The sequence below is a fragment of the Phodopus roborovskii genome, unplaced genomic scaffold (genome assembly GCF_943737965.1).
Source record: "Phodopus roborovskii unplaced genomic scaffold, PHOROB, whole genome shotgun sequence".
NCBI lineage: Eukaryota > Metazoa > Chordata > Mammalia > Rodentia > Cricetidae > Phodopus > Phodopus roborovskii.
Genome location: NW_026125397.1, coordinates 5,731,763 through 5,803,851, shown reverse-complemented (window position 1 = coordinate 5,803,851; position 72,089 = coordinate 5,731,763). Strand labels below are relative to the sequence as shown.

The following is a 72,089-nucleotide window of genomic DNA, read 5'->3' as shown; positions in this document are numbered from 1 at the left end:
GGTGTAGTGTATGGGAGAAGAATAAATTAAAAAAAAAATGTCTTCTGACTCTTAGGAACAAGAGCCACTCACTGATCCAGTAAATATTTATGGACTTGTACCCATTCCAAAACATCTTATGCCAGTGAAAGACCCTCCTTCCCTTCTAACAAACAATTGTTTTCAACATCAACAACTGAGGGAAAGCCATACTTGGTGATAGACTCACTGTTTAGTTACAAAGGGAGATGCCTTTCTGAAGTCAGTCTTATGACTGTGTAAGATTTCATCATCCTAACCCAGATGGCAGTGGCTGGCCTTTAGTCACTGGTAGTATAGTTGAGTAGGGTTTATTTGCCTATTGAAACAGAACAAGGGCTATTGTTCTTAAATGCTGGGAAAAAAAAATCTTCGATGACCAGGAAAATCGAGGATTAGAAACTATTAAGTATAGCTCATGGGTTTTTGTGCTTCCTAATTGCATTTCTATAAACAGTAGCCCTGGCCCCATCACGACAATTGAAAATATCTGGTTTTGCCCCAATCCATTACATAGTGCTATGGATATTTAGAGAGACAAAGCAATTGGGATGCTGTTGAGCCCCCTACAGTGCCCTGGTGACAGTATGGGGACAGGGAACTCTGCTTTGAGTTCTTGCTGGCTTCTGAGGGCATTGGGACACTTGTCTGACCCACAGAGTCCTATATGTGGCAACATGGCATACATCTAATTTTTACAAAAACAAAGTTATCACAACACAGAACCTAGCTTGTAGCAGGCCCACACCTCCCTCATACACTTGCACTCATCAGTAACATTTTTTTTCTAGGTTCCCAGCACTGTGCCAGTCAACATACATCCAGGCTGGCTTCCACAACACAAATTTGTCTCTCAGTTCTTGAGGCTGAAAGTCCAAGCCTGGGCTGTCCTCAGCGCTGCTTCACTCAGCACGCACTGGTTTGCTTGCAAGCATTTGCTTTGCTTTTCCACCCCAGTGTCTGCCTTCACATACACACAATGCTCTCTGCGTGCTTGCCGTCTCCAAGTTCCCCTTTTGAAAAAAGACCCATCATGTTGGGCTAAAACCCACTTTCGTGATTCCAACATAATACTCGACTTCTGTGGAAGCTCTGTCTCTAAGTGGTGCCAGGTTCTGAGATGCAGGGATTTAGAACTCTAACATATCTTATCCGAACAGACATAATACAGCCTGTATAGCATCCTAGGCCAATATTATTTTAGAAGAGGGGTGGGTACTAGGATTGAACCCATGGCCTTGCGCTGCCAGGCAAGTACTTTGCCATTTTAGAAATGACCAGCTCAGCAATTCTGGTTTTCTGTACTTCCCTGACGGTCTCCTTTTCTTTTGAGCATCTAGAAAGACACTTTGTAGTGGGATGTACATAATGTGTATATATGTATAAAGTGATATATACACACATATGTATATTTGATTCACCAATAGGCTCTAATACAGGCTTTGCACATGCTAGGCAAGGAGTCTGCCACTGAGTTACAACTTTACCTGTACAACTGTAATGGAGAGCATCTAAGTAAATGGTAGATGAACTTCCATTGTAAAGATAATCCGAAAAGCCATCCATGACACTTTTCTCCACTACAAAAAGATACCTTGAAATTTCCTGTGAACATTTGGGAAAATGTAAGTTTCAAGCAAAAGGAAGATAAGTGTGTGCAGAAAACCTGCATGTGTTCTGAAATAGAATATTAGCAACTTAATTTGTGCTAGAAGAGGAACTTACCTGGGCATAATGGTCCATTTGCTTTTCTAAATGGCTTCTAAACAGCTTACAGTCCCTCTTGGTGGTCGGCGAGACGATTAAACAAAAGAGCCCAATGTGCTCGATGCAATCCTGCCACCCCAAAGTGACCAGCCAATATTACCCGTGACCTTTCCCAGGAGTGTGAGCAGAAAACCTTTCTTGAAAGAGGGAGTGATAAAGAAATCTGGACTTCATTCTTTCATGGGTTTGCTCATAGGAATGTTTATTGGCCAGACACTAAGAATAAACCCAGTTATTGAAGAGGGAGCTGGGAAGTTGACAAGCATGGCTAAACCCAGCAAAGAAATTTGATGAGGAAATTAGATGCTGTGTAGATGGTGTGTAGTGATTAGTCTTCTGAATGCTAGGATTATTATATAAGTGGGTGGGGGAAGGGTGGGTTATTGTGACAGATAGACTCCATTTATACAGGTATCTCCCTGCAATTAGACCCATAATGCAGTGTGTGTTTATACATTTCCTGCAAACCCTTCTCTACAGCGTAATGTAATGCGATGGAGCACCAGGGTAGCATCGTTTTCTCTTCAAATCTTAGATTGCAGCACGACAAATTAAGCTTAATAAAGATGCACAGTCTAAACTTGTTCTTGCATCAGGATTTTTAAAATCAAAATGATGTATTTACAATTCTGTGTATTCATTAATATTTGGGGATGGGTGGGCCTGTACACAGTGAGAATGCTAGCTGCTTCAAGCAAGGTACTATGATCATATAACTCACAGAAGAGATAGGCCTAAGCAAACAAAGGATCATTTTATCTACTTAAAGAAATCATTTAGTCTTTTAAAAATTCATACATGTTCACAATGCATCTTGAGTGAATGCAGCTCTCACTTGCTCTTTCCAACTGCCCCCCCCTGACATGTCTCTCCCCCAACTTACATATCCTCTTTTCTTTCTTTTTATAGCCTACTAGGTCCAATCAGTGCAGCCCACACGGTGTGAGGGCTGTCCATTAGGGCGTGGGAAACATACCAAGAGGCCTCCTCCACCAACAAAAGTGACCCTCCCTCAGCGGCCGACAGCTGCCAGTGCCACTGTCCCTCAGCTCTATTTCTTATACTTCTAGGAGCTGAATGCAGCCTTCACCTCTCTCATACGGAAGGCCAGTGTTCTACCAAAAGGTCTTTCTAATTTCGTTTTCATTCCATCCATCAAGTAACACAGGCTTACTTAGCATGGTATCTGGTATGGAATGCATGCTTGGGGAAATAGATTATCCCCTTCCTTGTTTGAAGTTTCTTTATATATAACTGCTGGCTACCATGCACGTGCGTAGGCACTGAAAGCTAAGATGCCATGTTTTGGCTAAAGTTGGAGAGAAAGCATGAATGTCTACCATGAATCCCATGGAACTCTGCTGGTACTTTCCTCAGCATCTTCTCAGGCAACCAGACCAGCTCCAGATTAAATGGCTTGTTTAAACTGTGGTAAACAGATTTTATATGTGGATTTCTTTGACAACCATTATGACCCCTTTGTGGGAAAAACTCAGCCGTAGCAAAATAAAAATGGAAGTGACATCAAATATGGTCCATGTTTCAGGTTGCACAGAGCAATCTTTGTGTCTGAAGTCTCACAGTGCAAGAGGAGAGTATTTACCTGCCCAGTGTCAACTAGAAAACTGGTGCATGTTATCTCAAAATGTTTCTCTTTTAATTTTTTTTTATTTTACACTGTGCATGACATCTGGTCTTGTAGTCATTTCTTTTCAAGAACTATTTGCTTCTGAGGGCTGTTTCCTTAAATAATGTGATCAATAGGTCACTCAAAAGAGAAAAACACATAGTTTGATGAATTGATTTTCTGGTGCCCAGTTACATAGCAAGAAGAAGTTATAAGTAATCAGAGCAAACATGCTGTCTTGAGGTCCTACACAGAGTTATAGAAGTTAATATCTCACAAATGGATTTTCTTTTCTCCTACACAGAACCCAGTGTTTAATTTATACAGAGAAGGAGGCAAAAATATAAAAAAATACTTACAAATGTTGGTATGTTATAGAAATGAATTTAGCTTATTTATGGGGGAGTGTGTTTGATAACTATGTACATTTTGTGACCATTGCAAATTCCATGTATTGCAAAGAATCTCCAGCTTCTTCACAGATATGTTCTCATTAATTCTTTAAGACCTTCTAACAAGCAAAAATCTTTTAGACCCCTTTAACCAGAGCAGGAAACTGAGTTCCAAACTGTGATCTTGTGTAATTTTCTCTAATTTATGAAGTTTGTAGATGGGAGAGTTGGGATTCAAACCCAGGCAATTTGCCTCCAGATTGCCACTCTTCCAAACCACTGTAGCTCTTAAAAATGCAGGGCAAGGAAGCTTCCTGAAGAAGAAAGAACTTGAAGGAAAGACATGAGATTAGCCACTAAGTTCTCCTTAAGGAGCTGGGATGTGTTTAGGTGTAATGAACAGAAGACAGAAAAATAACAAAGGACAGAAATAAATAGAGCTGAAAACAAAGTTAATAGATCAGCTTAGGGAACTAGAAGGCAGAAACAAGCCAGGCATTTACTTACATACTGTACACAAAACATGGCTTTTAGTTTTGATTTATAATGTAGAAAATTCATTTCAGGATTTTAATATGTTAGCCCTTATATCACCACTAATCACTGTCCTCTCAAGCAAATTCAGAGTTTATTGTGAGTTTGAAAGTGTTTCTTTGGTGGCCCAATAATTTTTACATTCAAATGAAAAACATGTGTTTTCAGTGTGTATTAATACTTTGAACACACCCATGTTTCATTTCACAGTGGTTTCGCATTTTACTGAATTAATTGTTTTAGGCACCAAAAGCATAAGCAGTTTTGGAAGTGAACACCCTGCCTCACTGAAGATGGTCAAGGGGTACAGAGGTTCAGTGCCTTCAATTAGTCACGAATGCTTGCCTTGATGTGTATTTCTTTTTACTTTTTGTAAACTCTGCCAAACCAAAACTGTTGCAGGGATTTATTTTACCTTTCCATGGAAGGAACAATTCCTAGGAGGAAAATTATGTTTTGCACATTACAGTTAAAAACTATGTTTGTTTTATTTTTGCAAGAGAAAAAAAAATGACCTGACAGTTTTCTCTTTATAACTACCATTTGCCAGGACAACCTTTAAACATGTAGTTCATTTTCCTTTCAGAGAGCTCTGTTATTTCAAGTATGTTTCTGTATAATATTTTTTTTTTGGCCAGCTGTGCAATTTTTTTCAAAACAGCTTCAATATGAATTTTTTATGGCTATTCTTTAGTCATCTGAGTTATACCAAACAGGCAAGGTTGAAGAGATATCCACTTTGGTGGCTAGAGCAGAGAGAACCTTCTGCCACACAAAGGAAACTCGATCCCCTAACAGCTAATTAAAAAAGCATTACTTTCCACCACGGCTGACCTCCAGCCATAAAAAGGATAAAGATGGCTGTCTGTCAATCATGTTTACCTAACAAATTCTGGCAAGGGATCATGATGAATGGACAGATCTAAAAAGGGATGATCTTGCTCAGAACTCTGAGGTACTCTTAATACCACCTTTAAAGAGGCGGAAGACCTCATCAGTAACTCGAAACCCCTGCCTCAGTGCTAGGGCTGCACTGGTGCTAAATTTGCCAAGGATGGCAGACAGCAATTGCAAGAAGATCAGTAGAAACAGATTTTGCACATCCTCGGGGATTTTGGTGTAAGTGTATTGATGCTATCATAATCAGTTTGTGTGACCTACTGTTTTTATTCAGCTTTTTAAAAGCCCGTCAGGCACCTGAGAGTAAGCAAGAGGCCTAACAGTAGGCTGGCTCCCCCACACCCCTTCATCCCCCGGAAGTCACATCCAAGTCAGCTACCACGGAGGAAAATCTTGAGGTCTTTTGAGCCATTCTCCTGATCTCAGGCAGGTAAGCAATATATGTTATTTTCCTTCAGTCATAGAAATACTGAAAATGTGAGTCCACAATTTGCTTAGTTATATGCTCTTTTCAGAGACTGGAAGTTTTTTTTTTTTTTTTTTTTTTTTTTTTTTTTTTTTTTTTTTCATATAGAGTATTTTTTATTTAATTTTATATAACAAAGTCCAATTAAATGAAAACAAACATTTATACACAATATTTGGGAATTTGGGCGTCGTTCTTTCCAAACTACTTCCTGCTGGTAAGGGGCGCTGTCTTGGGGGATTCGAAGAAGATTCAGATATCCTAGCTGTAGTCTGTAGGGCTGTTTTGTCCAGCTATTTGGAATGTAGGATCAGCTTGTACTCTGTTTCAGGCGGTCTGGTGTGATCAAACCACATTAGTCTGGAAGGAATCCACATCTTTTCATTTTCTGTGTAAACAAAAATAGAAATACTTTTCCCCAGTAACTTGTTCTTCAACTTAAATTTTGGAGTCAAAGCGTTTTTTTTTTTTTTTTTTTTTTTTTTTTTATTATTATTTTACATGTCGATCCCAGTTCCCTCTCCCTCCCTCCCTCCCTCCCTCCCCCCAAGCCCTCCCTCCCTCCTTCCCTCCCTTTTGCCCTCTCTACCCTCTCCCATGCACTCTAAACACCCTCCCCAACCAACCCCCCACCACAATACAATATGTAGGGGAATGCCATCCAGTTGGGGTCATGTAGATCTGACAGGTCCTGTGAAGTAGGGACTAGGGCTTCTCTCCTATTTCTAGAATAAGGCAGTTATCCCTCCATGGGGGATATGTTTGCAAAGTCCTTTTGTGCACCAGGGATACATCCTGGCTCCACTGTCTGAGGTCTCTTAGACTGCTCAGACCTTCTGGCTGAGACCCATATTCAGGGGAGTCCGAGTCAGACCCCTGTTGGCTTCCCAGCTATCAGTCTAGTGGCCCTTAGCTCCTCCTTGTTCAGGTAAGCTGTCTCTATGTACTTCTACCCCATGGTCTTGTCCTCTCCATCTGCTTCTGGGTTCTAGTTTGACTCAGTGTTTATGTATGGGTGTTTGATCCTGTTTTCAACAGGCATTAGTTGAGGACTCCATGGAGAAGTTAGTTGTTGATCTCACTCTCCGGGAAGGGCATTTATGATAGCCTTTCCACGGAAGCTGAGATTGTTAGTTGGGAGCGAGACTGGAAGTTTTTACATCCAAAAAACTTCTGAATGTCATATAAACGCCACCCCTTAAAGGAACATTTCACTCGGCCATTTCCTGCTATTCTCTGAAGTCTTTACCACCCATGAGGGAGAATCCCTTCACAACTACCCAGTATGCAGATGGCTTTGAAGAGAGCTCCGGAAAGGGAAGGGTTGGCACTAGTGAACAAGAGGGAGAAGGGCTGCTAGCCCGTTTCTCTCTGATCTGATAACCGGGGTCAACTCCACAAACTTTCTAACCTGCGTTTTCCAGCGCAGCCCTGTTCATGGCAGACCTTCCTTTCTGATCCTTCAGAGTTTGGTCTACTTGATACATTCTTCAAATGACTGAATCATGACACAACCTTCTCATGGTGCACTAGCAAGATCGCAAGAACCGCTGGGTGTTGGTGGCACACCTTTAATTCCAGGCAGATCTCTGTGAGTTGGAGACCAGCCTGGTCTACAAGACCTAGTTCCAACATAGGCTCCAAAGCCACAGAGAAACCCTGTCTCAAAAAAACAAAACAAAACAAAACACCCAAAAACAACAACTACAAGAAACCCCAAACCTAAAACAAACAAAAAAACCCAAAACCCAAACCAAACCAAACCAAACCAAAATTACTTCTTGTGCATTCTAGTACCATCTCTTTAACATTATAACTTTGCCATCCAAAAGTTGAAACAGTCAATAAAAGTGCAGTACTCTTTTAAGATAGTTTCTGGGTTTTAGTGTTAGGAATATGTGCTTTTTTTTTCTACTTCTGGGTGATATTCTAACACCACCAGCCATTCTTTAAATTATGTCAGTCATAGTTAATGCTGGAGAGGATGTAGAGAAAGGGGAACACTCCTCCACTGCTGGTGGGAGTGCAAACTTGTACAGCCATTTTTGATATCAGTATGGTGGTTCCTTAGGAAAACTGGAATCAGTCTACCACAGGATCCAGCAATTCCACTCTTAGGCATATACCCAAATGATCCATGTCCATGCAACAAAGACATCTGTTCAAATATGTTCATAGCAGCACTATTTATAATAGCTAGAACCTGGAAGCAACATAGATGCCCCTAGAACTGAAGAATGGATAAAGAAGATGTGGTACATTTACACAATGGAGTACTGCTCAGTGAGGAAAAAACAAAACAAAACAGAGGAATCTTGAAATTCAAAGGCAAATGGATATAAATAGAAGAAACCATCCTGAGTGAGGCAACCCAGTCATAAAAAAGATAAACATGGTATGTACTCACTCATATATGGATTTTAGATATAGAGCAGCAAAGGATCACCAGCCTACAATTCACACTGCCAGAGAAGCTAGGAAACGAGGAGGACCCTAAGAGAGACATACGTGGTCCCCTGGAGAAGGGGAAAGGGACAAGACCTCCTGAGCATATTGGGAGCAGAGGTGGGAGGGGAGAGGGAGTTAGGAGAAAGAGAAGAGGAAAAGGGGAGGGGAGAGGAGAACACGAGGGAGCAGGAAGATTGAGTCAGAGGAGGAATAGAGGAGAGCAAGAAAAGAGATACCATAATGGAGGGAGCCATTACAGGTTTGAAGAGAAATCTGGCACTAGGGAAATGTCCAGTGACCTACAAGGATGACCCTGACTATCTGAGCAACAGTGGAGAGGCTACCTTAAATGCCCTTCCCTGATAATGAGATTGATGACTAACTTATATGCCATCCTCGAGCCTTCATCCTCGAGCTGATGGAAGCAGAAGCAGCCACCCACAACTAAACACTGAGCTGAACTCCTGGAATCCAGTTGCAGAGAGGGAGGAGTGATGAGCAAAGGAGTCAAGACCAGGCTGCAGCACAGAGACAGCTGACCTGAACAAGGGGGAGTTCATGGACCCCGGACTGATAGCTGGGAAACCAGCATTATACCGACTCTGACCCCCCTGAATGTGGGTCTCAGTTAGGAGGCCTGGACAGTCTATGGGACCTCTGGCAGTGGAACCAGGATGTATTCCAGGTGCAAAAAAGGACTTCAGGAGCACATTCCCCATGGAGTGATACTCCATTAGCCTAGAGACACCACGAGGGAGGGCTTAGGCCCTACCTCAAATAACTTGACAGATTTTGATGATCCCTCCTGGATGGCCTCACTCTCCCTGGAGGAGTGGGTGGGGAAAGGGAATGGGGGGATGGGGAGGCATGGGATGATGGGAGGGAGAGGGAACTGGGATCGATATATAAAATAAAAAAAACTATAAAATATAATTTAAAAAATTATGCCAGTCATTTTAATGCCCTTGAGGCTACAGATAAGACCCTTCGACAGTTAAATTATTGGCTGCATTTTCTCCCTGTGAGGCATAGACTAACCTCTAGGCTTTAAGTACTACCAGGATGGTTTAATTTGCTCTTTTTATTCACCACGTTGAAGTTTTACCCAATCCATTGAGTTTGCTCTTCAGTTATGGACAATGGAGAGCTTTAATTTATTTCTAAGGTTTTGTCTAAAATTTTGACATCCAAGATCTGTTCTGTCTCTGCTCTTTCCAAATGGAGAATATATGAAGTTTAAACTCATAAAAGAGGTACTTTTGATTGTCTCCGTATTACATGCAAATCAATGGAGTAACTCCTTCCTTTATTTTTGTATGTCTACAAACACATTATTTTGTCATGCAGAAAATGAAAATGAAAATAGGATATTATGGAATTATACTCAGTGCTATAATTTCAGTGTCATTGTTTGATTCTGTATGTGTTTGTATGTTGTGTATGTATGAATGTGTGTTTTATGTGTGTGTGCTGTTTATGTATGTATGTTTTGTATGTGCATGTGTTTGTGATTTCCTTGCCATTTTCTAAGAAAGTCAGAAAAATTTAGAAGATTTATGACATATTAATGATGCATAACTGGAATATATATATAGTATGTAATACTTAATAGTAGAACATTTAATTTGCTTTCACTTTTCCATATGTTATAAAAAAGAAGAATTAGGGGTCTAAAGAAAATCAAACAGTAAGGAATGTTATGTGGAATATTATCGTTCTTTTTTTATTTCTTTTCCATGAACGTCATCCTAAAATTCCTCTAAATGTCTATCTTTCTAATGACTTTTGACACTATTATTTTTGGGTGACCTAAAAAGAACATGACACAATAAAGAAGCATAAGGACTGTGGACTCTGTGGACCAAATATCTGCAACTAATCATAAATTTACAGCATATACTAAAAAGTTTTTTTCTCCCAGAGAAAGTATCTAAACTGGCATAATGATATTGTAGGGAAAGCTCTAAGTGGCATTTGATTTCAGGGTACAGCAAAAGTGCAACTGATATTCCATAAATCACTGATGTTAAAACATTATGTTAAAGGGTTATAAAGATGTAGGTACTGATACATGTCATTTAAAGTGCTTGTCTTTAAAAGGGAATTACCACCCCCCACCCCCCACCCCCCAAGACTGGTAAGAGGCATGGCTGCTTCCCACACAAAACTTCACAGTAGAACTTGTTCTTTTTAAGTATTGCCAGAGTAGAAGAAAATGACATTAGAATAATGTCTCTCTCTATACCATCCTGCTCCCACATGGTCAGTCTGACTAGCTACAGTTGTAAGGTGGCCTGGGAAACAGTAGTTCAGGCACCAAGCTGAGTTTCTGAGGAAAACATGTACCGCATGGTAGAAGCAGACAAACAATGGAGTGTTCATGTTGGAACTTTTAGCTCATTTAATGGAAAAAGTAGCAAAGGGAAGTTGCATAAAACATCAAGACAACACTACACTTGAAAAGAAGCTGTAAGATAATGAGGCAGTAATTTATTTTTTACTTTCACTGAAAAACTAAGTATGTAGACAAAAATGTAGAATACCTTCATCAGTACCACATACCTTTCATAGGGCTTCAACACATGACTCCCTTTGTTGGCTTCTTTATACCCTCTACCTCGGCTGGAATATTATTTTAAAACAATTTTTAAGCATCATATTGCATCACCTGTGAATACCTTAATATGTATCACTGAACAATCATACAACTTCAATATAACTGCATTATCTAACTGGAAAATTAACTGTTTTCCTAAATTATCATTAAATTCCCAAGAATAATAACCCTTTCTCCCTCTTCTGCTCCACCTCTTTCTCCTCATAGGTTTGAACTGGGATCCAGGCAAGTCCACAGTAATATTTGTGCTCCCTTTCAGTTTCCTTTACTTTATGGATTAACCATTCTAATTTTTGATGTTGAAATTTAGTTGATGAGGAAAATGAATGTTTTGATTTGCCATTCCTCACTTTTGGATTCTGGATTCTTCTGAGAATCCTTGTCCAATAGATTCCCATGCCTTTTTCCTAAACTGACACAAAAATTTAGAAACGTGAATACAGATGTCACAACTTCAAAGAAGATGGCTAAAAACTAGATCTTTAGATGATTGTGTAAATCTGGTGAAGGGAGAGGATATTGGAAAGAGGTGTTGGTGCACTCAGAGTTCCTTTTCCCTGAGTCAAACAAAAAAGGATTTCCAGGAGACTGAATGATTTGTATTTGGTCAGTGGTTTGACTCACATCAGTGGTCATAAAGGTCTGTGATGGGTGGGCAGTTTCTTTGGCTTTGAGTGACTGAGGTGATCATGTTGAGATTGACAATCCTCAAGTTTGTCAGTATAGAGTATGTATGGGGTCATCCATAGATCATGCATGAAATAGTGGGAAGAGTTTACAGGGAAGCAAGTACTCATTGTTTATGGGCAGTAAGTAGAGGCAAAAGAGCCCAGCCAGAGAACAGTTGGATTTGCCTTTGATGCTAGAACTTCAAGAAGAAGTCAATAGCCATTGGTGCTGGTGCTAGTTTGGGGGGTAGTGCTCTCCAGACTTGAGAAGAATACTGGGATGAATCATAAATGACTGAATTCTTGCTAATATATTTTCTTTCTTTTTTCTAATATATTTTATACAAACTCTGGAGTCATGAGCATTGTCAAGAGTTTAATATCAACTTCCTCTGGTCTTTTGAGCTGTTTGTAACACAAGGTTTGTTCTGTTAGCCTTTAAAAATGATGCTGATATCTCCTGGATCAGACTCCTGGTTCTTGGCTCTTGATCTTGCTTTCAAGTTCTTTTCCTTACAAATTCTTCATTGCCATTGAGCCATTTCGGGGCTATAAGTTCTGCCTATAAGTCACTGTATTTGAAGCAACAACAGGCTTCACATCTGTCCTGGACAGAGTAATCATATTCTCATATGTTGTCTTCTTTGTAGCTCTTAATATCAAATGAACATAATGATTATGCCTCAGTTCATAGACCTTATTCTAGAATATAAACTCTGTTACAGACAGAAACTCTTGTCTGCAGCAGAGCAGCTATTACAATGGTACATGGCATGAATAATGAATAAGAATTATTTTCTAATTGATTTACTACTACCTTAAAGTATTTTTGTATTTGATTAAAATATAAATAATGACATTGCAAAGTAGCTTATATACTACTTTGCAAAATTTACTTAATGACTATTTAGGTGATCTCTTTTGCATTCTCTGAGAGAATGCCTAATTTTTTTTATTTTTTTCTTTATTTTCTATTATAAAACAGATCTTAGTCTTTCAGAATAGAAAGAGAACAAAATGAAATATTTTATTATATAAACAAAAGAGTTCAGTGAATCAGCATAGCTCTCAAAAGGTATATACATTTTTTCTAGAATATGACTGTGATGTTAAATGAGCTATTGTTATTGCTTCCAATTGTGTTAGACTTCCTTTATTAATTAGATTGAAATCTTTTGAAAGACATAGTGACTCTTGTACCAATTTGAACTTCCACATTAGCTGTTCTAATAATGAGGATAAAGGTGGTATTCAAAGACTAAGAGATCTTTAACTGACTAATGGAATGTCAGAATACCACTGGAATAAGAAAAATATGAAGACTGCTAAATCTGTCATGATCTAAATCTTACCTTCTAACATTTAAAATTTAGTATCATGATAATTATTTTATCATGATAATTATTTTAAGTGAAATAATATTTTATGTTCAATTTTTTTATGTGTGTAGACAAGATGCTATGTTCAAGAGAAGCATTTATCTTGACTTCTCTTTGCTATTTGGTTTTCCTTTTTCAGGAAATAAAGACAATGAAAGAAATAAAAAGTAATTAAAAATACTTTTATCAATGTGTTATAAGAAAACAAGAGTTTTCATCTTTTACCTTCATTGCAGATGAGTTTAGTTAACAATTAGATCATCCAGCTCAAAGTTGACTTGGGGGGGTCTAATTTATCATGAGCTAGCTGTGTAGTACTGGACTCAATAACATGTGCTTGAGGAATATTCCTCTACACTGTGAGAATATATGTCGCTGTGGTTGGGTTAAAAAAGAAGCTGACTGGCCTACAGCTAGGCAGGATAAGGTTAAGTGGGAGGTCGAGCATCCCCAAGAGGATGCATGGAAGAAGGAAGGCAGAGCTGAGAGGTGTGAGGAGATGTGGAGAGAAGCAAGATGAACTTGTCATACTGGAAAGGGTATTGCCAAGTTACAAAGCATAAATAAGACATATGAGTTAATTTGAAATGTAAGAGCTAGCTAGTAATGAACCTTAGCTCTTAGCTCCTCTGTGGCCATTTCCAGTCTATTTCAAAGCAGGAAGGAACACCTTCAAGGCAGCTCTTGACTACCGACTTTCAGAAACCCTGGAAGGAATTGCGCTGTGGCCATCCTGCTCTGCACTGATGTGTTGTCGTCCCTGACAGGGTCTGTAAAGGTGAAATATGTGTCTTTGAAGATTCATAAGATGCCTTCAGTCATTTGAGTGACTTTTTTGCCTTCTTTCAAGATGCCCAATCCCTAAGTTATCCAGGCTACTTACAGATGGTGTCAGTCTGTGGTTCTCAACGCTTTGCTGGTATCAACCTCTTGCTGGGTCCTATGACTCTTCCACAGGGGTCACCTAAGACCATCAGAAAGCACAGATATTTTCATTACAATTCATAATTACAGAAAAACCACAGCAGCCAAAATGATTGTGTAGTTGGGGGTCACCACAATGTGAGGGGCCGTATTAAGGGTTGCAGCATTGGGAAGCTTGAGAGTTGCTGGTTTAAGCACTACCTCAGCCTCTGGAGTGGTTCCTCCTGCTTGTGTTCCTCTTGCTCCTTAATTTCCATCACATATTGCCTGCTACCCCTGCTGGAAAATACATTTTTTTGTTTTGAAATATGGTCTCACTATATAGTTCTGCATGGCCTGGAACTCTGTAAATCAGGTTGACCTCAGACTCACAGAGATCTACATGCCCCTGCCTCCTGAGTGTTGGGATTGAAGGCATACAGAGCTACACTCAGCATGAGTATACATTTTAAGTAATATTCTTATTTTAAAGAAATAGGGGCAGGGAACTGGGAAAACGGCTCAGTAGGTAAAGAGATTGCCATGCAAGCATGAGGACCTGAGTTCAAATCCATGTAAGGCTGAGAATGAAGTGTGTGCCTGTAACCCCAGTGCTCCTATAGTAAGATGAGAGACAGAGACAGGGCAATCTCCAGGAGCTTTTGGGTCATCTAGATTGCTATACATGGGAATGAACAACAAAGACATCACCTCAAGCAAGGCGGAAGGTAAGCGTCACTACCCAGGTTGTCCTCTGATTTCCACGTGCTGTGGCATGCACACACCTATGCACATACATGAATATACATACACAGCAAGCCCATTATACATACTCCCATCCCCCCACACTCATGCAAAATTTTGGCAAAACCCCCAAACATTAATCTAATCCTCAAAATGATATATCCTCAAGGGGAAAAAAAATGACACCTCAAAGTAAAAATTTACGACAAGACACACAAACACGTTAAACGTATGATATAAATTTTTACATGCTCAGAGCTTAGGAAATGATTTCCGTAAGCAATGGGTGATGTACAATAGTCTGGTCCTCCGACAGACAAGATGAAGGCTCGCTGCTGGATCAACAACTACGAAAAGTCTTTGCACTGCTCATAATCTTACATTTTATGTGTATGAAATCACTTTATTGTATTTTCCAATATTTGTCTCAGTTTCACAGTTGGAGGACACCCGAGACAGACTTGACTGTTGTCCCCCAGCAGTTTTCTCTCCTATGGCCACCCTGCTTTGATGCCAAGTACCAGCCACAATCGTGGCTCCCACTCCACTGCCCAAGTACAGGGTTATAACTAAAGGGACTCTGAACAGGGCCCCAATATTCTACATTGCCCAAAATGGCATTGTGTGTCCTAATACTCTCCAGACCTTTTAAATATATTTTTATTTCAACCATTTATTTCCACTCAGGTTAATAATTTCCTTTTCAACTTTCATTTATATAAGTCTGGAATAAACATACTCATAAACTTTAAATTTGTTTACATTTAGGTAACTGAATTTTTAAGCGTTTTTCAGGAGATAGTCATTGCAAAATAAGTTTTTTTTTTCCTGTGAAATATTTTACTCCTTCCAAAATTATAGTTTGCTGTTTGCTGAAATGAAAGTAAGCACAGTTGGGTAGTATATAGTTTCTTCTAAATTTAGTTTACATTGGAATTTTTTGCTCTCAAAGTTGTGTCTCTCCAATCATTGCTTTGAAGTTGTCAATTATGTTAGGAAAAACGACAGCAGCTTAAAAATACATTAGAAGTTTTATTCTGTCTTTTTTCTCATGTTGAGACTTCTGAGGTCTCCTGCACATTGAAACTTCTTTCTTTGTATGTGTGCGGTTGAACCAGACAGAGAAACACTTGGGTTCCTGAGAAATGCTTGCTTTTGCTGTTTCACTTTGCAGTTGAGGGGAGCAGCCTGATGGGAAAGGCAGAGCTGGTGTCCTCTGACAGGAACACATGGAAAGGAAGACCAAAGTTACAAGCCTTATGATTCAGAAGCTGACTCTCGCCTAATCCTCCTGGTCCAAAGCTATATTTGTGTTTCTCACAATCTCACAGATATCTTGATGAGATCAGAGCTGACAGATACCTCAACGTGAGCTAGCTCCCAGGAAGCAAGGACCCCTAATAAGGAATATCTGTGAGCTTCTTCAGTGAGGATGGAAATAGGCTTCTCTTCTGAAAATGTTAGTTTAAAAACAAAAACTTATTGGTGCAATTTCTTTAAAAAATTAAAAAGAAAAGTAATTTCTTTAAAAATGTTTTTGTTGTATATTTATGTAATGAATTTTAATTATTACATGACCAGTTACCCTCTCTCTTTCTCCCCTCTTTCCCACTGGAAGAGTAGACTTCTTCTCAATGTGTCCCCTTCCTACATCATATCTTTGTTTTGTGTGTGGCCCTCTAAGTTTAATTAGAGTTCCTTACCCAGGAGTGGGTAGGATGTTGCTTATTGGAGCGAGGGCAAATTATTCATGACTATACCACTAAAGAAAATGACACCCCACCACCAATCATTAATTGTCCATAGTCCTTTCCAGAGGGATAGGGCCTCATCCAAGATGAAACGTGAATACACCCAGTCTTGTGCAAGTCTCACGTAGGTAACCATAGCTTCAGTGAGTTCATGAGTTTAACGTTATGCCATCACCATAAAATGTGTTTTGTTTCACATCTCCCTAACTTCTGGGTCTTATATACGTTCTCCCCCACTCTTCTGTGATGTGGCTTGAGCCGTGAAGGGATAAAGCTGTTCTATTTAGAGCCAATCACTCCACAGTCACTTATCCTATAAGAAGGATTTCCATTAAACTTAAGGTCCTGAGAGTTAGAAAGTCTGTGAGTTGCTGTCATAATTGAAAGGACATTCTGTGGCATGACAAGAGTCTGGCAATGCAATCTGAATGGCTTAGGTTTGAACAAGAGTTGAGACTATGAGAAAGGAGTTGGAAAACTGAAGTTGCTAAAACAACTAGATCCCCATAGTGAGCCACAATGACTAAAATGTACATTGCACAAAAAAGAGGGCATCATATAGGATTCAAATCACTATGACCAACGTTATCCTCTCTCCCTTCTGTGAAGGAGATGCTTAATCTATCCAAGTGTTAGAACTATTGGTGTTAAGTTTTTAAGATTTGAAATGGGATGAGTTGATTACAAAAGTTTTCAAACTGTGTATTATTAGTGTAATCTTTTCTCAAATCATTAATTTCCTTTCTTTTGAAATGCCTCTTATCCTGTGACATGCCTAGTTTAGACACCTTGTATAATGACTTCACTTCTCATAATTGGTTGTCATAAGTCATCTGTTCAAAGTCTCAAAGAATCTCTTGAATGCATATATCTTTTTCTGGATTTCTCTATGTTCACTGAATTTTATTTCTATGGACCTTATATCTCCCTTCAGTACATAGTATATACCTTTCCCAGAATATCTTTAAAAAATACTAACATAACCAGATCCTCTTCTCTTTTCAAAATCCTTTTAAGACAATAACTTGTACCATGAGGCTAGAAAAATGAATATAACATGAAAATGTCAGAAAAGGAAAAAGGGTAGACCATGTGATTGTACAAATAGAATCGATCCCAAAGCACCTGAAGATGATCTAAGAGAATCAAAAAAGTAAAGTTTATGAAGTTGTTGAAACTAGAAAATACAAAAATGAAGTGAATAAATTTCATGAGCATAAAAATTAGTTAAGAATAGATGTAATAAAAGATGTATTTGACTCATGCACTAAAAGCTGCAAAACATTGCTGAGAGGCCTAAATGAATGATGGCACAATTATTTCAGTAGGTATAAGATGTTTTATCGTTGATTCCAACTCTACCAAAACTGACTTATATATTTCATGCACTCTCAAATGAAATCCTAATTGTGAGTGTGTGTGTGTGTGTGTGTGTGTAGTGTGTGTGAATATTGTCATTCCAATTCTAGAATATGCAATAAAAGTGTGAAAAAAACCAAATGTGATGAATTTTATTTTTCACTATTTAAATATTCACTAAGGCAGTATGTTCTGGTACAATGATGATTAAAAAAAACTAACAAGAGACCTAGTGAAATAAAAGAGAGTGTCTAGAAGTCATCCTACATACATATGACAATAATTCAAAAAATTCCCAGTGTGATCCTGGTTCTGTCTTCACTCATGGGGAAGCCTGCCAAATGGTGCCCTGCTCGAAGCCTCCTGAGTACTGGGAACTGCGTGTGGGGGAACCCATCTCGGCAGATCAGCCCATCCAGAGTCTGCCAGCATCCTGGTCCCACCTCTACCCACAGGAAGAGTCCTACCTCCACTCACTGGAAGAGGAGAGCCATTGGAGTATTGGACCTGCTTGTACCCATCAAAAAAGAACGTTGGTGCTGTACCCACCAGGAGAGGAAGAGAACCTACTGGTACACACTGGAAGAAAGGATGGGTAGACGACAGTATAAGAATGCAGTCAACAACAGAAAGATCAATATGATGCCACCAGAGTCTAGGGACTCCATACCACAAGACCTGAACATCCCAACACGGATGAAGCAGAAGAGAATGACCCTAAAACTACTTTATGATGATGATAAATCCCATAAGGAAATGGAAGACAAAACAAACAAAAATATTCAAGAAATGAAAGAAAAGACAAACCAAAAATTTCAAGAAACAATTCAAACAGTGCAAGACTTGAAGGCTGAAATAGAGACAAACAAACAAACAAACACACAAAAAACAAAAAACACAGTCGGAGGGAATGCTGGAAAAAGAAAAGATGGGAAAATGATCAGGAACTACAGATGCAAGCATAACCAACAGAATAAAAGAGACGGAAGACAGAATCTCAGATTTTGAAAATGCACTAGGAAAATTAGATTCATCGGTCAAAGGAAATCTTAAGAACAATAAATCCCTAAGACAAAATATGCAGGAAATATGGGACACCTAGAAAAGGCCACACATAAGAATAACAGGTATAGAAGAGGTTAAGAAACCTAGCTCAAAGGTGCAGAAAATATATTTAACAAAATATTAGAAGAAAACCTTCCCAACCTAAAGAAAGACGTGCCAACGAAAGTATAAGAATCCTACAGAACACCAAATATACTGGATTACAAAAAAGTTCACTTGCCACATAATAATTAAAACACCAAACTTAAAGAAAAGATAGAATATTAAGAGCAGAATTGCACCTGACTTCTCCATGGAAACTCTGAAGGCCAGAAGGTCCTGGATAAATATTCTACCAACACTAAGAGACCACGGATGCTAGCCCAGACTACTATACTCAGCAAACCTTTCAATCACTATATAGAGAGAAACCAAGATATTCCATGACAAAACAATATTTAAACAATACTTATCAACTAATTCAGCCCCACAGAAAGTTCTGGAAGGAAAATTGCAAGCCAAGGAAGTTATTTACACCCACAAAAACATAGGCAATAGATAATCACAGCCAAAAGAAATGGGGGGATACCCATACACAATACCACCACCACAACCAAACCAAAAATTAACATTCAGTGATCATTTATATCCCTCAAATTAATGGTCTTAACTAGCTTATGAAAAGACACACAGGCTAACAGAATGGATATGAAGACAGGATCCATCCTTCGGTGGCATAAAAGAAACACACTTCAACTTCAAAGACAGATGTTACCTCAGAGTTAAGGGTTGGGAAAATATTTTCTAATCAAATGTACCCAAGAAACAAGTGTGTATAGTAATCCTAATATCTAACAAATTAGAACTTAAACTAAAATCAATCAGGTTATTTCTTATTCATCACAGGAGAAATTCATCAAGATGAAATCTCAATTCTGAACATCTATTTCCCAAATATAAAGGCATCCATATTTGTAAAAGAAACATTACTAAAACTCAAATTGCACATAAATTCTCACACAGTTATAGTGGGAGACTTCAATACCCCACTTTCAACACTAGACAGGTCCACCAGACAGAAATTTAACATAAAAACAAAGGAACTAACAAATTATGACCCAATTAGCTTTAACAGATATCTATAGGACATTCCATCCAAACACAAAAGAATACACCTTCTTCTCAGCTCCACATGGAACCTTCTCTAAAATTGACCACATATTAGGCAACATAACAAACCTCAACAGATACAAAAAAAAAAAAAAAATTGGAATAGCCCCCTGTATCTTATCAGACAACCATGCTTTAAAGTTGGAATTCAGCAACAACACAAATTGAAGAAACCCTACAAACTCATGGAAACTGAACAATGCACAATTGAACCATTCCTGAATCAAGGAAGACATAAAGAAAGAAATTAAAGATTTCCTAGAATTCATTGAGAATGAGGACACAACATACATGAACTTATGGGCCACCTTGAAAGCAGTGTTACGAGGGAAGTTCATTGCACTAAGTGCCCGTGTGAAGAAAAGGATAGTCACATTACAGAATTAAGAGCACAACTGAAAGCCCTAAAACAAAGAGAAGCAAACTCACCCTGGAGGAGTAAATGCCAGGAAATAATCAATTTGAGGGCTGAAATCAAAAAAGTAGAAACTAGGAAAACAATACAAAGAATCAATGTAACAAAGAGTTGGTTTGATAGACAAACATTTATCCAAACTAACAGAAAGCAGAGAGAGAACATGCAAATCAACAAAATCAGAAACGAAAAGGGGAACATAACAACAGGCACTGAGGAAACTCAGAGAATTTTCAGGTCATATTTTGAAAACCTGTACTTCACAAAATTTGGAAATTCAAAGGAAGTGGACAAATTTTTGGATAGCTATCAATTACCAAAATTAAATCAAGAACAGATAAGCAACCCAAATAGGCCTATAACACCTAATGAAATAGAAACAGTCATCAAAAGCCTCTCTACCAAAAAAGAAAGCCCTGAGCCAGATGGCTTCAGTGAAGAATTCTACCAGAAATTCAAAGAAGAGCTAATCTCAATACTCCTGAAATTGTTCCACACAATAGAAGCAGAAGGTACATTACCAAAGTTTTTTTTTTTTTTGAGGGTACAATTACCTTGGTACCCAATCCACACAAAGACACAACTAAGAAAGAGAACTACAGACCAATATCTATCATGAACACTGATGCAAAAATACTTAATATAATACTGGAAAATCGAATCAAAAAAAAAATCAGAGAAATCATCCACCATTACCATGTAGGCTTCATCCCAGTGATGCAAGGATAGTTCAATATATGGAAATCTATCAATGTGATCCACCATATAAACAAAATAAAAAAGGAAAATAAAATGATTATCTCACTAGGTGCTCAAAAAGCCTTTGACAAAATCCAAAACCATGATAAAATCCAAATTCATGACAAAGGTCTTGGAGAGATCAGGGATAACAGGAACATAATTAAACATAACAAAAACAACATACAGTAAAACAACAGCCAATATAAAAATGAATGGAGAGAAGCTTAAGGTGATTCCTCTAAAATCAGGAACAAGACAAGGCTGTCCACTCTCTCCATATTTCTTCAATATCATACTTGAAGTTGTAGCTAAAGCTATAAGACAACAAGAGGAGATCAAAGGGATACAAATTGGAAAGGAAGAAGTCAAACTGTCACTATTTGCAGATGATATGATAGTTTACATAAGTGACTCTACAAGTGAACTCCAACAGCTGATAAACACATTCAGCAAACTAGCAGGATACAAGATAAACTCAAAAAAATCAGTAGCCCTACTATATACAGACAATAAAGGGGCTGAGGAAAAAATCATAGAAACATCACCCTTTACAATAGCCACAAACATAATTGTACTTATTTATCATTTAATATCTGTCTCACCTGTTAATAAATAAACTCTTTCTGGGCAGAGAATCTTTTCTCTATTTTCTTTTCTTATTTTATTTTATTTTATTTATTTTTTATTTTAAATGTCAATCTTAGTTCCCTCTCCCTCCCTCCCTCTTACCCTCTCTGCCCCCTCACATGCACCCTGACCACCCTCCCCTCCCATCCCCCCACCCCAATTCCACATGTAGGGCAATGCCATCCAGGTGGGGTCATGTAAACCTGTCAAGTCATTTGAAGTAGGGACTAGGACTTCTCTCCTATCTCTAGGTTAAGGCAGTATCCCTCCATGGAGGATGTGTCCGCAAGGTCCTTTTGTGCACCTGGAATACATCCTGGTTCCACTGCCTGAGGTCCCTTAGACTGCTAAGTCCTTCTAGCTGAAACCCATATTCAGGGGGGCTTGAGCCAGTCCACCCCTCCCCCCAAAAAAACCCTGGCATGGTAAAGGAACAATAGTAAGAAGGTTCAAAAAATGAGAAGGTAAAGTTGCAGGAGATCTGGTCAGCACAAAGCTGATTGTTTAGCACAGGGGCAAGCAAAAGTTATATGTAAAGTACCAGATATTTATTCATCATTTCTGGACCATATGCTATCTGTTGTAAGTATTCAAGCAAATAAATAAATTTCAAATGTCTCTCTCTCTCTCTCTCTCTCTCTCTCTCTCTCTCTCTCTCTCACACACACACACACACACACACACACACACACACAAATAGCCACAAACAACAAAAAGTATCTTGGGGTAATCCTTACCAAAAAAGTGAATGACTTTTATAGCAAGAACTTTGTATCTTTAAAGAAAGAAATTATAGAAGACACCAGAAAACAGAAATCTCCCATGCACTTGGAAAGGTAGGATACATAGTAAAAATGACAATCTTGCTAAAAGCAATCTACAGATTCAATGCAATCCCCATCAAAATCCCAGCACCATTCTTTACAGACCTTGAAAGGATAATAATCAACTTTATATGGAAAAACAAGACCCAGGGTAGCCAAAACAGCCCTGTACAATAAAGGAACTTCCAGAGGTATCACCATTTTTTACTTCAAGTTGTACTTAAGAGCTATAGTCCTAAGAACAGCTTGGTATTGGCACAAAAATAGACAGGTAGACCAATGGAATTGAATTGAAAACCCTGTTATTAACTCACACACCTATGAAGTCTGATTTTTGACAACGCAGCTAAAATTATACAATGGAAAAAAGAAAACATCTTCAATAGATGGTGCTGGCATAACTGGATGCTCATGTATAGAAGGCTGCATATAGACCCATGTTTATTGACGTGCATAAAACTTAAGTTCAAATGGATCAAAGACCTCAACATAAATCCAGCCACACTGATCCTCTTAGAAGAGAAAGTGGGAGGTACTCTTGAATGTAGTATGAGTACAGGAGACTGGTTCCTGAACATAACTCCAGGAGCACAGACACTGAGATCAACTATTAATAAATGGGACCTCCTCAAACTAAAAAGCTTCTATAAGGTAAAGGACACAGTCAACAAGACAAAAACAGCAGCCCACAAAATGGGAAAAGATCTCCATCAACCCCACTTCTGACAGAGGGCTGATCTCCAAAATGTACAAAGAACTCAAGAAGCTAGTTACCAAAACACCAAATAATACAATTAAAAAGGGGGATACAGAACTAAATACAGAATCCAAAATTGGCTGAAAGACACTTAAGAAAGTTCTCAATATCCTTAGCCAGCAGGGAAATGTAAATGAAAACAACTCTGAGATACCATCTTGCTCGTGTCAGAATGGCTAAGAATGGACAGGATGTGGAGAAAGGGGAACACTCTGCCTCTGCTGATGGGAGTGCAAACTCGTACAGCGACTTTGGAAATCATTATGGTGGTTCCTCAGGAAAATGGGAATCAGTCTACCACAAGATCCAGCTGTTCCACTTTTAGGCACATACCCAGTAGATACACAATCATACAACAAGGACACCTATTCAACTATATTCATAGCAGCAGTATTGGTAATAGACAAAACCTGGAAGCAGCCTAGATGTTCCTCAATGGAAGAATGGATGGGGAAAATGTATTACATTTACATAATGGAGTAGTAATCAGCAGAAAAACAAAACAAAACAAAAACAGAAACAATGGAATCTTGAAATTAGAAGGTAAATGGATGGATAGAAGAAACCATCCTGAGTGAGATAACCCAGTCACAAAAAGACAAACATGGTATGTACACACTCAAATAGGGTTTTTAGACAGAGCAAAGAATTACTGGCCTACAATCCACACTCCCAGAGAAGCTAGGAAACAAGGAGTACCCTAAGAGAGACATACACGGTCCTCCAGAGAAGGGGAAAGGGACAAGACCTCCTGAGCACTTTGGAAACGGCTGAGGGGGTGGGGGGAAGGGATGTGATAAATCTGGCACTAGGGAAATGTCCAGAGATCTACAAAGATGACCACAACTAACAATCTAAGCAATAGTGGAGAGGCTACATTAAATGAGATTGATGACTACCTTATATGCTATCCTAGAGCCTTCTTCCGGTAGTTGATGGAAGCAGAAGCAGACACCCACAGCTAAACAGTGAACAGAACTCTTGTAATCCAGTTGCAGAAAGGAAGGTGTGATGAGCAAAAGGGTCCACACCAGGCTGGAGAAACCCACAGAAACAGCTGACCTGAACAAGGGGGAGCTCATGGAACCTAGACTGATAGCTGGGAAACCAGCATAGGACAGACCCAGAGCCCCTGAATGTGGGTGTTAGTTAGGAGGACTGGGAAGTCTATGGGGCCTTCGCTAGCAGGTCAGTATTTATTCCTAGTATATGAATGGATTTTGGGAGCCCATTCCACATAGAGGGATACTCTCTCAGCCTAGACACATGGGGAGGGCCTAGGCCCTGCTCCAAATGATATGACAGACTTTGAAGATCCCCCAAGGAGGACCTCACCCTCCCTGGGGTGCAGAAAGGGAATAGGAGAAGGGTTGTGGAGGGATAGGAGAGGAGAGATGGGTAGGAAACTGGAATTGACATATAAAACAAGCTTGTTTCAAATTTAAATAAAAATTATTAAAAAATTCCCATTGCAATTAAGGAAATAATGGTATATTTACTAAAGAGTGCTAGAAAAATTTATATATTTTTACAATAATCAAATTATGATTCCTATCTTATATCACATACAAAATACAATATTAAGTGGGTTATAGATTAAAATATTTGTTATAGACCTAGGTATATGAAAGATAAATCAATAACATTTATCATTTATTTATTTTTGTAGGAAATATAAGATGGACAAGATTTTCTTAACTAGAACAAAGAAAACACTAGTTGTATAACCAAATAAAAATAACCCGGCCTTCATTAATTGATTAAAAATATATGGTAATTAGGCTGGAGAGATGGCTCAGCTATTAAAGGCTAGGCTCACAACCAAAAAATATGAGTATATGATCATCAAAAGATACTATCATAAAAGTGAAATGATAGCTCAGGAAAGGCATTTGTTTGCTTATGTGAGTTAGAGAACTCATTCTGGAAAAAGCAAACAAATTAATTATGAAAAATAAAAAATAACCAAAAAGATAAACCATTCTTTGAGGAAGATAATGAGTCAACATTTTACAAAGTAGTATCATGGCCCTCCATGAAACACACATTAAAAACCACTAGAAATAATCTGAACATTACCAGCTTAAATATACTTGGAAGCATGGCTGATACTAAACGCAGGACCGACACAGATCAGCTAAAATTCTTAGACACTGCTGTGGGAATTTAGAGTTTGAAGTTTTGCTACCACTTGAGAAAACTGTTTTCTAAGTGCCTTCTGATGCTAAACATAGTGAATGGGGTCTTGATCTTAGGGACATACAACACACACAAGAGCTCATGTCCACATAATGGTTTGTATATATGCTCAAAGAAGAGAAAATGATGGTAAGGACTACACCGTATCTTCTCAAAAGTCATGCTGAAGTTTAATAGTGTTGGAATGAGGTGAAGCCAAAGCCATAGGCCCTTCACAGTGGGATCAGTGTGTCCTTGTAAGGAAAGCTAGAGACAGACAACAAGGTTGTATACTGGTTACCTGCAGTCCAAGATGAGAGACCTCATCAGATATGAGCCATGCTGTCTTCTTAATCTTGGACTTGCCAGTCTCTAGAACCAAAGAAAATAAATTTCTGCCTTGCATGCCATTAAGTCCATGTTTTGTTATTACAGACTGAGTTTAGATAAATGATAATTATTCAGTGATATATTCATATAAAATTCATATTCTAAATGAGATACTTTACAGTAATGAAAATAAACATTACAGGTGCACATGTATGTTGTACTACACAGTAATAAAAAGAAACATATTACATATTTGTGAACTGAAAATGTACTATACTGGTGAAAAGAAACCAGCTACAAAAGAAATATAATATATAATATCTTAATATCCTTTACTACTTTCTGCCTAATGAAATACATATGCTTTGTTGTTCACTTCAGTTACAGAATTCATCTCTGATTCCTTTAGTTAAAAAATCTCCATTTAGAACACTATTTCTTTTTTTTTTATATATAACAAAGCCCAATTAAATGAAAACAAACATTTATACACAATATTTGGGAATTTGGGCGTTGTTCTTTCCAAACTACTTCCTGCTGGTAAGGGGCGCTGTCATGGGGGATTTGAAGAAGATTCAGAAATCCTGGCTGTAGTCTGTAAGGCTGCTTTGTCCAGCTGTTTTGAATGTAGGATCACCTTGTACTCTGTTTCAGGTGGTCTGGCGTGATCAAACCACATTAGTCTGGAAGGAATCCACATCTTTTCATTTTCTGTGTAAACAAAAATAGAAATCCTTTTCCCCAGTAACTTGTCCTTCAACTTAAATTTTGGAGTCAAAGCATTTTTTTAATTTAATTTATTATTTTACATGTCGATCCCAGTTGCCTCTCCTTCCCTCCAACCCTCCCTCCCTCCTTCCCTCCCTTTTACCCTCTCTGCCCTCTCAATGCACTCTAAACACCCTCCCCTCCCATCCCCCACCCCAATTCCATATGTAGGGGAATGCCATCCAGTTGGGGTCATGTAGATCTGACAGGTCATGTGAAGTAGGGACTAGGGCTTCTCTCCTGTCTCTAGATTAAGGCAGTTATCCCTCCATGGGGGATATGTTCGCAAAGTCCTTTTGTGCACCAGGGATACATCCTGGCTCTACTGTCTGAGGTCTCTTAGACTGCTCAGTCCTTCTGGCTGAGACCCATATTCAGGGGGCCTGAGTCAGTCCCATGCTGGCTTCCCAGCTATCAGTCTAGTGGCCATTAGCTCCTCCTTGTTCAGGTAAGCTGTCTGTATGTGTTTCTGCTGCATGGTCTTGTCCTCTCCATCTGTATCTGGGTTCTAGTTCGACTCAGTGTTTATGTATGGGTGTTTGATCCTTTAGAACGCTATTTCTAAGACTGTTAAGCATTTTTTATTTTCTTTTGCAATTATTCATATGGTATTTTTTCCATTAGCATGTGAACCTATGAAAAAAAGGTACTATATTTTAGTCACCCTTACATTTCAAGCACAGCTTCCAGATCACAGTAGTGCCCAGAATAACTGACAGGACATCCCTTGACCAATTCTAGATCTCGTGGCCAAGGAGATAGACAAATGGGCTGTAGCAGAAGTGCTATGAAAATCTTATTTAATTAACCAACTGTCAGTGTTTTGCTTCTGGTACTGAAAAGGAAGAGATTCACAGTGCCAAGAGAGCTTTTATTTCTTCCCTCCCATCACTGAAGAAGGGCATGTCTGGTCACGCAAAGAACCCCTAGTTCTCAGGAAGATGGTAGACCTGGAGTTCTTGGAAAGCCACCTGCTGTGTTATGCAATATTGTTGGGATGAACAGTCATAGGCTGTGCTTTAGTTTGGTCTCTATTATTTTGTTTGCTTTGGGGGGGGGAGGATTCAAACCATGTGCCAAAACCATTTAATCCTCATATTAGATTTCTTTTGGATTTTCTTTCCCTAACTGTGTAGAGACATAAGCTGGAAGGTAGGATGTACTTCACACATTTGATGATATGTATTTGTTCTAAAAAATAAAACAAGAGGCAAAACCAAAACCTAGCATCACATACACAAAATCATATGTATTTTTGTTAGCACATTTGTTTCTTTATAGCTGGGATTTGGCTACCTAAGTAAAAGCAGGTGTCATGCAATTCTGTCATTTGCTTTAAATTTAGTAACATTATCAAATATGAATACAGTTTTTCAAAGATGCATGAGAATGTTTTGTTTCTGTTTCCATTGTTTATGAATGCGGTCTTTAAGCACTTGGCTGGCTTCCATATCACTGAATACTTACCCTTGGCTATGCCTTCCTCCTACAAGTGTAGGGGACTGGTCCATTTCAGCACATGACTCCCAGGGTTCATTTGGGGTTCTCATGGCAGAGTGCAAACAAATATTCTTGTTGTTTGAGGTAAAAGCATATAAATCAGCACTTTTCTAGGTGTTGTCTGTGTACTCATATGCAGTTACTAAATCATTAGTACAAGTATTTGAGAAACTAATTAAATCTAAACGACTAATTCAAAGTTGCAGAGTCATGTACACAGAATATGATTCATGGAAGTAGGCACAGCTTCACATCCAGGACTTGGTAACATTTTATTTGTGTACATTTAGGGGAGTCGGTGGCAGGAGTTCATTGGCTGCACCTGTTGCAAAAAGTTGTGAAGGCAAGGCAGAGTCTGAACTGGGCTTCATACCATGGGCCGGTGGCACTTCAAGAATGATCACCCCATGCCAGCCATACCCTGGCAGTGCTGAGGCTTCTCATAACTCTTCTGCACAGTCCGTACAGATCATGAAGAAATAGGAAAACCGAACCCCACTGGGACCTGGTCTTCACCAGGGAGGGAGGCTGTGAAGATGGGAAGCAAGAACCAAGTTTCCTTTCTTTTGAGTAATCTGTACTTGCATTTGTCATAGAGAGGGAGGAATGACAAACAAAGGGGTCAAGACCACACTGGGAAAACACACTGAAACAGGTGACCTAATCAAAGTGGGAACTCATGGACCCCAGTCTGACAGCTGCAGAATGAACATAGGACAAAACCAGCCTCACTGAATGTGGGTGTCAGCTTGGAGGCCTGAGCAGTCTATGGGACCCCTGGCAGTGGAACCAGGGTGTAGCCCTAGTGCATGAATGAACTTCGGGAGCCCATTCCCCATGGAGGGATACTCCCTTAGCCTAGAGACACGGGGGAGGGCCTAGGCCCTACCACAAATAATTGACAGATTTTGATGATCCCTCATAGAAGGCATTACCCTCCCTGGGGAGTGGATGGGGGATTGAATGAGGGCAGTGTGGGGAATGGGTGGATGGGAGGGAGAGGGAACTGGGATTGATATGTAAAATAAGAAAAAATTATTAAATAATAATATTAAAAGAAAAAAAGATTAGAACATTTCCAAGGTGCGTTTTATTCTTATTAGTTGTACTTCTGAGTTTGAATCAAAGGTAGTCTGTATGCTACACTTTCAAAACAGCGCTGAAGTTCTGTAAGAAATGATGTTTCAGATTTTATACAAGTACTTGGATCTTACTCTTGTAAAAAGAAAACATAGACAAAAACCAAAACCCTGTTCCCTGAAACTGCTACACATGTGGCTGTGTTTTGTTATGTGTTGTAGCCCTGCATCCATTTCCCTATCTCCCTAAAAAGATTATTTTTAAGACTTGTTGTGAGTTCAAGGCCAGTGCTGTCTATATACTGTGTTCTGGACAGCCAGGCCTACATAGTGATAAGCTGTATCAAAACAAAAGCTATTAAAAAGGTGTGAGCTACTACACTCAACCCTAGGGTTTTATTTATTTATTTTTTTAATTTTGAGTACTTCATTCATGAGAACTCCCCATCCAATTATCCAACTTCTCCCATGTCCCCAAATTCAGAATCTTTCCTTAAGTAATTATTTTTATCATATAAACACACACACACACACACACACACACACACAAACACAATCTACTGGGTTCATTTAGCTTTGCCCATATGTACACATGCTGTCCAGGGCTGACCATTTGGGACTGGAAACCTGTGTGGGAGTTCATCCTTAGGAGAAATTGATTTCCCTCTCAGCAAACATTTACTAACTGCAACTGTTCATCTACACATAGATGTCTTCTGTCTACAGTTGCAAGTCAACTGGTGTTGTCTTTTGTTGGTCCTGTTCAGATCACCATATTGTTGGGAGTTCCTGGGTACATTTTCCCTGTCATGTGTAGGGGAAAATATCTCATAGCATATATCCTAGACCCCTGACTCTTACAAGCTTTCCACTTCTTTTTCAGTGATCAGTCTCCTCATGCCCATGATCAGAAGAAAGCCTGATACCTTCTAGCCAAGGGCAAGTCTAGACCAATCAGATGTTCTTCTTTTTTTTTTTTTTATGCATATAGAGTATTTTTTATTTAATTTTATATAACAAAGTCCAATTAAATGAAAACAAACATTTATACACAATATTTGGGAATTTGGGCGTCGTTCTTTCCAAACTACTTCCTGCTGGTAAGGGGCGCTGTCTTGGGGGATTCGAAGAAGATTCAGATATCCTAGCTGTAGTCTGTAGGGCTGTTTTGTCCAGCTGTTTGGAATGTAGGATCAGCTTGTACTCTGTTTCAGGCGGTCTGGTGTGATCAAACCACATTAGTCTGGAAGGAATCCACATCTTTTCATTTTCTGTGTAAACAAAAATAGAAATACTTTTCCCCAGTAACTTGTCCTTCAACTTAAATTTTGGAGTCAAAGCGTTTTTTTTTTTTTTTTTTTTTTTTTTTATTTTACATGTCGATCCCAGTTCCCTCTCCCTCCCTCCCTCCCTCCCCCCAAGCCCTCCCTCCCTCCTTCCCTCCCTTTTGCCCTCTCTACCCTCTCCCATGCACTCTAAACACCCTCCCCTCCCAACCCCCCACCACAATACAATATGTAGGGGAATGCCATCCAGTTGGGGTCATGTAGATCTGACAGGTCCTGTGAAGTAGGGACTAGGGCTTCTCTCCTATCTCTAGAATAAGGCAGTTATCCCTCCATGGGGGATATGTTTGCAAAGTCCTTTTGTGCACCAGGGATACATCCTGGCTCCACTGTCTGAGGTCTCTTAGACTGCTCAGACCTTCTGGCTGAGACCCATATTCAGGGGGGTCCGAGTCAGACCCCTGTTGGCTTCCCAGCTATCAGTCTAGTGGCCCTTAGCTCCTCCTTGTTCAGGTAAGCTGTCTCTATGTACTTCTACCGCATGGTCTTGTCCTCTCCATCTGCTTCTGGGTTCTAGTTTGACTCAGTGTTTATGTATGGGTGTTTGCTCCTGTTTTCAACAGGCATTAGTTGAGGACTCCATGGAGAAGTTAGTTGTTGATCTCACTCTCCGGGAAGGGCATTTATGATAGCCTTTCCACGGAAGCTGAGATTGTTAGTTGGGAGCAGTCTTGTACTTCCCTCGACCTTTCTTTGTGTTCAACTTTATCTTCAAACCAATATTGGCTCCCTCTTTTATGTTCTCTCTCTCTGTCTCTGTCTCTCTCTCTCTTTCCTATTTTCCATTCCTAACCAGGCTCAATCCTCCTGGTCGCACATGCCTTCCTCTCCTCCCTCTCATTTTCTCCTACTTCTCTCTCCATTAGCTGTCCTCCCCCACTATACCTGAGGTCTGGGGGACTTGTCCCTTCCCAGTTCTGTGAGGGACTTTATATGAATCTCTTAGAATACAACTTGTATCCTAGTTCCTCTGGTGATGTGAATTATAGGCTGGTGATCATTTGATCTAGGTCTAAAATCCATATATGAGTGAGTACATACTGTGTTCCTCTTTTTGTGACTGGGTTACCTCATTCAGGATGGTTTCTTCAAGTGCCATCCACTTGCCTGCGAATTTCAAGATACCATTATTTTTTTCTGCAGAGTAGTATTCCATTGTGTAGATGTGCCACATCTTCATTAACCATTCTTCAATTGAAGGGCATCTAGGTTGCTTCCAGGTTCTTGCTATTACAAATAGTGCTGCTATGAACATAGTTGAACAGATGTCTTTGTTGCATTGATGTGAATCCTTTGGGTATATGCCTAAGAGGGGGATTGCCGGGTCCTGTGGTAAACTAATTCCCATTTTCCTGAGGAACCGCCATACTGATCTCCAAAGTGGCTGTATGAGTTTGCACTCCCACCAGCAGTGGAGGAGTGTTCCACTTTCTCCACATCCTCTCCAACATAAGTCATCACTGGTGTTTCTAATTTTAGCCATTCTGGCAGGGGTAAGATGGTATCTCAAAGTTGTTTTGATTTGCATTTCCCTGATAGCTAAGGATGTGGAGCATTTTCTTAAGTGTCCTTCAGCCTTTTTGATTTCCTCCATTGAGAATTCTTTCTTCAGTTCTGTACCCCATTTTTTAATAGGGTTATTTGGTGTTTTGTTGACTAGTTTCTTGAGTTCTTTGTATATTTTGGAGATCAGCCCTTTGTCGGATATAGGATTAGTGAAAATCTTTTCCCAGTCAGTGGGCTGCCGTTTGGTCTTGTCAACTGTGTCCATTGCCGTACAGAAGCTTCTAAGTTTGAAGAGGTCCCATTTATTAATTGTTTCTTTCAGTGTCTGTGCCCCTGGAGTTATGTTCAAGAAGCGGTCTCCTATACCAATTTGTTCAAGGGTACCTCCTACTTTCTCTTCTAAGAGGTTCAATGTGGCTGGATTGATGTTGAGGTCTTTGATCCATTTGGACTTGAGTTTTGTGCATGGCGACAGACATGGGTCTATCTGCAGTCTTCTACACACCCTCATCCAATTGTGCCAGCACCATTTGTTGAAGATGCTGTCTTTGCCCCATTGTATAATTTTAGCTGTTTTGTCGAAAATCAGGTGTTCATAGGTGCGTGGATTAATATCAGGATTTTCAATTCGATTCCATTGGTCTACCTGTCTATTTTTATGCCAATACCAGGCTGTTTTCAGAACCATAGCTCTGTAGTAGAGCTTAAAGTCAGGAATGGTGATGCCTCCTGATGTTCTTTTATTGTATAGGGTTGTTTTGGCTATCCTGGGTCTTTTGTTTTTCCATATAAAGTTGATTATTATCCTTTCAAGGTCGGTGAAGAATTGTGGTGGGATTTTAATGGGGATTGCATTGAATCTGTAGATTGCTTTTGGTAAGATTGCCATTTTTACTATGTTTATCCTACCTATCCAAGAGCATGGGAGGTCTTTCCATTTTCTGGTATCTTCTTTAATTTCTTTCTTTAGAGTCACAAAGTTCTTATTATATAGATCTTTTATTTGTTTGGTAAGCATTACACCAAGATACTTTATGTTGCTTGTGGCTATTGTAAAGGGTGATGTTTCTCTGATTTCTTTCTCTGCCTCTTTGTAGTCTGAAAAAAATAGGGCTACTGATTTTTTTGAGTTTATCTTGTATCCTGCTAGTTTGCTGAAGGTGTTTATCAGCTGTAGGAGTTCCCTGGTAGAGTTTATTGGGTCGCTTATGTAAACTATCATATCATCTGCAAATAGAGACAGTTTGACTTCTTCCTTTCCAATTTGGATGCCCTTGATCTCCTTTTGTTGTCTTATAGCATTAGCTAGAACTTCTAGTACGATATTGAAGAGATATGGAGAGAGAGGACAGCCTTGTCTTGTTCCTGATTTTAGAGGAATTGGCTTAAGTTTCTCTCCATTCAGTTTGATGTTGGCAGTTGGTTTGCTGTATATTGCTCTTATTATGTTTAGGTATGTTCCTGTTATCCCTGACCTCTCTAATACCTTTATCATGAAAGGGTGTTGAATTTTATCGAAGGCTTTTTCTGCATCTAGGGAGATAATCATATGGTTTTTCTTTTTCAGTTTGTTTATATGGTGGATCACGTTGATAGATTTTCGTATGTTAAACCATCCCTGCAATCCAGGTATGAAGCCTACTTGATCATGGTGGATGATTTCTCTGATGTATTTTTGAATTCGGTTTGCCATTATTTTATTGAGTATTTTTGCATCGATGTTCATCAGGGATATTGGTCTGTAGTTTTCTTTCTTAGTTGTGTCTTTGTGAGGTTTGGGTACCAAAGTTATTGTGGCCTCATAAAAAGAGATTGGCAATAAACCTTCTGTTTCTATCTTGTGGAACAGTTTGAGGAGTAGTGGTATTAGTTCTTCCTTGAATGTCTGGTAGAATTCTGCACTGAATCCATCTGGCCCTGGACTTTTTTTCGTTGGAAGGCTTTCGATGACTGCTTCTATTTCATTTCGGGTTATAGGTCTATTTAAGTTGTTTGTCTGTTCTTGATTTAATTTTGGTAAGTGATAGTTATCCAGAAACTTGTCCATTTCCTTTGAATTTTCAATTTTTGTGGAATACAGATTTTCGAAGTATGACCTGAAAATTGTCTGGATTTCCTCTGTGTCTGTTGTTATGTTCCCCATTTCGTTTCTGATTTTGTTAATTTGCATGTTCTGTCTCTGCTTTTTCGTTAATTTGGATAAAGGTTTATCAATCTTGTTGATTTTCTCAAAAAACCAACTCTTTGTTGCATTGATTTTTTATATTGTTTTCCTGGTTTCTATTTTGTTGATTTCAGCCCTCAAATTGATTATTTCCTGGCGTCTGCTCCTGCGGGGTGAATTCGCTTCTCTCTGTTCTAAGGTTTTCAGTTGCGCTGTTAATTCATTTATGTGACTATCCTCTGTTTTCTTCATATGGGCACTTAGTGCAATGAACTTCCCTCGTAGCACTGCTTTCAAGGTGTCCCATAAGTTCGGGTATGTTGTATCCTCATTCTCGTTGAATATTAGAAAGTCTTTAATTTCTTTCTTTATTTCTTCTTTGACCCAGGAGTGGTGCAATTGCACATTGTTAAGTTTCCATGAGTTTGCAGGTTTTCTGCTATTTGTATTGTTGTTGAATTCCAATTTTAAAGCATGGTGGTCCGATAAGATACAGGGGACTATTTCTATTCTCTTGTATCTGTTGAGGTTTGTTATGTCTCCTAGTATGTGGTTGATTTTAGAGAAGGTTCCATGTGGAGCAGAGAAGAAGGTATATTCTTTTGTCTTTGGATGGAATGTTCTATAGATGTCTGTTAGCCCCAGTTGAGACATAACTTCTGTTAATTCTTTTGTTTCTTTGTTGAGTTTCTGATTTGTGGTCCTGTCTAGTGTTGAGAGTGGTGTATTGAAGTCTCCCACTATAAGTGTGTGAGGTTTTATATGAGCTTTGAGTTTTAGTAGTGTTTCTTTTACGAATGTGGGTGGCTTTGTATTAGGGGCATAGATGTTCAGAATTGAGACTTTGTGTTGATGGATTTCTCCTGAGATGAATATGAAATGACCATCTTCATCTCTTTTGACTAGTTTTGGTTTGAAGTCTAGCTTGTTAGATATTAGGATAGCTACGCCTGCTTGCTTCTTATTTCCATTTGATTGGAAAATCTTTTCCCAACCCTTTACCCTGAGGTAATGTCTATCTTTGGAGCTAAGATGTGTTTCTTGTATGCAGCAGAAGGATGGATTCTGTCTTCGTATCCATTCTGTTAATCTGTGTCTTTTTATAGGTGAGTTAAGACCATTAATGTTGAGGGTGAGTAAGGACCATTGATTGTTGATGGTTGTTTGATTTAGGTTTGTTGTTGGCAGTGGTATTGTGAATATATTTGTTCTGCTTCACCCTAGGTTTCTGGTGTAGTTGGATTATCTGTTGCCTACATTTTTGTGGGCGTAGTTACCTTCCTTGGGTTGGAATTTTCCTTCCAATACTTTCTGTAGGGCTGGATTTGTAGATACATATTGGGAAAATCTGGTTTTGTCATTGAATATCTTGTTCTCTCCATCTATATTGACTGAGAGTTTTGCTGGATATAGTAGCCTAGGCTGGCATCCGTGTTCTCTTAATACTTTTAGAACAACTATCCAGGACCTTCTGGCCTTGAGGGTTTCCATGGAGAAGTCAGGTGTAATTTTGATAGGTCTGCCTTTATATGTTACCTGTCCTTTTTCCTTCGCTGCTCTTAATATTCTTTCTTTATTCTGTATGCTAGGTGTTTTGATTATTATATGTCGAGGGGTCTTTTTTCTTTGGTCCAGCCTATTTGGGGTTCGGTATGCTTCTTGTACTTTCATGGGCATGTCCTTCTTCAGATTTGGAAAGTTTTCCTCGATGATTTTGTTGAATATGTTTTCAGCACCTTTGAGCTGGGCTTCCTCACCTTCCTCTATGCCTATTATTCTTAGGTTTGGCCTTTTCATGGTGTCCCACATTTCCTGGATGTTGTGTGTTAAGGATTTGTTGGATTTATGGTTTTCTTTGGTCGATGAATCTATATCTTCTAGTTTATCTTCTGCGCCTGAGATTCTCTCTTCCATCTCTTGAATTCTATTGGTTATGCTTGTGTCCGTGGTTTCCGATTTTTTGCCCAGCTTTTCAATTTCCAGCTTTCCTTCCATTTGTGTTGCCTTTATTTTCTCAATTTCGGTTTTCAAATCTTGAACCGTTTCCTTCACCTGGTTAATTGTTTTTTCTTGGCTTTCTGTACTTTCCTTAAGGAATTTGTTCATTTCTTCCACTTTTTTGTTTGTTTTTTCCTCTATTTCTTTAAGGGATTTTCTCATATCTTCTTTGAGGGCCTCTATCATTTTTATGATGGTGATTTTTAAGTCGTACCCTTCTGCTTCCTCTGCTTTGTTGTTGTGTTCCATTCTAGTTGGTGTAGATTCCCTAGATTCTGGTGGTGTCATGTTTGTCTTTCTGTTGTTAGGTGTTCTCTTGTATTGCCTTCTTCCCATAGTTTCTTCCAGTAGGTGTTGGTGGTGTCTCTTCCCTCTCTCTATGGTTCTTCCCAGATGGGCTTATGTGGATCAAAGATTCAATGTCTGTATCTCTGTGTGGTCCAAGCTCTCTAGGAGGCTTCTCTCTGGCCAATAGCCGGCAGAAGAGGACGAGGGCTGGACTGGAACTTGAGAAGGTTTTGCAGGGTAGTGGGATCTCACTGGAAACTGGCGCTCTCCAGCTGAGACCTCATTCTTTGGCAGGGGCCCGGATTTGTGGGTCAAGGATCTTGCCTGCAGGAACTCCAAGTGGACCCGCAGAGATAGGCGGATCTCTGGGAGGGGCCTGGGACTCCAGTAGAGGACTGGAGGCGGGGTCAGGGACCAAGCCGGTGGAAATTACAGGTGGTCCCACGTGGATAGTCAGGTCTCCTTTGTTCGGAGTTGCTCCGAGAGGTCTCCGAAGTAGGGTGGACTGTTGGCTCCACCCTCTGTCCCAGTGCTCAACCAGAGCGGCAGGACCGTAGGTGGGGTAGGGCACAGGGTAGGGGGGGGTAGGCTGGAGGTTGGGATGGGTGGGGGTGTATCAGAGCTCCAAGGGTGCTCTCAAAGGGGACCGGAGACTGGAGCAGCAGGATCAGGGGCCAATCCAGGGAGTTCAGGCGGGGGAGGGGGAAAAGAGGTTGAAGGGGACAGGCAGCCCCGATTGGGCCCAGACTCACCTCTGGCCAATAGCCGGCAGAAGAGGACGAGGGCTGGGCTGGAACTTGAGAAGGTTTTGCAGGGTAGTGGGATCTCACTGGAAACTGGCGCTCTCCAGCTGAGACCTCGTTCTTTGGCAGGGGCCCGGATTTGGGGGTCAAGGATCTTGCCTGCAGGAACTCCAAGTGGACCCGCAGAGATAGGCAGATCTCTGCCAGATGTTCTTCTTTAACATTTTAATCTTAAGCAGAACAGGCTGCTGATGAGCAGCTATTTCCCTCCTGGTGTTTTGTTTCTTGCCAGCCCTTGCTGCCTCTGAGACTTCTATCTTCACGCTTGCTTTCTGGCTCTGGGGTCACAATTGCTTTATTTGTCCTTTGAAGCCTCCCATTTATACTCTGATAAACCTTGAATATTTGTTTTTTAATAAATTGTACAGCTATAGATTCTTACCAAAGATATTTCACTACCTGGTGACTTAACTTTTCTTTTTTTTTAAGGGAAAGTTTCATTATGTATACCTGGCATTTGCTATATAGATCTGGCTGTCTTGGACATGAAGCATTATCTTCCCAAGTGTGCACTACTACATCTAACTTATAATTTTATTTTAATAATTTTACTCAGGTTGTAAGTATTCACAAAGCAGGTAATATGAAATGGAAGTAAATCACTGATAAAGTGTGTCTATTGTTAATGACCAAGCATTTTTAAATTTCTCTCAATTGTTGAAATAAATGTGTTGGAACATCTTGGTGAAAATGCTGATAGGTGGCTTTAAAAGCTATCTACCATCTAATGGCAACATGTTTGAATTCTACACAGGTATGGTCTTAGATTGGCTGTGGGGAACTTATGACAACAAAGACATCCTGATTGTAGGAACCTACTGGAGATTAAGGAAGTTCTACTCACATGGATACTTTAGATAAGACAGAACAAGAACGAGAGAAGAGAGCCCCAAGCTCACACTGGAGAGGTGAGTGCAACGTTTTCAGGCATTAACATGGACTTGGTTCACATGTAATAAGCAACTATATTGTTGTGACATCAAGACTTCTTTAGTATGTAAGTCATGTCCCTGGAGTTCCCATTGGGAATCAGCTTATGTATAAGTCATAATAATCATAGTCACCTTCAGTGTCTGTGGGATTGGTCCTGCACATATTTTGAATAACAAAATCTATTGATGCTTTAGTTTCTTATATAAAACTGCATGCAGCCTTTTGTGACTGGTGGCGAAGGAGCACGTATCGCCATGAAGGCCTCAGGCACACTTTGGGAGTACCAGGTGGCGGGGCACTGCTTGTCCACCCCGAAGTGCCACACGCCACCACTATACCGAATGAGCATCTTTGCACCAAACCGTGTGGTGGCCAAGTCCTGCTTCTGGTATTTCGTGTCACAGCTGAAGAAGATGAAGAAATCTAGGGAGATAGTGTATTGTGGACAGGTGTTTGAGAAATCACCACTGCGTGTGAAGAACTTCGGCATCTGGCTGCGCTATGACCCCCGCACTGGCACACACAACATGTACGGAGGGTACCGGGACCTGACCACTGCTGGCGCTGTCACACAGTGCTATCAAGACTTGGGGGACCGACACCGTGCACATGCATACTCCATCCAGATGTGTGGAGGAGATCGCGGCGGGCAAGTGCCATCGGCCGGCTGTGAAGCAGTTCCATGACTCCAAGATCAAGTTCCCGTTGCCTCACTGTGTACTGCAGCGCCAGCGCAAGCCACGCTTCACCACCAAGAGGCCTAACACTTCTTCTAGACCCAAAAGCCCACTGACCCACTGAATAAAATGCGAGGGTCCTTAAGAAAAAAAAAAAAAAACCCAAAAAAACCAAACCAAACCAAACCAACCAACCAAAAGACAAAACTGCATGCAACCCATGCACACCTTCCCAAAACTTTCTCACCTATAAGATTAGACATATTTAACAATGCAAATGCTGTGTAAATCACTGTCATAGTAAATTCAGAATTCACAATGATGGATTGTCAGCAACTCTTTGCTAATTATTGTGTAAATTACCTTATGCATGGAGCCTGTGCCCATCATGTATGTTATGACTAACAGTGGAAGGAGAGGATAGTATTCCTCCTCCATGCAAAGCTAATTTGAAACAACCTACATCATTAGCAAGGAGAAATTCTTTCTCTTGGGTATATAAATAATGAAATTTATGACATATGGCATTAAGGTATAAAGAATAATATGGTGGCTGCTGAGAGCTATGAAAAATCAAAGGCCGGAATAGGCTAAAAGCAGAAGTAGAAACAATAAAGTAAAAGAAGGCAAAGAAAATACACCAGAAGACTGGCGACATTGTACATTAGACAACACAAAAGGCCTGCGGAAGCACCTGGAAATATGTATCAATTCAACAAAGCCTACTTAATATCTACTTGGGATTTCAACACACACACAGCCACACATGCATGTGATAGCCTATATACATACATGCATAAAGAAGCTTCAGGTCATAGTTAAAGTATAGTTCATATTTATAAAAATATCATTATGAAAACCAGTACTAAATACAGTGAATATATGCCAATAAAAAAAGTAAGGATCTTTTAAGAAAATCTTAGAGGTTAGAATTGAAGAGGAGACAAAACCAGAAGAGTAAGGGAAAATTCATGTCTTGCTTCCTGGGAGTATCTTTTAATCTCAAGGGCCAAGAATTTGGTTATTAAGCATTGGATTTCTTTGAGACATGGCTTCTCAGTTTTCTGCCTAAAGTCAATTTGTTAGCTTTCTGTCAATACTAAGAAAAAAACCAAAAACCAAAACCAACCAGCCAAACAAACAAAAAACCACTGGAGAGAATGTGTAAAGGCAAATACCTTATTTTGGCCCACAGTGTTGGAGATTTCAGTCTGTTACTGATTTGCACCACTGCTATGGGACTTTTGATGATACAGCACTTTATGGCAGTGAGTGAATGGCACAATAATTCATATATCTCATGGCTCGGAAGTAATAAAGGCAGAGGAAGAGGGTATGACACCAGTCAACTTAAGCACACACTCCAAAAGACATGAATACCCCTCAGCCAACTCCACTTCTCATAGCTTCCACTATTTCCCAACAGTCTTAGCCTTTAGAAAACAGACCTTTGAGGAATATTCTAGATACAAACTACAGCTCCCAGGAATACAAAAATACAGTGCAATAGTTGACTAGAAACAAATTGCTGCCAGCTCAGGGAGGTCATCTGGGAGTTTGTATGGACCTGGGGTTAGGATGAGGAAAAACTATCATTAATTAATTGTAACCATGAACCTTCTCCCCTGTGATTTTGATATTTGAATTAATTATTCTCTTAAACTCTGGAAGCCAAATATCTGTGAAATAGCCAGACATGGTAACATAAATGTTTAATTGCAGTACTTTAGAGATGAATCAAAAGTTCAAGGGGATCCATAGCGAGTTTGAAACCAGCCTGAGTTACATGAGGCCTTTTATAAAAGTAAAATAATAAAACAAACATGAAAAATAGTGTTATCTATTACATATGCTAATTCATTATTTAATAATAATAATGTAACTCTGTATGAAAACATGTCTTTAGTTCTCTGGAGATGATAAAATAGCTTGTATTATAAACACACTCAATGAAGCAATTCATCACAAGGAGAAGTTGGCAATAAATATGAGCACTAAGTCAATAAGAACTTCAAGTTACAAAAAGTCTAGAGATATTTGGTTGTAAATTACAACAAAGGCTAAGCTATGCAACACAGGACAGCTATGAGAGTTGTTAATATTTGAATATGATAAATCCCTGAAGGGTCATGCTTCAATTCTGGATAGCTGATGGTGAAGCTTTGGGGGTGAAGTTGAAGATGCTGGTCTCTGGGTATGGGTCCTAGGGGATTTGTTATCCCTTCTTCTTCCTGTTTCTCTCTTTGTCTGCTATGATGTGACCAACTATCCTCTGCCACATGTTTCCATTGCCATGATGTTTTGTTCAAGCATATACAGCCAAGCAAGCATGAATTATACCCTCTGAAATTATGAACCCAAACAATTCTTTTCCTTTTAAGTTGTTTGTCACAAGTGTGCAAAATTAACTAATATAAAACCTTATCAAAAATATTTAGTCATGTTGTAAGGAAAGCTTAGAAACTTTAACCAGAGCCAGGGTTGCTAAATTACACATAGTTTTGCCCATTAAATATGTGAGCAGGGCCTATGGCTACCATTTATCTTACAGTCACAGTAAGTCTTGACTATTATACTAAATTAGTTACCTATTGGTGAATTACAAATTGCTTTGTACCAAAACCTAATGACCCAAGGCTCCTTTGATTACACAATTATTGTATGCTTGAGTAGTTTTCTGAGACAATATCTTAGCTTTCATCAAGTGCCAGAAGATTTTATATTCATACCTTCATCTTTACTTTTAGATCATGTTTTACAAGGCCATGCTGGAAATGATCTTTGACCTGAAGCTATACCTTAAGATTAGTCATTTGTAGAGGTCAAAAATATTGAACCTTAATGACTCCTCAAATTCTTAACAGTCCTTCACAGCTTATCTCCATTGTTTTCTTGTAGATGTATCAAAAAGAAAAGGGGGGTGAGATATTTCATTGTCAGTTCTGTTTTGTGGTTCAAGGTGACTTAGGGTTTCTATTGTTGTGAAGAGACATCATGATCATGGCAACTCTTACAAAGGAGAAATTATTTAATTGGGATGGCTTACATTTTCAGAGGTTTAGTCCATTATCATCATGGTGCAACGTGGTAGTGTGCAAGAAGACATGGTGCTAGAAAAGTAGCTGAGAATCCTATGTCTTGAGCAGGCAACAGAAACTGGTCTGCAACACCAGGTGGTAACTTGAGCATATATGAGATCTCAAAGCCCACTTCCACAGTGACACACTTCCTCCAACAAGGCAAGGCTACACCTCCTACTTCTATTTGGGGGCCAGTTTCTTTCAAACCACCACAATGACCAAGTGATAAGCTTGCATGTGGAATTCCAAGTGGCATACTTATTATATTTTCTGCTTTTCAGAATAATGAAGGTTATAATATTATAGTAGTAATCACATAGCAATCTACCACTTCATAGAAAACATCCTCTTTCCCTTAGCTTCTGGTAACATTTTATTCTAGTTCTTCAAAAGGGCAAAGTGCTGGCAGGTTCAGGAGCATCAAAAAAAAAAAAAAATCAGCAAATATATTGTAGGTCCTCTCATCCAGGACATACTGGATTCAGGGGAAATAATTTATAGCTGGCAACTTAACCTACTATATTAGAAGGATACTTGCAGAAACATCTGGTAAACTGAAAATAGTAATTTGATGAGTATGTAAAGAGACTATTAAATTAACATGTGAAAACATGCTAGGAATGCAATCAGGGAAAGAACACTAAGGTAAAGCAGTAAACACTGTTGATTTCTGTGGGGTTGAGAAGCAAGGCAAAGAAACAATGCTTAAAGCTGGAGAAGACATCCTGGTGCCACATTTGTTCCTGAGGGAGGATGCAGTAAATCCACTCACATAAAAGAGAACGAATGGATAATACTGAACACAGAAAGTTGCAACTAGGAAATAAAAGACAAGTCCTTCTCACCAGTAGTTTCACATTTGGGTAGAGCTTAATAATTCACAAATGTTCCAAGTACAAGGTGACTTGAGGTTGTACAAAAGCAAACTTGATAATAATTTTCTTATTTCAAAGATCATATCAATATTAACTATAGAAACATGGGAAGGCACATCAACTCCATTTCTGTAACTGATATATACTGCTATGAATGAAAATCAGTTCCTATCCATTCCCATCCTTGATAAAGTTAGAAAAGGACAACTTCCATTAAAAAAAGTGTACTCCCCTCCCCTGACACACACAAAATCCATGCTGCTTCAAGCCAGGTGTGGCTCATACCTGTAATCCCAGCATTTGGAAGACTACGGCAAAAGAATTTTCAATTCTTTCTTGGGCTGGGTTAGATGGTTGGAACCAAAGCAATCTGAATCAAAGAACAATTCTGGAGGCATGATGTTACCTCTTTATAAACTAACTACAGAGCTACAGAGCCATAGGGACAAAACAGTATAAATAATGTCACAAAACAGAAATACAGAGTATTAGAATAGCATAGAGGACCAAAAAAGAAGAAAAAGAAAAAAAAAAAAAAAAAAAAAACTCATGCAACTACTTCCACTTAACTTTTTAAAATATATTTTAATTAATTAATTAATTTTTATTAAATATACAGCGCTCTGCATGTTTGCCGTCATGCCAGAAGAGGGTACCAGATCTTTAACCTCTGAGCCATCTCTCCAGCCTGTTTCCACCTAATTTTTGATCAAAGCATAACAAAAAGTATTGAGTCTACAAGGACTGGTGCTAGAAACACAGGATGCCCAATTGTAGAAGAACCAAATTTGATCCATAGCTTTCACTCTTTCTAGAAAACAATCCACACCTCCAGAGAAGCTAGGAAATAAGCAGACATACATAGTCCACAGTGAAAGGAAAATGGAAAGGCCCTGAACAAATTGGGAGCATGGGTGGAGGAGGGAGGGAGGGAGGAAGAGGAAAGAGGAGGGGAGAAGAAGAGGAGGAGAAGGAGAACATGAGGGATCAGGAATATTGAATGGGAGATGAATAGAGGAGAGCAAGATGAGACATATCTATAGAGGGAGCCATAATAGGTTTAAAGAGAAATCTGGCACTAGGGAAATGTCCAGAGATCTACAAGGATGACCTCAACTAGGAATCTAAGCAATTGTGGAGAGGCTACCTTAAATCCCTTCTCCTATAATGAGATTGATGACTATCTTAAATGCCATCCTAGAGCCTTCATCCAGTAGTTGATGGAAGAAGAAGCAGAAATCCACAGCTAAGCATTGAGCCAAACTACTGGAAACCAGTAGTTTCAGAGAGGGAGGAGTGATAAACAAAGGGGTCAAGACCACTCTGGGAAAACTCACAGAAATAGCTGACCTGAGCAAGTGGGAACTCATGGAGCCCAGTCTGACACCTGGGGAACCAACATAGGACCAAACCAGCCCCCCTGAATATGGGTGTCAGCAAAGAGAACTGGGCAGTCTATGGGACCTCTGGCAGTGGAACCAGGACGTAGCCCTAGTGCATGAATGGACTTCGGGAGCCCACCCATTCCTCATGGAGGGATACTCCCTTAGACTAGAGACATGGGGGAGGGCCTAGGCCCTACCCCAAGTGACTTGAAAGACTTTGATATCGATCCCTCATGAAAGGCATCACCCTCCCTGGGGAATGGATGGGGGATGGGATAGGGGTAATGGTGGAGGGCATGGGAGGATGGGAGGGAGAGGGAACTGGGATTGATATGTAAAATAAGAAAAATATTTTAAAAAATATCAAAGACATTAATGCAAGACATGCAATTCTGAAATAGAGGGGGAAAAGTATATAGATATAAGCATAAGCAAGGCATTTCTGCAATGGACTCCAATAGCACAGGAAATAATAAGAGTTGGCAAATGCTATTCTATGAAGTTTAAAAGCTTCTATACAGCATGAATAAAGAATCTCTATAGTAGAGACAGGTCACATATACAATGGGAAGATGTCTTTTCCAACTATACATCAGGTAGAGGATTCATATCTAGAGTATAAAGGACTGCAAAAGTTAAACACCCCTCCAATCATCCCTAAATAAATGAGCTAATTAACTGAATGGACAATTTCCTAAAGAAACATGTGGCCAATAAATATTGCAGCTACATCCTTACCCATCAGAGAAATGCACATCAAAGTTATTTTGAGATTCTATCTTACCTCAGTCAAAATGACTAGCATCAGGTGAACACATAAGACCAAGCCTTGATGACTGGGGGAAGGAGGAAGGTTGCTATATGCTAGTGGGGGGGATATTGTAGCCTAAAGAAACCCCCTGTGGAGCTCAGTGAGAAGATCAGAATTGCTGTATCCTGAGTGTAAATCCAAACGACTGCAAGTCAGCATACCACACAGGTCCTCTTGTAGCACATCTATGATTTTTTTTTTTTTTGCAGCACTTTCACAATTGCTAGGGAATAGAACCAACTCATATGTCCATCAACATAAGAGTTATAAAAACGTGGTACATATCTATATTGGAATTTCATTCAGTTATATCATAAAATGAAATAAAGCCATTTGTAGGAAGATAGATTCAACTGGACATTGTTATCTGAAGGTCAATAAGATACAAACCCAAGAAAGTTGCTTAATCTTTTTACACATAAATTTCTTCAGTGGGGACGGCACATTTGCTATTGGAAGAGTTAAACAAATGTGAAAGGGTCACTAATGTGTTATTTATGTTTATTAAGATGAAAACTACATATTGTTTGATATATTAATGTTTCTGATATTTGCCTTCATAAATGGTCTTTGAATATCCTTGTAAGTTATTGGATCTACTCACTGCACGGAGATTATTGAGTTAAAGAAATTCACTACTTAAGTCTTTTTCATTACTGAACTATAGGTGTTCATTTCCTTTTAACCTATGGGTATTTTGTGACGGGGCCACCCAATATAGTTTAAAGAACAGAAGCTTTACTTTGGTTCACGGTTTCAGAGAGCTCAGCCCATGCTGGTGGGGGAGGGTGATATAACTGCTTAGTTCATGCCAGGTGAAAACAGAGAAGCAGAGGGAAGGCGTGCTCTATTCTGCTGGTCTTTCCCATTTCCCCCTGTACGTAGATGGTGCCAGGCACGTTCAGCGAAGGTCTTTCCCCATCAACTAACCTGGAAAACCTCAGTCACCTAGGTAATTCCAAATCTAGTCAAACTGACGATGAAGATTAAACACAGCACTGTTTCAGTAACTTTTCCATCATGGCCAAGAAAACCAATTTAAAGGAGGAAAGATATTTTGTCTCACCATTCAGAGATTTTAGTCAAAGGTCACTTGGCTTTGTGTGTCTAGGCCTTCAGTGAGATCCAGCAAGGTGGAAGGGTACAGTGAAGAACCATATGCAGAAATCTCATGGCAGCCAGGTAGCATAAGAGATACAGAGAAGGGTTGTGAGTGGAGGAAGGTGCTGGGACAAGTCATCCAATATAAAGGTATATTTTCAGTGGTCGACTTTCTCGATTCAAATGCTGCTCAGTAGTCCACTGAGCTATGTGGACTACTTGATCCACTGATGATGCTGATCAGTCTCCTTAGTGGCACAGGCAGCTGAGGATCAAGCTTCAGCATGTGAGTTCCTGGATGAATGCTTCATATCCAAACCACAATGCCACATTCTTGCTTTTACTGAAGTATAACTAGAAAAATATTTGCTTGTTTATGGATGGGTAAGAGATGGTATAAAAATCTTTCTGTTCCACTGGCTAATTAATTTCTAAAGGTGTAAAATCAGCAAAATCTTTGAGAATTTGATGTGCTTCTAAGCTCCTGAATTTTCAGTTCAGTAAGACTTTTAAATTCAAATGATTCCCAGGAGAGTGTCATTTTTAAATTGTTGTGGTAAATTTATCAAAGAGATTTTGAGGCACTGGAGAAAGATGTTTCTAGTCTGAACTGGCTAACAAATCCTTAGTTTTCAAACTTAGGTTAAGGGAAAAAATAATATCTGAGCCCCAAATCTATATTATTTCCCTCAGATGTATAAACTTTTGTATAAGTTTAGTTTTAATCAATATATTAATTATTATTTCCTGCTGAAGCTGCTCTTCAAAACCCCCCAAGTAATCAGTAGTTTGCTCTGTAAAGTTTAGGTAAGAAGCCCTCAAATCCAGAAGCCCAGTCCCAAACTATGCTTAGTTTCACTTGTCCAAAGATCAGGTTAACATTCACATGGAAATTGGTGTCGTCATAGGATTTCTGGCTCTGGACTTCCTGGCTTTGGTTTAAACAAGAGCACCACAATAGTATTAGCCACTGAGTCAGCTGGAGGGTGCACATGTGGTGCCCAGTTTTAAAATCAAGTGATGGCATTTTATGCAAACACATTATGGCATATTTTTAATCTGTCTCTGGGCCAGCAGAGACATTTTCCTACCTCACTATTTTAATTTAATAATAGAGAAGTTCCTGGTGTATTAACTTTACTTTCATTTACAACTGCCTAAACAATTGTGCATCCACAAGTAGAATGTGCACTCTTTAACCGCCTGATTATTACATTCCAGTTCTGAGCTTCTGTGTGGTATAATTTTTGTACTTTAAATAGCATGCTATTAAGACATGTGGAGCATAGTTTTTGCTATATACCTATGGGTATTTGGTTTTTAAACATAATATGGTCTCTCAGAAAGTCTGGTATTGGGAAAACAAATTTAGAATAAAATTACTTTTTTAACCATATCCTATAAATGACTTGAATTTTAGCTGCGGATAAATTTTAGTTACTTTAGAAACAGTTACTTTCTGTTAGTCCAGACAAATCTACCAGTTAAGGCTGACAGATTCCGGCCTGTCTCATAAATTATGGAATTAATAATTTGTAACATGGGAGATACTTGATGTTGTTTCTTTCTTCTTCTTTTTTTTTTAATTTGGTCCCAGTGTCATTGAACACTACATGACTATTTGAAATCTCCCGTTTACATATTTTAATCTGAACAAATCTAAAAGGACTCAATATGATGTGTGGGGTGTCTGTGTGTTTGGGTATGCTGTGCTTTGTGTGTGTGTGTGTGTGTGTGTGTGTGTGTGTGTGTGTGTGGCAATAATAATGAAAGAATAAAAGGTCTTGTGGAATTGAGAGACAATGTGGGAGGAAGGGTGTGAGAGGAGTTGGAATGGGGAGAAGAAGGGGTAGAAATAGAAAATTCTAATTTAAAAGATTCAAATAAACAAGCACACATCCCAAATTTAAGCCTTCCCCCAAACTTATATTCCTCTACATAAACTTGAAATCAATTGTCTCTGAATTTCTTATTTTGGAATAATTTGTATTGAGATAAGCCCTTCGGAGGCTTTCCACATTGTGTTGTTCTAATTGTATGACATTGTGGAAAAGGAGAGAGGTGAGCAGTGTTTGTATGTGGTTGAGGGAGAGAGGGAGAGAAATGAGCTAATGAAGCACAGAGGGTCTCTGGGGCAATGAAACTATTCCAGAAGATGATAGGTATACTATGTTTTCCACGGCTCGGAACTTTTAGAAGGGTTAGCAGAAAGAGTAAACTTTGTGTGAAAATCCAAGGAAAGAGGTTGTTTGTAAAAAGAGTATTTCTGTATTACAAATGCAAGAGAAGCTGTAAGGAGGGGTACAGGGTAAGCAACTTTGGAAATTAGTGGAAACTGTAGAACTCAGTGTAGAAGGAGTTGCACACAACATTTAATTGATTATAGGTCCAGCCGAATTGACAGCTGAAGTTAGCCACTTGATTATCAGGGGAATGGAAATAAGCCACTCTGCTAGTAACACATGCGTAGACTGGAATTGAAAAGCTATGTGCATGAGCTTTTAGATGGTAGGAGCCATATTTCTTACTTTCAGGGCAAAAATCTATAGTAACATAAATGAAGTAGATGAGGGTGATCAGCTCATTTCAGAATTAGAGGCAGCCACGACAAACTCATATTGTGTTTGATGTAGGCTGAGGTGGCTTCACACAGAAGCATTTAAACATTGTCTAATAGAAGATCTTGGGAGTCTTAGATATATGGCTGATTGTAGAAGAATCTGTAGGGAAGGCTGTAGGGAAGAATCAACCTGGGGCTTCTTGATGCATTGATGAAGATACATTAAGGAAGCACAAGAATCAATTGGAATTGTTAAAGCTTGTGTGGCTAACTTCTGTTGTCAATTTGGCTGGATCTATAATCAACTAAGAGATAAGCCATGAACACACCCATAAGAGGTCTGCTTGGTCAGGTTGTTTGAAATGGGAAGATTCACCTTAAATGTGAGCAGTATTTCCTGGTGGTACCCAGATGAAAAGAAATCCGTGGCAAAAGGCTTTGTGTAGCTTTGCTTTCTAGTCTTTTTGATGAGTCATTTACCTTGTTTGCGGGTTCTAATTTGTCTAACCTATTGTTGCTGACTTGCTGATAGTGTTTTATTCATTTGCTGTATCATATCACAGATTCTTCAGGGTTCCATTGTGGAATGAACACCAGTCCAGATATCCCCCAGGTCTTCAACACCAGGTTGAGACTGCTGAGAGATCTAAAGTCTCATGGACTGAAAACATACTAGATCCCAGCCTCGCCAGTGTGAATACATCCATTGTTGGATTGCTCAGATGTACTGAGTAACTCTATGTAATGAATCTCATTTAATATGTAAATTTGTTCTATTGCTTATGTTTTTCTATTGAACCCTATTATTGGGATTTAGCCCAAAATATACACCAAATATCTATGGATTCATACTTATGCAAATGATGGAATACATTAGTTCATGTTAAAAAAGAAGTCCATCTTGTCTATAGAAGAATTCTAAGCCATTTACATATTGTATACTGAAAAGAGAGCTAAGGGGGAAGAGAACCTCAGAGTGCAGAAACCTGACAAAAGCTACTTCAATGTCAAAACCCACAGTAACAAATCGTGTAACTTTACCATGATATGATATGGATTTTCATCCTCAAGCACTGAGCATTGGTCTTACCATGAAACAAAACATCTACCAAAATCTACTAGAGAATGTGTCTTCCAAGTACCTGAGAGTAACTCAGAGTTATGAAGACCATTAAAACTAAGGAAGGTCTAAAAGGCAACTCAAGAAGCAGGACAGCTGAACTCAGTGTGACATTCCTAATGGAATAAAAACAACACAAAAACCTCCACAAAACCAAAACAAATCCCTATCCAAATCTAAATAAATTATATGCTTTATTTAATAGCAATGTATTATTACTGGACTGTTAATCATAGCAAATATACTTTAACATCTTAGTTAGGGTTTCTGTTGCTGTGGAGAGACACCATGACCATGGCAACTCTGATAAAGGAAAACATTGAATTGGGGTTGGCTTAGTTCAGAGATTTAGCCCATTATTATCATGGTGGGAAGCTTCACAACATGCAGACAGTCATGGTACTGGACTTCTACATCTGGTTCCATAGGCATCAGAAAGAGAGAGTGACACTGGGCCTGGCTTGAGCATATGAAACCTTAAAACCCACCCCCAGTGACACACGTCCTCCAACAAGGCCACACCTTTTAATAGTGCCACTCCCTCTGGGCCCATGGAGGCCATTTTCATTCAAACTACCACACATACTAAAGCGTGTATGAGAAATTATGGGAAGTCTGCATTGTTATCCAATTTTCATGCCAATTTAATATTACTATGAACATAAAATCCAAGGAAATTCACAGAATGAATATATGTAAAGATGGGCTTACAGGCTGTAGTCCAGCTAGGCTAACAATGACTGTCTACCTATAGAATGTCCAAGAATCTAGTAGTTGTTCAATCCACAAGACTGAGTGTTTCAACTGGTCTTCAGTGTATGCCATAATCCTGAAGAATTAGGCTCTACTGTCAGTGAAGAATGGGCTTTCCAGCAAGAATGTGGGCAATCAGGCAAAGCGAGGAAGCTTCCTTTTTCCATGGCCTTTATATATCCAGCAGTCACCTCAAAAGCTCTGGATTAGAACTGGGTCTTCTTATTTCAAATAATTTACATATTTATTCCATAAATTCTGTTCCTCTGGTACCAAATTTTGGTACCAGAAGTGGTTCTAGAGCAATAGAAGTATAAGGATGAATATTTTAAGTTTTTGGATTAGGCTTTTCAATTTGCCAACACCAATAGTTACTGAGGTCTCTCCTGGGAGCTTAGAGAATACTGAAAGCCTATTATGTGAACTACTTTATAAATTTAAGGAGACAAATGCATTTGATTATCCTCACTTACCAATTGTGAGAGGAGTGAATTTGGTGACTCTGTATATAAGACTTTTGACAATATATGGAAAAAATAAGGAAAATTATGATGCTGGTCACTTGTTCAGAGCATCTCTGGATAAACTGACAAAGGAAAAGAATGAGCTCCCTGATAAAATTAATCAACTTCTGGTATCTCAGAGTATGAAGAAGGACAACAGTGAATGCAGTGATAAAATTATCCAGCTCCAGATGTGCATAAACAGTCTAAAGTTTTCTAAGGGGGCCATGGAAGAGAATCTTCTTTCCAGCAGCCAGAAAGGTAAACTGTGAAAAATTAAACTGAAGCCCTCATTATTAAGTTTGGCTGAATTACAGTGGAAATTCAAATTCTAGCCTTGGAGGATGTCACCAGTTAAAGAAAGGACACAGATTGGAAAAGAATGGGATCCTATAACTTGTAATGAGATGCATGGGAGAAGCTACTGAAGCCAAGAACTTCCAACTCTCAGATTCTCAAGGGTTTAGTTCACCTGAGGAGGCTGTCTCTCCATCCTCAGCAGAAGATGTACTCCCACCCCATTGCTTGAAACATTGCCTTTTCTGGCTTTGACCAAGGAAATAAGTTCTTCACTATCTGCTTCATCAGAAGTGGCCTTTTCTGAAGGCAACACAAGGTAAAACAATACCAATTTCCATCAGGACCCACCAATAGTTGCCTCTTAACCTATAGCTGAATGTAAGGCTATCTCCCCTAGAGGGGAGATAGAAAATGTAGTCCATGAGGAGGTGCACCACACTACTAAGAGATTAATGAGTGTCTTAGTTATGGTTTTTATTGCTGTGAAGAGACACCATGACCACAGCAACTCATATATATGTAAAATAAGGAAAAACTATATAGTTTTTCCTTATTTTATATATTGATCCCAGTTCTCTCTTTCTCCCTTCCTCCCATGTCCCTCAACCCCGCCCCCCTCCTATCCCATTCCCAAACCCCCTCCACAGGGAGGGTGATGCCTTCCAGGAGGGATCATCAAAATCTGTCAAGTCATTTGGAGAAGCGTCTAGGCCATGCCCCCTGACTCTAGGTTAAGGGAATATCTCTCTATGGTGAATGTGCTCCCAAAGTCCTGTTATGCACCAGGGATACATCCTGGTTCCACTGTCAGAGGTCCCTTAGACTGCCCAGGCCTTCTAACTGAGACCCACATTCAGGGGATCTGAGTCGGTCCAATACTGGTTTCCTAGCTATTAGTCTGGGGGTCCATGAGCTCCCCATTGTTCAGGTCAGCTGTCCCTGTGTGTTTCTGTAGCCTGGTCCTGACCCCTTTTCTTATCACTCCTCCCTCTCTGCAACTGGATTCCAGGAGTTCTGACCACAGCAACTCTTATAAAGAAAACATTTAGTTCAGGTGGCTAGCTTACATTTTCAGAGGTTCAGCCCATTATCATTATGGGGGGAAGCATGACAGCATGAGGGAAGACATGGCGGTGGCTTTGTCTTGATATCAGGCCACAGGAAGTCTACTACGACACTGAGTGAAAGCCAAGCAAAAGACCTCAAAGTCTGCCCCCACAGTGACACACTTCCTTCAACAACGCCACACCCACTCAAACAATGAGTTTCCTAAGTATGTATTTGTACAGACATTTGTGTTGGCTTTCCTCTATTTCTTTATCACACAACAGAACATCAGTTAGAAGAATACCAGTGTTTGTCATATTTAAGTTCAAAATACTAAAAGAATATCCCTTGGGGTATCATGCCACTTATTCTAAGTTTATAATGACTTATTATTCTATATGGAGTGGTTACATCATAGGCATAACTAAGGCCAGGCTATTGTTTTCATTTGAAAATTAAGTAGCTATGATTGTCAAGTTAACAAAGGGTGGAATTGTGACAACATTTGGAATAAACTTAAACCCAAGTATCTGGGTACATCTGCATGGGATTTTTTTCTTAATTAAATCATTTGTGAACATCCATTTTTCAGTTGGATCTTTTGAAGTGGGATTATCCACCTTTAGTGTACATCACACATTCTGTTGGCAGCCTATATAAAGGATGTGGACGAAGGAAGTGTGTTCTCTTTGCTTGATTGCTCTTGATCTTTTTGGCATGCCCATTCCTCCACTGGCAGTAGAGCCTGCTTCTTCAGGATCCTGGAATACAATGAAGACAAGCTGAGACAACCAGCTCCATGAACTGAAAAACTACTGGATTCTTGGATTTTCTGTTTACAACCAGCCATTTTTGGACTAGCTGGATGATAGTTCACAAAGATTCTAGTAAATCCCTTATCTATCTATCTATCTATCTATCTATCTATCTATCTATCTATCTATCTATCTGTATCTATCTAACTATTCATCCCATAAGTTTTGTTCCCTAGAGGACCCTGACCAATGTAGGTACCATGTGTATTATATCTCTCACTTAGGGCTGATAAAAAGTAGTGATGCTGTGTCCATCTTCGGGGTGTACTATATATATGTCTATAATATCAGTCTATTCAATGAAAAGTTTAAAATCTTAAAAATCTTTCTCTTTTTTTGCCCTGTAATTTTTTTGTTATTTTCTTGGCTAGTCAGGTCATATAAATTATTTAATATGTTATCTTCTAATGCTTATTATTTTTAATACTTATTTAAGTGCTTTTGTTCTATCTGTGCAGTATCTTTTGTGTATAGAATGAGGAAGGACAGTTTCTTTCTTTTAAGAGAGTTGCTGTTGACATTGTTTGTTACATAGTTCATCACCCCACTGGGGCTGGAAACATTAGCTTTCAAACACAGTGAGCTCTTTTCTAGGCATGGGATTAATGCTTGTTTTCATTATTCTATTACTGTAGCTTTCTACTCTTGTCTCACAAGAATTTTAATTAACACAGCCTTTCAGTATGTTTTGTAGCTGGGGAGATGATTCTTTTACTTTTGGAAATTCCTTACTAAATATTATACAAGATGAATTAAGAAATAATTTTTAAACAAAATTATTTGCCAAGTATCCTTCTCTTTTCTTCACTTTCTTCTTTCTCCTCATCTTCCTCCTTCCATATTTTTGTTGTTAATTTTGTCTTGTGGATTTGGTTGTATTGTTTATTTTTTGTAGTTGGAATTTCAAGGGAATATTTGTTTGAACATATTTCCAAATGGAACCATTCCTATAAAACATTATTGATTTTATATTTGTAATTTATCTAAATACTTTCCCATGAGATGTTTACTGGTCCTACTAGTTTTAATGTTATCATTCTTGAATGTTTTATTTGAAAAATGGTATCAATTTCAAGTAAGAAAGACAAAGTTTAGTTTATGGCCAACATAAGAAGACTATTATGCCAGCATGTTTTTGTTGTTGTTCATATGACTCATTAGTTGGTACTTTAGTAAAACACATTACAGTAAAACAACATTGATTATAATATGTTTACATTAATAATACTTTTTTAAAAATATGGCATGAAGTCATTTACTAATGCCTCTTTTATATAGAAACTTCATTCTGATTAAATATAAGTACAAATGTTGTGCCAGAATTATGTAGATAATTTACAATTTATATAATTTTCTCTTGAGTAAAGAGTTTGCTTATTATGAGAAAGCCTAGCTAAATCAACTATCATACCATCTTGAGTTGACAAAGAAAAATAATTAATCCTCATGATGATCTGTTCAGTTTGATATCATTATTCTCCACATTTCAAAATTACATACTAATCAAATTAAAATAGAGGTAAATTAAAAGATCTCTTGATGATTCTATAACTCCTTCACTCATATAAATCTGGCGTGGGATTTTGCTTTGAATGAATGCAATAGTTTTTTGTTTTTGTTTTTAAGATTTGAAAGCAACGTATCTGCTTTCATATTTCAAAGTTGAATTGCTTTGTCCTTCCTCTCTCAGTCTTAGGAAGTGCAGTTCATAGTAGGAATGGGGTCGCATAAGGACCAGAAAGTAACAACTGAGGATAAAGTAAAATGGAAAAGTTAAATTAGAAGGAGGCCAGTGGATGCTAACTAGGCAGACATGGTTGAGTAGTATTAGTAACAAGTCGAGATAGATGGAAATATACACATGGGTGATCGGATCATGGTAGATGTTACCTGGTTCAGAGAAGCTATGATTTAGCTTGTAGTACATGTAAATGATGGTATGAGTGAGACCAATCTATTTTGCATGGTAGCATGTAGAATTTTATATGTCCTCTCTCTGTTGATACAGTGATATATCAAATAGAAGCACTGTCTTGAAGGTACTGATAAGAGCTACTTTTTACATTGCTATGAACAAATACTTGACAAGAAGGCACTCAGGAAGGGTCTCCTTTGCCTTACAGTTCAAAGGAATGTAGTCCATCAAGACAGCAAGGATGGGATGTATTTTGCCTTTATATGTTTGGGCAGGAAAAAAAAAAACTATTCTGTATCTGTTAAATGAATTAAGATTTTTATTTTCTCTATGACCTTGGATAATTTACCAACATTAGAGTGAGTTTTAAATTTGGGTCATTTAAATGGCAGATTATCTTCTTAATATTTTGTTCTTTGTATCCCTCACTTCTTAGACTGGAGAGCTCTACAGAAGCTTCTCTTTGAGGTAGGGGGTATAAAAGGGAAAAGTGGAGATAGAGCTTGAATATGACTCTCAGGGGTGGGGCCTGACAGAAGGAATATAAGCTCTGAGAGAGCCACCCTCGCGAATGGCTTAGTGCCAGTAAAAAACAAAATGGGCTTAGTGTCCGTCCCCACTCTCCTGCTAAGTGAGGCCTTGACATTTGTCCTCTCTTGCCCTCTGTCACCAAGGAGGCAGTGTAGAGACCCTCTCTAGATGACAGTACTATGACCGCGGGCTTCTCAGTCTTCAAATTTGTGAAGAAATAAACATCTGTTTTCACTAATTATCCAGCCCATGGCATCCTATTATAGAAGTGCAGATGGATGAAGGCAGCTGAAAATGGGACAAGCAAAGCCAAAGACTCCAGGAGAATTGATGGGGTCCAGCAGAGTAGCGTTCAGAGCGCTGGTCTATAAATATCTTTGGGTTCTCCTAAGGGATGGGGACTTCGGTGCAAATAACCTGTTTTTTATTTTGATTTTGACCTAAGCTCTCTTTATCTAAATTATATGATAAGCAAAATTTATTTATATTTATGTAAATAATGTGACTTTTTTCGAGTAACAAAATATTTTCAGTCTTAGAAGAGTGAGGCTCCGAAAACCACAGTGACCTTGGCAATAAGTGCAGTTTAGAGCCACCGAAAGAGGCTGTAAGTTCCCACAGAATGAAAATTATTCTTGAACAATGCCTGTCTCCTATGGTGGGGTGATTTTGGTGAACTCTATGCATGGAGAAACAGGAAAACACTAAATTTATTTTACTCAAGTTTTCTCCTCTTGTTCTTCCTCCTCCTTTTCCTTCTTCATTATACTTTAAAAACTTTTTTTGAGACAGCATCTCATTATCAACTTGGCACAACCCAGTCACCTGAGAAAGGAGTCTCAGTGACGTCTAGATTAGGTTGGTCTGTGAGCGTGCCCGTTGGGGATTATTTTACTTCTGTTAATCGACCTGGAAAGATACGTCTATAGTAGGTGACATCCATTCCCTAGAAAGGATGCCCTGGACTATATAAGATTAGAAAAAAGAGAGCTGAACACTAGCATATTACGGTCATTGATCATGGCTGTTGGCTGTGTATGTAGCGTGGCTGGTGGCTTTAAGTTCCTGCCACCTTGATTTTCCTGTATTGATGGAGTAGAGTTGTGATTCATAAATCCTTCTGCCTCTAGTTGCTTTTGTTAATTTAGTCACCCTACCTGTCCTGGAATTCACTATGAAGTACAGGTTGGTCTCAAACTTGCAAGCATCCTCCTGCCTCTGCCTTGCAAACGCTGGGATTACTAGCATTACTAGCATGTACCATTATACCTGTCTTCACCGAAGATCTTCTAATAGTGATTTCTTTTACACACATACACACTCACATGTACTAGCCAATGTGCAAATATAAAGAAATACCACATTTCATTTCATTCTAACCCAATTTAAAATATTCAGTGTCTGTTGTATACTGTCCATTAAAAAAAATGAGTGCCAGCAATCTGGTTCAGTGGGTGAAAATATGTGCCATGCAAGCCTGACTTCCTGAGTTCAATCCCCAGAAACAGAGGTAGAAGGAGGCTATTGGATAGTTTTTTTTTTTGTTGTTGTTTTTTTTTTTTTTTTTTTTGTTTTTTTTGGTCAACCTGACACAAAACAGGAAGTCATCTGTAAAGAGGAACCATCAGGGGGAAACCTACAGAGACAGCTGACCTGAGCTCATGAGAGCTCTGGGACTCTAAGCCACCAGCTGGAAAGCCTGCATGGGACTGACCTTAGCCCTCTGCATGTGGGTGACAGCTGTGTAGCTTGGTCTATTTGTGGGGCTCCTAGCAGTGGAATCTAGTTCTGTCTCTGGTACATGAGCTGGCCTTTTGGAACCCTCTCTTTATGGTGGGATGATGCATCACTTAGCCTTAAAGAAGCAGGGAGGAGCTTGGTCCTGCCACAACTTGGTATGCCATGCTTTGTTGACTCCCATGGGAGGCTTTACCCTTTCTGAGGAGTGGATGGGGCAGGGGTGGGTGGGTAAAAAGGAGGTGAGGAAATGGGAGGAGAGGAAGGAGGGGAAACAGTGGTTGGTATGTAAAATAAATGAAAAGCTTAATAAGAAAAGATGAAATACTATTGTCTAGGAGAGAGAGGGGAGAGAGAGAGAGAAAGTTTTGATGGTGTTTTATCATAGCAGTAGAAAACAAACTACAACCCCTGAAAGTTGTCCTCTGACCCTTTGAGCTCTTTATGCTGTGACACAAATGTGCCTATACACACACACACACACACACACACACACCTGCCTCCTGATCACACTCTGTCACTGAGGGGAAAGTGGGCCCCTGGATGTAATATTCAGACTATCATAGAGTATATGCTAACACATCTAACACATGAATCTTATTTTTACAAGTTAGAGAAGCTCAGGTACTAACCTATGTTTCTTTTCTTTTTCTTTCTTTTTACCATTTTTTAAAATTTATTTATTTATTTCTTATTTTACATATCGATCCCAGTTCCCTTTCCACCTCTCCCTCTCAGCCTCCCTCCCATGCCCCCCCATTCTCCCATCCCAACCCCATACTCCACAGGGAGGGTGGTGCCTTCCAGGAAGGGTCAACAAAATCTATCAAGTCATTTGGAGTAGGGACTAGGCCCTCTTTCCTGCCTCTAGGTTAAGGGAGTATCCCTCCATGGGGAATGTGCTCCCAAAGTTCTTTCCTGCACCAGGGATACATCCTGGTTCTACTGTCAGAGGTCCCTTAGACTGCCCAGGCCTTCTAACTGAGACCCACGTTCAGGGGGTCTGAGTTGGTGCAGGTTGGTCCAATGCTGGTTTCCCAGCTATCAGTTTGCCTCCTTGTTCAGGTCAGCTGTCTCTGTGGGTTTCTGTAGCCTGGTCTTGTCCTCCCTCTCTGCATCTAGATTCCAGTTCAGCTCAGTGTTTAGCTGTGGGTGTCTGATTTGAGCAACAGTGGAAAGGTTACCATAAATGCCCTTCCCTGATAATGAGATTGATGACTAACTTATCCACCATCATAGAGCCCTCATCTAGTAGCTGATGGAAACAGAAACAGATACCCACAGCTAAAAGTATATTTCTAATATGTTTTCTGAATGTAGTGCACATGAAGAACAACTGGAAAAGAATTATATTATGCCACATCGAGGGGAAGTTTTTCCTCCATTTTCCTTTCCTGAGAATGCCCTGGTGTATGTGGGTGCCTCTCTACTGAGCTGGAACAACAGAAGCCCTTTTCACGTCAGCAGCAGGCTCAGAATTCCAGGACCAAATCCACGAGGCCACAGTAATGATTTCCCTTGTGACATGTGACTTGATTAGGGCCCATGAGACATGACCTGCATGGTATAAGAGTCCTGGGCTCTCCTGAGGAAGAAGTCTCTTCTCCTTCAAACAGATAATGGTGTGCCTAAACAGCTTTTCAGCCGTCAGTGCTAGGAGGCAGCAGGCTGCAGAACATGATGGATGAAAGACAGAAAAGGTGAGTGGAAATGTATCTGCAGAGTCAACTCGGTTTCAGAGCTCATTGTATTCTGAAATCTGCTGTGACTATCAACCTATGTCAAGCCAGTTTTCATTTTCTCACCCCCAGTATTTAACAGGGAGCTATGAATGTCCAGCAACCAAGCATTTCAAAGTGTGGCTACAGGTCTGTTCCTAAGTAGTTTATTTTTCATTGTATTAGATTAAATATGATCTACTTTAAAATATCATAAAGTGTATGTCTAAGTAGATTTGTAAGCCAATAATTACACACCAAATGACATATTTTGACTTGAAGCTTAACGGCTCAAGTTTTGGAGCTGATGCCTACTGGCTTGGTCATCGATGGTTAGTTGTCACTGGGGTTTGGTAGCCACTGGTTAGGTGTCACTTAGTTTTGTTGTCACTGGTTAAGTTGTCTGGGGTTTGGTTGTCTCTTATTTGGGTGTCACTGGTTTGACTATCTCAAACATTGGCAAGATATTTGCAACACACCTTCCAAATACCTTTAAAACATTTATTGGTTGATTGATTGATTGAATTTTGTGTGTATGAGTGTTTTTCCTGGATGAATGTCTGTGTACCACATGCTTGCCTGGCTTCAGTGAAGATTACCAGAGGGCATCAGACCCCCTAAACCTGGAGTTATATATGCTTGTGCGCCACAGATGGGTTTTGGGAACAGAACCCAGGTCCTCTGAAAGAACAGCAAATTCTCTTAAGCATTGAGCCATCTCTCTATCATCTCCCTACATTTAAAAGCCCTGTTTATGGTTTAGAATACCACTGATTCTTCCCAGAACAAAACAGTGATATCTTGTTATATATTTGCTTTCTCTGCCCATGATTTCATAATGGTAACTAGTATCTCATACTGAACCATTTTATGAAACCCACATTTAGCTGAACCTTGTCCGAATCCATCATTCAATTATCATTTATAATAACAGTAGAAGAACATACAGCCTATGATAGAGCAGTGCTGATCAATAATGGCAAGTTGATACTCTGCCATCTAAGGGTTTATTTGCTGGTGGCTTAGACAGGAATTAATTCAAACTGATAGAAATGGGATCATAGGAGAGGAGCAGTGATTCAAGATGGTGGACACAGAACAGCTTCCTATGGTCCCAGGATCACAGAGTGTAACTGTGAGTGTAAGTCCTCTTGCTTCTGAGAACACTGAGAGATTTTGGAAGGAAGAAACAAACCTTCCTTGTGAGAGAGTGGGTGCTTTTATTGTATAGCATTACTCAAAATGGGTCAGGGCTCAAGGCAGGGAGGGTAATAAGAGAGCTGTTGCAGTAGGTTAGCAAGCAGTAGCTTGAGTTCTGTCAGGAAAGATAATTAATAAGATTTGGTTATGAATTGCATACTGTGGAGGAGTTGGGGGGGTTATTTACTGCATTATTTAGTGGGCACCAGATCCGTCAGACTTCTTCCCATAGAACTACATTTGGTTTGAACAGAAGTTTTATTCATAAAGTGACTCAAGAGATCTATATTCCAGGAAAAAAGTGCACACAGAAATACTGTGTCAATATAAGCCAGCTACACACACAGGGTAACTCAAAAGCAACTATGTGCTGGGGTAAACGTGAATTGGACAGGAGACAGGCAAAAGGGGAAAGTTTTCTCTCTGGTGGGATTTTAATTAGCACAATCTCAACACCAACACCCCTCTTGAGTTTGGAGGACAGGGGTATCATCTGGCACTGATCCACAGTGGATTAGTAGCTATGCATGTGGTTTTAAACTTTGGAATAGCAATGAGGTCATCGCGTTGTTGGGAAAATTTAAAGGAGTCGAAAGTAAGAAAACATACTTTTCAACATATAATTAAAGACATTTGAATTAAATCTTTGGACGGGTACTTGTAACTCGAAGAAGGGAAAACTAAAGACAGGAGGTACCAACTCAAATGCACTCAGCACAAGGAAAAGGGAGAGGTCAACATGTTCTCACCTTGAATTTCCGCTGCCTTTGTATAGCAATTTGTCCTTTGTAGTTGGTTTTTGTTCTCCATTGTATATTCTCTAAGTATGAAAAGGAAAGAAAGGAGGAAAAAGAAACCCTCCTTTAGAAAAACACTGTTCACAACAAACTCAGATTCCTAAAGACCCATTAACATCAAAACAAAAGACCCCACAAATACACAGAGTTTTGTTCTATACCCTGTGTGTAAATTACCTTCTCAAGGTGAAATAATCCACATTTCACAGACCCTTCTTCACAGGTCAGAGCCTTAGGAGGAAAACAACGGAAGATTGCCTGCCTCTCAAACTGAAATTCATTTTATTAGTTTTGGAGGAGCTTTTTTTTGGACTTTCTGGTTATGAGTTGTGAACACACACAGGAAAGAAACAATGCTTTAAAAAAGTTAAGTTAAATAGCTTCTGACAAAATGAACACACTTGTAATCATTGTTCACAAAGGAGTAAAGACCTCCCAGGAAATGGCAGAGCCTCCTGGGTAAGACTTGAACTCTGGTCTTCTGAAAAAACATGTGCTCTTGGTCACTTAGCCAACTCTTCAGCCCTTATACATGACTTTTCAACAATCTCGATTAGGATATGGTAAGGTTTCTGAAATCTGTCTATCAATATCATTGATTCATTTTAGAAGCTCAACAGTCTCTCCCGATAGTTCTTCAGCTCTATTTTTCCTTTCCTCCAAATACAATTCCTACTGTATCTTCAAAATCTTCAATCTAGTTTCCTGCAATGTACCTGCCAGTCTCTTACGTTAGAGGTACTAATTCTGTCTTTAGTTGCATCTAATCTGCTCTTGTATCTAAACCTTTCTAATTTTAGTAAATTCATTTAAGTTCCCAAATTACTATTTATTGCTTTTTATTTTTATATTTTTATATTTTTGTATTTTCATTATTTTTTCTTATTTTACATATCAGTCCCAGTTCTCTCTCCCTCCCTCCCATGCCCAATGTTGGTTTCCCAGCTATCAGTCTGGGGGTCCATGCGCTCCCCCTTCTTCAGGTCAGCTGTCTCTGTGGGTTCTGTAGCCTGGTCTTGCCCCCATTTTCTTATCACTCTTCCCTCTCTGCAACTGGATTCCAGGAATTCGGCTCAGTGTTTAGCTGTGGGTGTCTGCTTCTCTTTCCATCAGCTACTAGATGAGGACTCTGTCATGGCATATAAGTTAGTCATCAATCTCATTATCAGGGAAGGGCATTTCCACTGTTGTTCAGATTGTTAGTTGGGGTCATCCTTGTAGGTCTCTGGACATTTCTCTAGAGTCAGTTTTCACTTCAAACCTATAATGGCTCCCTCTATTATGGTATCTTTTTTTCCTTTGTTCTTGTCTATTCCTCCCCTGACTCAATCTTCCTGGTCCCACATTATGTCCTCTCCCGCCCTTCTCTTTCTCCTAACTCTCTCTCCACTCACTGTTCCCCCCACTCCCAATATGCTCAGGAGATCTTGTTCCTTTCCCCTTCTGTGAGGGAACTTTTATGAATCTCCTAGGTTTCTCCTTGTATCCTAGTTTCTCTGGTGGTGTGAATTATAGGCTGGTGATCCTTTGCTCTATGTCTAAAATCCATATATGAGTGAGTACATACCTTGTCCCTCTTTTTGTGACTGGGTTACCTCACTCAGGATGTTTGGAGAGATGGCTCAGCCATTAAAGGCTAGGATCACAACCAAAAATATTTATTGCTTTTTAAAGAAGTAATTTTCAGATCCAGTTATCAATCTTGTCTGCATTTTCTTTAAATATAAAAGTATGTATGGTCATTTTATTGCTTGTGTTTTTTACCTGAACAAATTACCAGTTTTGTTTCTGTTGATTTCCTTGAATACATATTTTTCTCCTGATGTAACTGGAAGTTTTTCACTGTTGATCATAAATTCATGTTGTGAAATTCCCTCTAGAAAGTTTTCAGTGTAAGGATTTACGCTTGCTTTTTTGGATATCTGGGCAGAACTGTCAATCTGAGATTAGTTCAGTCCCCTTTCCAAGGTTTTGGGATGTGAAGCCAAGTTTCGACTACTGAAAAGCTCTCTTTGTTTCTGCTTCACCATTATTCCCTGAGGAATAGTCAAACAAAAGCAAGGAGAATTACAGAATTACCAGGACAATTCCACATCTCTGGTTCTGCTAGTTTGTCAAAAACATGGCTCAGCCTCACAGCTGTTCCTCCAAAATGATCAAATATCTGTACCTGTGGGATCAGACAAATTTGGCTTCTGAGGAATGAATCTTTGCCTCATCCTCTCAAGCACAGCTAATGCTAAAGGCATAATTATTACTACTTCATAACAACCCAAAGTTTGTTTTTGTTTTTTTGAGAACATGAGATATAAAATTCTCCATTCTGATTTTGATTGTGACAAATATTAGGATGTGCATGGCATCTCTGAGAGGGTTTCAGTTTTTTGTGTTCCATAACATAAACTTGGTCAGAGGCATATGGTTGCAACAGGGGTAGAGGCAGATTATTCAGAACTGAAGTTAGGGGTCAGGGAGACATCTCAGTGGGCAAAGGCACCTGTGGCCAAGTCTGATGAAACGAGTTCACTCCCCAGGACCTGCGCAGTGGAAGGAAAGAGCCAATGTTTGCAAATTGTTCTCTGACTTCAACGTGTGTGGCATGCCTGGATATGTATGTACCTGCCTGGATATGTATGTACCTGAATGGATGTACATACAGCCACACATGAGCTCTCTTTAAATAATAAATACAGTAATTTACAAAAAGGAGTTAATGTTGGTTGATAGATAGGAATTAGTAGCCTTGAAGGCCATTTGAAGATATACTTCTCCATTACAGTTGACTTTGAACCCCACCTCCCATTTTCTTGGTAATGGTTGACAACAATTGCTTCCTCATTAGATTTCAAAATACCAAATAAAGAGGTGGGGGTAACAGGCCTTTTTTGAGGCCTATTAAGATTACCTACCTCCTCTAGTCAAACAAATGGAATCTGAGTTGTACCTCTGGTCCTGGGTGGAGACATGACTTTTCTGATCTGTTTCAAGGCTTCAAACACTATAAACTATTGTTTCCTCCTGTGACAGTCAATTCAGCTGAGCCTGTCAGTCACCTGACTAAGAGACAGCCCACAGGAAAGCTGCTGAGCCTGAAGACCGGCTAAAGAGAGGGGAGGGATAATTATTCCTTAAGGATATAATATAGCCTTTCTAAAAGCTCCTTCCCAAACTTCATGACTCAGCTCTATGAAGTCAGCCTGACTTTCCAAGTTCTAACTCATGGATCACACCTTTTTCTTTCTCTTCTTTCCCAGATACCTCCCCAACATCAAAGCATGCTTTCTCTCACACTCTGGGCTTTCTGACAGTTTCTCTGAAGATCTCCAGAACTTTCTATAACTGCCCTCCATTGCTGAACAGCCCAGATTTCCTGGACCTAAGTCAGGGAAGCATGATTTGCCATCTTCGTCTTTGCCAGTGTCCTTCTCCCAGACATTGCTGAGACTCACAGCTCGCCTGCCATGTTGTTTTTCTCTCAAACCCTCATACAATTAGTCCTGGTGCTTCCTTTCAAGTCTAGAGAGACTAAGAACCCACAAAAGAGCCCCCTGATTCCCCAGATTTCCCATGGAGGGTGGGGAGGTGGGCTGAAGGAAAGAGAAAATGTAGGATCTCAATGTCCACTGTAGGAATAGTTGGAAAGTTCTAGGTTACCTTATCACTTTGGGTTCATTTGCATACTTTTCCATTTGTGCTGTCTCTGTTACATGTAGGTTTACATACAACTTTATGATTCATTTGCATCATAAATTTCTACTTAGAAGCATATATTTATTATTTTAATGAGTCATGGGTTTTTCTCAGACAATCCAGAGTGACTTTAAGTCTGCTCCAGTGGGACCAGCTGGTGTTGGCTGGCCTGGAGAGTATAATCCAGACTTCTTTTTTTTGCTAGCTTTTTGTTGTTGTTGTTTTTATATGCTAATTTTGTAAGGCTTTGTAGTAGGCCTTTGACATCTCTTGTTCTCCATCCTCACTCTGGTCAAACTGGTCACTGTTCTTTTCTTTAATTAAAGCCACTAAGGAAATAGTTAAACTCTGCAAAAAGAAGTCAACGCTACCTAAAGCTTAGAAAATAGTTTTTTTTTTTTTTTTTTTTTTTTTTTTTTTTGTGTTTTTGTTTTATTTTGCTGGCAAAGGAGAGAAGGAAAATGCTGGATGTTAGTAATGCCTTTAGGGTGCTAAAGGGAGCCAGAATTTTAAACGCACAATTGAGTTTACATGTGAAGGGTAACAGGAAAAGCACCAAGGCAGCTTTTGTTTTCTTAGCATGAATCCTAAGACTTTGAAAGCTGTGGGTTGCAAGATGTAAAAGAAAGAGGTGGAGAGAGCATTTATATTCCAGAATGAGAGCAAAGCAGAGAAACCATGGTAGCCCCATGGAGTCAGCTAGTAAGTGATTTAAAGGAAGAATGCACTATGCTCATGTCTAATAGCAATTCCTTTCATTTCTCTATCTGGCTATGGGCCAGAACTGCAACTTGAGAGCAGAACTATAAACGATTTTGGAATTTGCCAACCAGTGTTTCTACTGCTACTCTTTAGCATCTTCATCCATGCTCCTTGATCTTATCTAATGGTGTAATTTAATACATTACGATGCAAATTATGCAGACCAGGCTCATTGGCTTTTAGGATGAAAACTAAAGAGAAAGAACTGTAGCTGTAGGAGAGAGAGAGAGTCCAGGAAGTGATATTTTATATCTCCTTGTCTGAGAACATTCTGAAATTCATGAAGAAGTCTACCCTGAGGAGATGGTAGTGACTGAAGTGATGGGAAGAGGCAGTGTCTGATTTATGCTTTATGCCTGGGAAATAGCCCTGATCCAGTTGGAGGGCAGCAACCACAGCTCTTCCAGACCAATGGACCCAAGGCTTTGGCATGGTAGACCAGAAACCCTGAAGGGGCCTCCTAGAAAAAGAACATGTCTGCACAGAACACTCTATCAGATTCCTAGCCTCACAGGAACTAAAGGAAACTCCCAAGAAACTTGTGCTCCAAATCAAAACCACGGAAATATGTACTGAAAATGGAACTATAAACAATTTCAAAACTGACTGTTTTAAAGAAAAGTGCCTATATTTATGTTAGAACTGAGAAGCTGTGTCTTTGACCAAGGGCAAGATGAGACAAATCTAGGACTCTAGGACTAACCCAAGAACTTTCCAGAAGATAAAGATATCATAGGCTAGTAATACCTGTTTGCTTCTGAAATAAACAAACGTAAGGTTCCAGGGAGATGGCCTAGTTGGCAAAATGTTTGTCTTACATCATGAAGACCTGAACGCAATCTTAAGAACCCACACAACATCAGCACATCTCAAAACCCTAGTGCAGCAGTGGTAGAAAGAGTAACATGGTCCTTGGGTATGCTATCCTGCAAGTCCAGCCTCCTCACTGCACTCCAGCCTACACACCATATGGCAAGCCCCAGGCAAGAGGAGTAGACAGCTCCTGAGGTCCGACACCTAAGGCTGACTTCTGGCCTCCACATCCATGCTCAAGCACACACTTATACACCTTGATATGAACATGTGGAACACACACACACACACACACACACACACACACACGCACACACACACACACACACACACACACACAACCAGTTAAGCATAGTTCAGCTTCAGAAGCAGCTGCCTTCTATTTAGGTTGCCATCCTTCCCCACTCCATACAGTTAACCAAAGGTCAGAATCAAAGATCACTGAGCACACAGGAATCTAGCTGTTTGAAGTGAGTTGTCATCAAAATATCGATCAACTAGCGAAGCTGGAGTTACTAAATGAACAATTTAAAATCATGAAAGATATTTACATGAGCAGAAATGAGATACGACTGACTTTGGTAAGTCAGTGATCATGTGGCGGCTTGGATGTCACTATTCTATCAGGTCTTCTCTCTCCCAGGCTTGGTACCTTTGAGCTGGGAAGAGCCTTCTGCAGTCCGTGTATGGGTTCAGACTCCATTTCTAATCTTTTAATCCTGCCTGGGACTTCTATGACCTTATAGCATAAGAGCCTACTTACTGCTCGTGCACTTCACTTGAGGGAATTTGTGCTCATGGTATGGCCACCCTTTGACAAGTGGAGATAATTTAAATGTAGTCAAACACACACATACTTTATAGTTAAAGTTTTTGAATCTACTTGTGCATAAAGTTTTCTCATACTTCTAATTTTATAATATTCTCCTCTTGCCTCCAAAAAGTATCTAACTTTCATGCAGGATATTGCGACTATTAATCCACTGGGATTATTCTTCAGTGAGGAAAGACTTGTAGCATATAGCAGAGATTTAATTTCATTTTTTGAGATGTGGGTGACCAACTGTCCCAGCCCCCAATATCACAGCTTTTCTTTTTAAAATATTTTATTTATTTTGTGTTTTTAGAGGTGTGTGTGTGTGTGTGTGTGTGTGTGTGTGTGTGTGTGTGTGTGTGTGTGTGTGTGTGTGTGTGTGTGTGGTGTGTAGGTGCACCTAGCATGGTATGGGTATAGGTCATAGGACAATGCATGGAAGTTAGTTCTTTTCTACCACTATGTGGACTACAGAGATCAGACAAAGTTATCAGGCTTCATTTACCCACTGAGCAATCTTGCTGCCCCTTGGATTTTCATTTTATGCAGTGGTTAAGTCCCTAATACTACAGGATCTTCCTTAATTTAGACTTACAATAAATCTTGCTGTCAGGTTGGACATTACACATCTCCCAACCTCCTTATTAGTTTTGTTTGGTATTTTCATTGCCTTTGTAAGTCCATATAATGTTAGAATAATTTAGCAAGCCATTGAAAAGGGTTTGCTTGAGTATTTAAAATCAAAATTTGGGCTTTGTTGTAAAGAATTGATATCCTTATGACATGGGATTTTCTTAACTTCAAGTTGACATGGGTTTGTGAGTATGTCGCAGAATATTCTCCATATTTATCCTATGCTGTGTCTTAACTATAAGTGATATCTTTTTAAAAATAGGTATATTTATTTTAATTTTACATGTTTAAGTGTTTCACCTGCACGTAAGCACATGCCTGGTGCTCACAATGCTGGAAGAAGACATCAGATCACCTAGATCTGGACTTACAGATGGTTAGGAGCTGCTACATGGTGCTGGGAACTAAACTTGGGTCCTCTGATAGAATATCCAGTGCTCTTAAATACTGAGGCATCTCTCCTGCAGTGATACAATTTTATAAATTGTATTTAATATTATTTTAAGTCATTAGTAATACAACTCTCAATATGTAGCGTTATAATTAGGTATTTTGGTACACTCTCATCATTTTCTATATATTGTTTATTTTCTAGTTAGACTACTATCTCACAAGGAAGTTGTTAGTATTCAGGCATCTGTACTGGCTGGTCCTGACAGGAAGTCCCTGCAGGTATCAAGGCAGAAAGTGAGGAAACCTGTGAAGAGGGGGGAATGGAAACTGTTCAGACTGACTTTGTCAACCTGGATTGAACTTCAGGGAGTCCGATGCTAGGTGGTTTATTGTAGGCATATTTAAACACAATAGAATTTGGAAAATGGTTTCTAGGAAGAAGTTATTCAAATCCCAGGTGAGCAATAAAGCTTAAGGTATGACTACTCAGAAATGCTTTGAAAAAATACATGTGACCTTGAAGATGGGTTCTGTAGCTTAAGGGGCTAGAGTCTGGTGAAGTATCTGATCCAGATAGCATGAAGGTCATCAAGATATAAAGTACATGTCACATCTCTCCTAAGGATAGGTTCTATTAACTGGGAGCCAAGGACAAAAGGGAGGAAGAGTCTGAGATAAGCATTCTGGGGGATTTGGGTGAGTTCTGTCTCTTTGGATATCAAAAGATCACCACTCTCAGTGTTCTGGATGAAATGTAGGTATTTTATTTCCTCCATTGAGGAGACAACTCTGTGTTTCCTAGTGATCTCTGGGTGTGAGGAACTTTGTGCCCCCAACCAATTTATGTTATATGCATGGGTATTTAACCTTCATGTATGCCCGTGTACCATGTATATGCAGTGCTTGTAGAGGCCAGAAGAGAATGTCAAGTTCACTGAGTCTGGAGTTACTGTTGTGAGGCATCACATGGGGCTGGGAATTGAAAACTGAATCCTGGTCATCACTCTAGCCCCATTTAATATTATTCATTTTTCCCCTACTCTATTATTAATGGCTCTGATAAGTACAGATTGTTATGAAGATTAAATGTATTAATGAAAATGAAGTACTCTGTTGGAACATGGTCTAAGACTGGAACTGTGTAGAAGAATTCTGAATACTTATGAAAAACTCCAAGTAAACAAGACAAGAGTCCTTTAACTTCAGTTTCTTCAAAAACACAAAATTGTTCTTGGAATATGTTTCCCTGTTCCTTCCAGGTATAGGAGATAGGAATGAGTTTACTTCAGCTGCTATTGTTCATATGCCTCTATAGAAAAATATGTTTCTGCCATGTTTGGCTTGTTCTTGTGATTATATACTGTACTCAGGTAACTCTTCTTAACCCTCAAATATAAAATGTCTGATGCTATGAATGAAGTTGGCTATTTTTTAAAATTTATTTATTTTTATTTTACATTTTGATCCCAGTTCCCTCTCCCTCCCTCCCTCTCTCCCCCCCTCTTTCCCATCCTCTCATGATTCCTCCCTCCCACCCTCTGTTCCCCCACCCACTCCACATGTAGGGTGATGTCCTCCAGGAGGGGTCATCTAAATCTGTCAAGTCATTTGAAGTAGGGACTAGGACTTCTCTCCTGTCTCTAGGTTAAAGGAGTATCCCTCCATGGGGGATGTGCCCCCAAAGTCTTCTTGTGCACCAGGAATACATTCCCGTTCCACTGTCTGAGGTCCCTTAGACTGCCCAGGCCTTCTAACTGAGACCCAAGTTCAGGGGGTCTGACTCAGTCCCATGTTGGTTTCCCAGCAATCAGTCTGAGGGCCCATTGGCTCCTCCTTGTTCAGGTCAGCTGTCTATGTTTGTTTCTGTAGCCTGGTCTTATCCTCCTTCTCTGCATCTGGATTCCAGTTCAGCTCAGTGTTTAGCTGTGGGTGTCTGCTTCTGTTTCCATCAGCTACTAGATGAGGGCTCTATGATAGTGGATAAGTTAGTTGTTAATTTCATTATCAGGGAAGGGCATTTATGGTAGCCTTTCCATTGTTGCTCAAATTGTTAGTTGGGGTCAGTCATGTAGGTCACTGGACATTTCTCTAGGTTCAGTTTTCTCTTCAAACATATAATGGCTCCCTCTTTTATGGTCTCTCTCTCTCATCTCTTCTACTCCTCCCCTGAGTCAATCTTCCTAGGCCCCCGTGCTTTCCTCTCCTCCTCTTCAGTTTCTCCTAGTTTGCTCTCCACTCACTGCTGCTCCACTCCACATATGCTCAGGAGATCTTGTCCCTTCCTCCTTCTGTGAGGGACCTTATATGAATCTCTTAGAATCCTCCTTATATCCTAGTCTCTCTGGCGGTGTGAATTATAGGCTGATAATCCTTTGCTCTATGTCTAAAATCCATATATGAATGAGAACATACCATGTTCCTCTTTTTGGACTGGATTACTGTAAGGAATACGGGTTTTTCTGCCCGCCGCCAGCCCCAAATAATACACAGAGACTCTGTATTAGATATAATTCTGTTGGCCCAGTTACTTGTTTCTTATCCGCTAGCTCTGTCTTAATTATTAACCCATTTCCACATGGTCTTACCGAGAGCAGAGGAATGGCGGTTCTGTTCTCTCCAGACTCTTCATCTTGGCTCCTCCTTACTACTTCCTATTTCCTCCTTATCTCTTAGCCCCTCCTATCTTCCTTTCCTATTGGCCAACAGTGCTTTATTCATTAACCAGCATGAGAAACATTTACAGAATGACATCTCCCATCAGATTACCTCATTCAGGATAGCTTCTTCAAGTTCTATCCACTTGCCTGCGAATATCAAGATTCCATTGCCCCCCCCCCCCCACCGCAGAGTAGTATTCCATTGTGTAAATGTGCAACACCTTCTTTATCCATTCTTCAGTTCAGGGGCTCTAGGTTGCTTCCAGTTTCTTGCTATTATAAATAATGCTGTTATGAACTTACTTGAGCACATGTCTTTGTTGCATGGATGTGGATCATTTTGGGTATATGCCTAAGAGGGGGATTGCTGGGTCCTGTGGTAGACTGATTCCCATTTTCCTGAGGAACTGCCATACTGATCTCCAAAATGTCCAAAATGGCTGTACGAGTTTGCACTCCCGCCATCAGTGGAGCAGTATTTCCCTTTCTCCACATCCTCTCCAGCATGAGTTGTCATTGGTGTTTCTAATTTTAGCCATTCTGGCAGGAGTAAGATGGTATCTAAGGGTTGTTTTGATTTGCATTTCCCTGATAGTTAAGGATGTTGGGCATTTTCTTAAGTGTCTTTCAGCCTTTTTAATTTCCTCTATTGAAAGTTCTCTATTCATTTCTGTACCGCATTTTTTTACTAGGGTTATTTGGTGTTTTGTTGACTAGTTTCTTGAGTTCTTTGTATATTTTGGAGATCAGCCCTCTGTCAGATGTAGGATTGGTGAAGATCTTTTCCAAGTCTGTGGGCTGCCATTTGGTCTTATCCACTGTGTCCTTTGCCTTACAGAAGCTTCTCAGTTTGAGGAGGTCCCATTTATTAATTGTCGATCTCTGTCTGTGCTACTGGAGTTATGTTCAGGAAGTGGTCTCCTGTACCAACTTGTTCAAGAGTACCTCCCACTTTTTCTTCTAAGTGGTCCAGTGTGGCTGGATTGATGTTGAGGTCTTTGATCCATTTGGACTTGAGTTTTGTGCGTGGGTCCACCTGCAGTCTTCTACACACCATCATCCAGTTGTGCCAGCACCATTTGTTGAAGATCCTTTCCTCCACCCATTGTATTCTTTTAGCTGTTTTGTCAAAAAATCAGGTGTTCATAGGTGTATGGGTTATTATCAGGATTTTCGATTCCATTGGTCTACTTGTCTATTTTTGTGCCAATACCAGGCTGTTTTCAGGACTATAGCTCTGTAGTAGAGCTTAAAGTCTGGGATGGTGATGCCTCCTGAAGTTCCTTTATTGTACAGGGTTGTTTTGCCTATCGTGGGTCTTTTGTTTTTCCATATAAAGTGATTCTTATCCTTTCAAG

General features: G+C 39.5%; 1 pseudogene; it reads left to right on the top strand.

Annotated features, from left to right (window-relative positions):
• The first annotated feature begins 38,298 nt into the window (after positions 1 to 38,298).
• LOC127215001 (60S ribosomal protein L18a-like) lies at positions 38,299 to 38,845 on the top strand (annotated as a pseudogene).
• The last annotated feature ends 33,244 nt before the right edge of the window (positions 38,846 to 72,089 follow it).